Consider the following 72089-nt stretch of genomic DNA (forward strand, 5'->3'; position numbering starts at 1 on the left):
TTAATGTCTAATTGCAAGGGAAGATAATACTGTATTATGCAAACACGGAATACGAAAGCACGATTTATATCAGGAATATATTTGTTTTTGATACCAATTACGATAATTTTAAAGAAAAACAAACGGAAAGCGTTGTGTGCGCAATTGGTTTGTAATGGAAGTAATTCACGTACGACTTGAAACCCAAAAACTTTTGTGCGGGACTAGGATCTCCAAGGGAGATGGAACGTAACTATTTGTAATTTTCCCAGGATATCATATTTTGAATTCGTTCCATCACCAATAGAAACAATAGTCACGCACAAACGTTCTCGGGTATCACGTGGTACGTGAAATTGAGCAGAATAACAAGCAATACCTGGTACGTTTTAATTACTTAAGAGGTTAACATGTCATATACTTTTCCGTAGGATGTTTAGGAAATATGGCTATTTGCTAAATCAAACCAACAGACAAAACATCTGTACTCATATATTTCGCTATGTTATTTATTTCTCCATTCTGAATGTAAAATTTGTATTGTTTTTATCAACCTGATATTTCTTAAAGTGACAATTCACTCAGGCTAATTCTTTTACATAACCAAGAAGTGAAATATGGTATAAATGTATTGTTCTATATTTCTTATGAAACAAATAACGTTAAACATTGACAAATTCCACGTCATTGTTAAGTATTTTAATTAATATCGTTGAAATATCAAATCGTTGATCAATACGATTAAGCAGGTAGAATATGGGCGCTGTACCTATACCCGAGCCAAAGTCACGCACGTTAAACAAATGAACTACATAACCACTGCGAAGGCGATAAAATGATTTTGAGGCAAGATAATTCACCTAATAAGGTAAACAAACTATATTCTGAGCGATTTGAGCAGTTACAGACAAAAGTTGTATTACTCTACGAGCAAGGGACAGGGTTCGGCATACAAGAAGTTCGACCACAATGTGTAATGGCGGACAGCGAGCGAGTTTGAACATTTCACACACATGTCACCACCATGGGCTTTTCAGGCACATCACAGTAAAACCGACTGATCTAAATTCCATCAGAACTGGGTTTTTCCGATATATGTACAAATTTTAATGTTTTCTTAGAATGAATTGTCCCTTTAAACTAAAATATCATTAGCAAAAAAAAAAAAAAAATAAAAAATAAAAATAAAGCTAAAAACATCTGTTTTATAAGAAATAGAACTTCTCCTAGTTTACGAGATGCTTTTTCTTTACAGCGACTTCTCTTTTTATAGCGTTTTAAAGCCATTGAGAACATACAGACTAAGCACTAACGCTCCTCTCCCAAACCCCTCCTCCCCCCTAGTAATCAAAAACGAAACTAAAATATCATAAACATAGGTCAGTAAGTATTTTCGTTTTTTTTTCAGTCGCTTCGTGCCATGATGCGGTTTATGTAGTACAGAATGTACCCAGCGTCAGACTGATGACGTAATCAGCTGATCGGTAATCCCGGTACACTTTCTGGATAAGTACTTATTGTGATGTAATCTGGAATAACCAAGGCACACATATGGTTATGCCTGGTAACTGTCGCCATTGCTTTGGATTCGTATGTTAAAATTGATTTCATATCATTTCGAGTTCAGTTTAAACAGATCAAATGCTATTATATGATGTAGCTGTATTGCTAAAGAAAGTTATCATTTAGGACAAAATAAAAAAAATGTTAATAATAATAATAGTTATGTCCTATATTCATATTTAAAATGTTATAATCACATATTGATTGAAATGCGTAAAATTATTATAATTTATTCAAAAATTGCTGATTTCCCTTCAGTCATATAAATATCATATTTGACTTCCTAATTAAATTTTCTAGTATTATTCTTATGTATTGTTAAATCTAATGATATCATATCAAGTTCTGCAAAATGATAATCATAGCACGTAAATAAAAGGGTTACATATATGACAAATACTCATAATACATATACAAATGAAATTAATAAAAACCGTCAATGTCAGACAATGATAGTTCAGAAAGCGGACGTATTATAATCACATATTGTAAAAAGGAAAAAAATATCAAAACAATTTAAACCGATGTACAGTTGTCTTTTCTGTTGCATTATCTAACTACCATTAAAACCTTGTGATTGCTTCGATCATGGCCCGTTAATTCTCTCATTAGGCGGATGGCTTTAAATGATGACACAGCGTGTGCTAATTCTTCTTGAGCCTCGATTTCAGTGAGACATAGTTGAGATACTTTGCCGAGTCTTTGGTTTTTTGTGTGTTGCGATAGAAATATCGAGATAACGTCTTTGTGTTATGTTTATGACAGCAAAAGTGAACAACAAACCATAAAATAATACTATTGATAACGTTAATCAATAAAGCTTTTCCTGGGAGAAAACCTGCATATTATATATCTATTAGTGGAAATATATCTTCCTGTCAAAGCTTTCAGACGGAGAGATAAACAAGACAAAAGATATATAACCACATTTAAAAAAGAAATGCGCCTTGACCTTTTACACTCTTTTAGACCTCTTACAATTTAAAAGTAATCTGAGCATGGGCGGCTTTTCCAACCCACCTTTGTATCAATATCCGGTAACTGCCAGTGGGTAAATATTGCTTCTAGCATACGAAGTGAAACCAAGTAGTGCGATTCTGTCAAGGATGTTTATAACCAATTCATAACCAAGCAATCAATACTATTTTATTTAAGTGTCCCATGTTAATATAATAAATTATATATAAAACTATCAAGCATACAATATTCAAAGGCATAAAACTAATATGAACATCCAGCCTTACGAGACAAATGAAATGGTAAATACATTTAGGTGAAATTAAAAAAAATTATAAAAGGACATTTTTTATTAAATTACTTAACTATATACTATTACTTTTTTGGAACAATAAAAAATGTTCGTTGCTATGTTTGCATTAATTTGGATGCACCCCAAATGAATAGCAATGTATTTGGTAAATCGGGACAGGGGAGATAACTCTGTAATTTTTTGGTTTTCTCTTTTTCCATCATTATTTTTAAAGTTTCAACTCTAACCTATTTTTTTTCAAATATTTGTTCGTTTAGGTCTCTTTTATCATATAACAAAAATTGGAGAAGATGTATTTACAACAATTTGGATAAATTTTAGTTTAAAAGCTAAAATAATGTATTTAAATCATGCGACACATAATCAATCATACCCGAATGAAAATAAGAAACAAATGGCAACACATGCATTTCATTTACGAGTTTTTGCTCAAACTTTTATAATGACATAGTCATGAATAAATTTGAAGAAGAAGAAAATTAACCTGATACTTATATTTTGTTTATTTTAATAATTATTGTTCATAATTGAATTTTTCATTAAAAAATGATGAAAAAAGTTTAAATAAGTAAGCTTTTTCAAGAAGCTTTAGAGAAAAAACAAGCACACCAACATAATTTTTTATTGCATATTTTTGTTTGTCAATAACCCCTCTTTCAAAAAAAGTCATAAGATAAAAAATTTATTTACAAAATTTTTTTGACCCCTCAGCAAAATACATTCTTAAGCATAAAACTGATTCTATCAAAAATACAAATATTTCTTATTTATCACGATAAAATTCTCTTTACTTCAAATAATCGTAATAGGTTGGCGGAAAAAAAGCATGAATGTGGTTGGGGCGATCCCTAGCGAGTATTCAGAGAATCCCTAATCTTGGAATAAAAATACGAAAGTAGGTTACATTAAAATAATTGAAGTACTATAACAATATTGGTAATATTACGCGTCCTACAAAAGCTTTACATATGGAGTTGCAGTTATAATTATAAACTTTCGTGAAAATTATTTCATAAAATACAAATGCATTACATAGTGTTAAGATAATGTCAGTAAAATTAGTTAATAAACAATATTCTTCTGCGTAACATTAAGAACACTGTCTTGGCTAATAAATACTGAATGTTGTCAGATTTATTTTATCTTCTCAGAGAAAACGTAGCAAAATGTACCCCTTCGATGTGTATTTAATGAGGACAGCATCATAGGACCAGGCGCTTCTAAAGAGGAAACGTCCGATGGTTTATCAACATCATTTGTCATATGTATCTAGGTCATAATTCGAGGAAAAACTTTAAAGCAATAGCATATTGCATAAAGAGAAAACAAGATCCTCAACTGCATATTATACCTTATGCTCCAATAACAGTCAGATTTGCAAAAAGCCATTCACATGATTATGTGTTTATCCACAGTGACAGATAATCGTTTTCTTGATAGCACATCTAACATTTTAATGAATTTCATAGTGTTCTGAATTACTTTGAAATAAAAATAAAAATATTTGAATTGAATATAAACATCTCAAATATTACAAAATTGAAATGTTGATCTTTTTTGATCACGGTTTATGATTGTGTATTATGTTTCTATCATTTATAAAGTACTTTGGCTTGCCTGGAAAAACAAGATGCTTTGTTCATGTGAACGAATTTAAAATTATAGAACCACAGCAGACTTCTTTGAACTTTGTTTCGGTATAAAATATCAAAAATATATACATTTGCAATAAATGCATTAACTGTACTAAAGTGTCTCGAGGTCGACTCATCGATCACACATTTCCGTGCCATTCCTTTTCCCTCCGCTGCAATTCCCTTCACTAAGTTTTCTATACGATTCTGTTTGCCTTCCTTCACATTTGGAATGCCATTTCTCCCCCTCACTGCATCAAGACATTGCTGTACCACTTCGTTTCCTCCCCTATTTTTTTCATATACGATTCGTTTGCCTCCCTCTTCATTGGTAAATGTCCGTGCCATTCCTTTTCCCTCCCACTTCATTAAGACATCGCTGTAGCATTGCGTCCCCCATCCCAATATTGTTTCTGTACGTTTCATTTTACCTCCCACTACATATGGAAATTCCCTCACCATTCTGTTTCCCTCTCACGGTAATGGGATATTTTATAATTATTCTTGTTAAGGTACTTGAACGCCTTTATTTGTCATTTATTAGGAGTTGATCATCATTATGCAATTATTTATTTCTGTTATGTTTTAAATCAGTAATTCGTGTAAATGACAATATATCTTCCTTTCTCAGAAGGGCTCCATTTTCCATCATTGTTTATCTTACTTTTAAATTTACTTTGGTCTTACTTTACTGCAGATGTATTCATAATTTGCGCTTGCATATATGTCAATGATTTCCCTTACCTCTATTACAATATGACCCTGATCGGCCAAGGTTACTAGGCGTGGGTGGTGAGTATGGTTTACACGTGTTTAGGGTCGGTGAGCAATGTAGGAAACGTGAAATTGTGATATGTCTGATTCAGTATGATAGGACTGATATCCTTCGATATATTTGATTTATAAGATTAATACGAAAAACGGAAAAAACTGAAGTACTGTATCTACTCATCCTATTCAATGTGCCAGGGGAAATGGACTCTCGTCCAGTGATGAAGTGGCTGGTACATGAATGCCCCGTAAGGTCCGAAAAGGTCGCAATTCAGTAATTGAGTCGTTACTAAAATTTTCATATATATATTGCTATTGCATTAACAAGTGAATGTTTACGTTGCTTGAAATACATAATAAATAAATATATATATAAGACAATACAAACTGCACAGAATACATGATAAGATATCTCCATTGCACGTTGTAATATTTAAAAAATATCTTTATCAGATATTGTCTTACGAAAACCGTCTGACTCGCTTTGGAAGAAGAATAATACTTTCACGTGATCTCCATTCCGTAAATATATATGTATTTATACATATATGCATATCCAATTTAACAAATTGCACTGTCTTGTATTGTTTATGATAAAAATTGAATAAAAAATGAAACTTTCACAATATTATTGTACACAACAGTAACTCGACATATTGGGTTTCCTTTTGTCAAAATGAGCCTAATAGGCTTTCTTAATTGTCAATCTTTCTTGTTTCTTACGATTCTGTTTTCTTGTATTTGAGATTCTGATAAGTTACGATGATGGGAAAAATGCTTGTCATTTGCAGGTCAAATTATTTTAATATATTTTGTATAAAACAGCAATTAATATTCTGGACTACACTTGTATTCTTGTTACCAGTAGATTACAGCTATTATTGCTCTTGGATATCTTACAGTTTTTTCAATCCTTATTATACAGGAGCAAACATTGATTTTCCAATGTGTTGGTATAGTACTGACCATGTGAACTGTTTTTCTCGAGGCCTTAGGTTCAATATATTACAGATATAAAACAGCTTTTTTACTAACTGGTCAGCGCTGTGGAAAAATCCCATATAGTTGGCCGTATGCCAAACATTTGCCATAAGTAAACATTTCGATTCTTGTGTAATGATAAGAAATCTTATTTATTTATTATTTCATTTTTATATAAATCGATTATTTTTCGCATCATAATCGGCAATCTGACGTCATCTGAACGCTTGTAAGTCGTAGCGTTCGATTCCGAACTAAATTAAATTAATAAATGTGTTTATATAAAGAGCAAGATTATAGTTGAGTAAGAATGGGTCTGTTTAATTAATAGTGACGATGATTGGCTTCGGCATTAATTGGTTTTAATCATATTCTTACATTTTCAGAGTGATATGTAGGGTTTTATCATAATGGTGAAAATATATGTGGCATTTTTCTCCCGAGTTTTTCATCTTTGATATTTTCACTCAATATTGACCAATGAGAACACAGCATTTATAGTCAAAATATCGTTTTGGTGAGAAGACCGTTTTTTAACTATCAAACCAAAAGTATAATATAAAGCGCGTTTAATCCTTCTAATTTTTCCTTTTGAATGGTTGGAACATCAATCTGCTGCATTAGATTATTTTGATATCTATACTTTAGTACATCTAACTCTTAATGCAATACCATCAATGAAAAATCGCACTAAAACGTTATCTATTGTACATCGAATGCGAAACACGGTATATAACTTAATTCTACAGATCACGTTTGATGACTCGGGTGTAAACGCTAGAGGGGACTTAGATTGGGAGGAAAGCCGGAGAGCTTCAAGAAACCCCAAGTGATCGGGCAGGTGACCCCTGATCTTTTCATGTCCCTACAAGGGATCGATCCCCGGTTGGCTAGGGGAAAGGCCAGGGGTTAACAACTATGCTACCCAATCACCACGCATTCCCGCTATGTATGTATCAATCAATTGGCGTTGTCCAGGGCATGATAAACCACCCACTTGTTTTCATATCATTATCATTGTGACAATTGTCGTTTCAGCTGTCACGGAAAGTGGTTTTTGTTCTATTCTTGACGTTTATGTCATAATTTCCATCTAAATGCAGTTCAATTAATCGATCTTCTCACCAAAACGATACTATTTTGTTAACGATTATGTACCGATGCAGCATTGACTCTTTTAATATCTTCACGCGCCAGCTTCCCTTTTACTGGAAAATAAAGGACTAACATGGGGTTCATAGTTTTGACTTTTTGTGTATAAAACCATCACATTGTCGGTCTCTTGGTAAATGCTGATTCCATGAATTTCGCTTCTTACATAGAATGAATGCCTTGACCCATATCTTGTGGTGTATTAATAAACAGTTTATTTCTATTTAAATAGGAAGTACTTGTATAAGAGACAAGATAACAATATAACGGAGGGATGTCGGGTCAAAGGTCACTTCATCACTTCAGAATTTCTCCCTCGCGTCTAGTCGTAAATGCGATATAGACAAGAGGTCAGTGGTGGTTATTGTTGTATATAAACAAAGCTCAAAATTACATATGTATCTCAGTTTCCACAAATCTGTATCACTTATAATGTTTGTTTTTTATCTGCAGATTAACCATTGTCTGAAGCAGTGACATATATTATAAATATCCATTCATCCCTTTATCGTGAAACAATTGCACGAGAAAAAAACCCAGGGAAAATCTCACAATTTTCAAATTAAGAGCTGTTTACTTAAATGAATCTTTCACCCATCATCATATCTAGCATACAAATGATATCCCTAAACATCGACCGTTGTGTAAATTTGATCTCGTGCTCACGTACCCGAGCCATACTAGGAGGCGTCAGGCGTTTTACTGTTTTACATGGAAATCACTATGTTTTTGTCAAGTTATTCATGTTAACTACAGAGTCGGCATGCCTACCTCATTGTTTTCTACTTTTGTTTCATGTATTTTTCAAATGCTAGTATAAAAATTGAAGATATTATTTAGAACAATGTATTTTTTTTTCTCTTTTTATGTACTGTACCTTATTTATAATTGTCACTTTGTATTTTCAGAAAGTTCTTACGCCGCAAAGGAACAGTATGTATAGTAGACAGCACTTTACTAGTGTATGGAATTTCAAGATTTTCTAACGAAAACGTCGTTAAAATGATGTCAAAATACACCGGACATATGACAAAATTGTCATGTGTGAGAATACGTTTGTCTTAATTCTCGTAGTCAAAGTTTTATTGTTTGTGTTTAGATTTTCTCACACGTAAATTCAACAATACAATGTAGTGTTGTAAACAGTTGTTTGTTTCTTACATTGATTGAGATCGCGTCTGAAGTATCGGGTTTTAGTATACATTGTAGCTACTTTTATCTTGTCCTCTATAGCAAGTCGTTGCCTGGTCAGATAAGTTGATTGACTTCTTTCAATATATGATTGTAATTTATATATCTTATATCTCAAACATCTACTGATATTTATTATCACAATAGAGTTTCTTTTCAGAGAATGATCATTAGAATAAAGACTTAATGATTAGACATTCAGACACAAATACACCTAAAACTATTTTTTGCAAAATACATAAACAAAACCTCGTTGAAAACCTTCGCGCTTCATGCTGGGTGTTCCGAGTATTTCAGTTTCCAAACAATAAATGGATAGTTTAGTCTGACTAGTTTAACGACACATTAACAGCCAGGGAAGTGTCAGGGTTAGAGGATGGTGGGAATTTCCGAAGAATCCCGAGTAAAAAACCCGACAACGGTCAGTACCTGGCAATTACCTTATACTCGAGTTCTAGATCTAGAGGTGCATGGTAATATGTCAGAGCACCTGAACCACAACTATAAAACAAATATGACTTAACAAGTTGTGAATAATCCTTTAACACGTGGAAGTTTTGTTCTTAACTTTTATTCTAAAATATTTAATTAGCTGATATACAAGCATTAATGAACAGTGGTATACTTATGATTATACTCATTGACATGGGAATCTCGTGTTATGTTAAATATAGTAGTTAAACACACAGTTATGTAGTTAATTGTAGTGGAAATATCCAATCAAATTATGACATTTTTGTTTAGTCTTAATTCTTTATCCTCATTAATACTAAGTCTATAGTGACGATCCATTAGACAAATATTAAACAGATATTCTTAATACAAAATACGTACATTTAAGTCAAAGATAGAGCTTTATTTTAGATACTGTAAAATGCCATAGTTCAGGTCAAAGGTAAAGCAATGCATTTTTCTTACAACGTTTTGACCGAGCTGGACGAATGAAGGCCACGTCATCAAGCGCTGGGGTTAGCTGCATTTCTCCTACCTATTTAGTATCTGTTAGTGTTATTGCGAAAAATAATACTGTTTTGTTAGTAACTTCTGTATATATCGCGTGCTTTCTTTTGAACACAAAGCACCGAGCGAGTACTCTTTTATAGATGGAGAGATAATAAGGATAAATGAGTTTGAATGGACTGCTTAAAACAAATCTTTACTGTCACCATTAGATCTCAACTAATTACTAGTTATCAGCCTTGAACTTGTACATATTATGTAAATGTCTATTTGCTGTTTTTTAATGTTTGAAAGTTAATGTATATTTCTTTATGTATAAATCTTCAATTATCGAGGAAATAAAGAGAATTATCATTTATGCAATCTATTTAACAATGACGGGAGTGCATATTTTCCTATAAAAAACTTTTAATAAATTTATGAAAGTATCCTTTTGTGGTATTGTTCTATAGTTTGTTTCAAACAGACGTAGCAGATATAAACCTAACATAATGGTATATTTCTCTATGCAACACTGTGTTTAAACGGATATTCTGTATACGTCACCATATATGAATTGGTGAAGTCACTCGCCTCACAAAGTTTCCTACCATGTCATATTCACAGGAGATTATAGAATGAGCACTTGTACTTATCCTGTAAGTAAGGAACGATCTGTAGATGTACATCACCTTTTTGCACAATGTTCTTTGTTAAACAATGTCCATGCTTATCTGGTTACCCTAGTATAAGATCGTTTTGCGAAGTCAGATGTTTTGGTCCTGAATTTCATAAAATATGCAACTTTGACTTTTTGGACTTATTGAATAACCCCAGTTTGTCAATTTTTATTCTGTTAACATTATGTTGGGTGCTGATAGGTTAAGCGACATGATTTAAGAATGTGCGGTGAAAGTTTAGGAAATTTAAGACCCATTTTAAATTTACACTAAAGAGCAAAGTGCAGTGTTCTTATCATCTGTCCAATCTGAATACTCAATAATTCACTAAATATTTTGAAAAACATAACTTTTGTTAGCGTATTGGTGTCTGAAATTGAATGTACTTCTGTGATAAATATTGTATTATATTGTATTTAGTCTCAGCCTCATTTTTCAGTAATAGACGTGTGAATTGTGTGTTCATATACTTCCATTTTGCTAATTTCTTTTAAGTTATATAATACCTACTCGTTTCTGCTTCTGCATTTTTTTTTATTTCAATTTCAATTTTTATGTATGATGGTGTGATAGTGTGTGAATGTTATTATACCTACACAGCTATATGCAGTAAGTGTGTATTTCGTTATGATATCTTTTAAATTTATATTACATATAAGTAGGTATAAATCAACTCTTAAAGATTTGAATAAAATATTTTTTGAAATAAAACACACTCGCCTTTCACCTAGTCATCCGGGGTTCGATCCCCGGCACAGGTGAATAGGTCAAAGGTCACCTGCCCGATCACGCAGATTTTCTCCGGGTACCTTGGTTTCCCCCCACTTTAAGATCCCTTTCGTGCTTACATCCAGACAACCAAAAGTGTTTCGTATCAGTTATATTACTTGTTTAGCAATCGATGTAAAAGAAAAAATATGTCTAGACTAATCCACGGGGTATTATTTATTGTACATTTTCACTCTTTTCGTGAGATTATATTCATGTTTAACCATATGACTCAATACGGTACTTGTATACCCGACTACACATGCATATTTGCGTATTCCTATAGTGATACACTTACGTCATATATCAAAAGGCCTAACAACACACGTGCCACACAGTGATATGGAAAATATATGTTTTCTACACCACCACTCAAACGTGACAGAAGACCGAGTATATTTAAACGCATTGTACATGGAATTCCACAAAATATTGCCTAATCTTTATGAAATAAATTCCATATATGGTTAAAAATATGGTAAGGAGTTCGTTGTAGAATTTGAATGACATTTTTTGTATGTTAATAGTATACCATTTTTATACTTGAAGGTATACTTATTCACCTTGCATCATCAACTATTTATAGAACAATTTCGGAGAACTATGTCCACTTCACATTACCTGAACCATACGTTTCCTATGTATATTGATGAAATGTGATATGCTTTCATATGTTTAACCTCAGAGGATGATGCTCATTATGATGAAATACCGTCTATTCTAATTTATATGAGGATGATCAAAAGGCTGGCGTGTTTGACATAGGTGCAGAATCTATTCAATAAATGAATCGTGAAAAAGTGTTGGTTTATTATTATTATCTATTTCTTATTAACAAATAGTATAATTTAACCTGACCTGTAATATTGAGCAGGTGGATGAAATCTAAAGGGTGAGGAGAAAAATCACCGACTTGCGGTAGCAATTTGCAATTTTCCCATGTTGCAATCGAATATTAAATCCAGAAGAACTAGAGATTACTAGAGGTTAAATATAACGAAAAATATTCTATTGTAATGTTGATATGATTGTATAGCTGTATGTTATTTAAGAATTTCTAATATGTGTATGTATTTAAAATTTTAGCGTGTGTATAAACAATGTATGGATTAATGAGCCGCCTACAGTAAACGGAAAGCAGGTTTTCCCTGCTTAGACTGTAGAAGACCCATGTGACGCGCTTTGTTACTAATTATACCGCTAGGAACCGCCATTACATCATGGGTTTCCTCTGCTATATATAGTATCACATGGAAACACCGTTGTCTCTTTACCATAAATTATTAAATGTTACCGAGTGGGTAAATGTGGTTAGGAACTGTAGATTTGTTAGCTTTTAGCATGTTAGTCTCTACCACGGTAAGTTGCAGAATAAAAAGTACCCATGTGAAATTCAATTAGGCTAGGCATTATATCATCATCGATATTGCAGGGGTTGGTATCACTGTCATTATATCCACGCAAGGACTATGCCATTGTAAAACTCAATTACAGGATTACAAAGACTTTGTTTAAAGAGTGCAGAAGAGCAATGCCCAACTACAAAGCCTTACCATTATTCGATTCTTTGTATCAAAGGAGATCATTAAAGGATCAAACTGTCTGTCTCATATGTTACAAATGTAACTTGCAAAGAGTTCAGGGGTGGATATAAGAACAATAATCCATGTAGAAACCACAAGATAATATCGAGGATGACATTATTTTTGATTATTTTAGTTATGCACATGTTATATAATTACCTATATCGACACTGAATATATGATAAATCCATCTTACTTTATTTATCTATTTTTGTTTGCTATTTCGTTGTCTTGGTACATTGTTTTAAACTGTCACTTCAATAATCTTATAGATATATATATAATGACGACTAAATAGCGATAGATTCACCAAAATGTTTTTACGAATCTATCGAATCTGACCAGACTGTAACTGATTAACTGGATTAGGGTTAGGGTTAACTACAGTGTTTTCCCCAATACTGTCTCTCTACTTTTACTACAGGGGTTCCCCCAATACTGTCTCTCTACTTTTACTACAGGGGTTCCCCCAATATTGTCTCTCTACTTTTACTACAGGGGTTCCCCCAATATTGTCTCTCTACTTTTACTACAGGGGTTCCCCCAATATTGTCTCTCTACTTTTACTACAGGGGTTCCCCCAATATTGTCCCTTTACTGTACCCCCTTGTTCACAATAACCTGTTAGTGTTTATAAACCGGAAAAACCCTTATCGTGTTTCAATGAACATCCGGGAGCATTGGAATGGTAAGGTTTAGTATTTGTTACGCTGTATAAGGGGTACATCGTAAATCATCGTGCGTGAATATTGTAAATTTAGAATGAAATCAATCACAAACGACAATTTACCATAGGGGCAGATAACATAAGTTATTAAATACAAGATTAGAAAATCATTAAAATATTAAACTGTTGCATATTTTAAACAAATACAAAACCGGTATGTATCTTTAATTTTTATTGTCAATTTACAAAAATAATCTTTTAATGTACAAATAGTAACAATAAAATATGTACATCATTGTGATGAGTACATATACACGATATGTTTTAATGAATTGTCCGTTGTCGCACACATTCTAAATCGCATTTTTATAACAAATACTGATTTTGAATATAACATAACTTTAAACGTTAAAACACGACACACTATGACGCACGCAACATTCATCCGCACAAACACATTTGTTCTAAAAATAAGGACTCATTCAATGACATCACTTTAAACAACAAGTATAAAAATGGCAGTGGTGCATTTGATATCTCTATAAAACCTCGTTATTCTTTACACATTTCTACATGTATTTGATTGTTTTAGTGTTTTTTTTAGACTAAACAATTTAACCTTTGATAAACGCATTTTTAAGATGAATCATACTTCCTTTTTGAAAAAAACAAAAACAAAAATCATACATTTTTTCAGGTATATTAATCTAGAAATGCTCACTTATTTTATTTTGTGTCATGAAGAATGAGGTTCTACTTGAAGATTAATTGAGACATTACTCCCTCCCATTCACTAGCAAATACACTACTCGACTCTTTTTTCTTCAGTAGACCAATGTGAACGAGAGACTCTGTTGATACCGGAAATCCTCTTAAGTTAGTCGTTTACATTAGCAACTCATGTTCCTGCACAGCGACTTGCACCAAGTTATTGCATCGTCCCAGCGATATTATCATTTTATTTGTGATAGCATGAGCGGTTTAATTTACAAAGCAACAGCTCAAATATTGCACAGATCAACTTGGAACTTCTACAGTCTGTTTAAGAAGTAAACACGATTCAGCTCACTGACCAGGTTTCATGAGCAGTTGTCACACTTGAATTCTACAGATGGCAAATTGGCATACCAGTATTTATAATATTCAAGGACAGTTTTTCCCTGGCCTCTCGTTTCTCCTGCGTATAGTGTTTTTTGGGGTGAGATTATAGCGCAAATCGTCGCCTGTATTCCTTGGGGACCTTTTTCCAGTTGAACTTGTACACAAGCCTTGTTCCGTCTTCGCGTCTCATGAATCCAGATTTGTAGTAGTGCCTTAAACAAAACAAAACAAATTTGAAAAAAAATCTGTAAAAATCGTTCCAAGAAGAATTAAGAGCACTTTAATAACAACAATTTTTAAGACATTTTATTTTTAGTTTTCCGATTAAGCTACCACCAGGATAGATCGATATCAAATATCATAACCATGTGAATACTGTTATTCGCTTACAAATATTTTCATACTTAATATATATTCACCTTATTCCACGGCTGAGTTTTTCAAAATTCATGTCGTTTTTTCGCTTTTTCGCTCCCCACATCTTGCTGATTTCTGCTGTATCGACAAATCTGAAGGTCCCTTCCTTACAGCTTATCCATCGGATGTGTTTCTGGTGTGCATCTGCTAACTCATCTAGTAGAAACTTCCACAATAAAATATTCTTGGCACCTAAAATGAATAAAAGAATACAATGATTTAAATTCGGAATGTGCTTTCTGGTTTTTTACTGCTACAATACGTGTGTGTAAGAATAATTATAAGTGCCGGAAGTATGTTCTTTAGTGAATATATTGTTTTCAGAAATGTGACCCTTCCTGTTTTTTTACCGAAACTATTAAGTCGCTGTCGATGCCAGAATACTCGTTATAGTGGATGTAGTAACAAAGACTTTAGTAACATGGAATCCTCTTTGAAATCCATTACCTCGTTTTCCCTTTTTAACGATCGCCTCCGACTCCTCGTCATCCTCCTCGTCGTCTATTGTGCACGGTCGTTGTGTGGAGGAAGTCTGTCTCGTCGTTTGGAGGAGATAATCAATGGGAGGCAGGCTAGGGTTATTGTAGATATGACAGTCAGGGGAGGGAATCTGGGGTGGCTGGTAGATATCAAAATGTCCACTCCCAACACTGGACTCATTAAGGCTCTCTGCATAGTAGTCCTGTCGGCTGCATGGGAGTCCTCGGAGGTCATCAGGACCTATAATTACTGTAAGTAATAAAAATGAACACTGTTATATAAACAACTAATATAATAGTATTCTAATCTTCGTAATTAAACGTGAAGCCTTAACACTACTTGTTCTGTTCGTTTTATTTCCTATGAATATTACGTAACCGGTTTAGAAAACGAAGTATATATACATGAACCAGGATAAATTAGCACTAACCTACGGTCAGTACTTTGAAGCTGTCCCATGTTTGATTCAAACTCAAAATCCATCACAGAAGGCTATTGCTAATATTGACTATTCGGCAACTACGACTCACAATGTTAACGACCACATAATTTAATGTGCAACGACAATTATTTGAGTTAAATTTGATTTAATTTTGTACTCACCACTGTCGTTGTCAGACCAGGAATCTTCATTAACGATATCTGGCTGCTGTGGATTTATTGCTTGAAATTCACTGTTATCTGAAATAATAATATTTTATAAGATGTGATAAAAAATACCATAGTAATTTTGAATCATTAATATCATTAAGGAACAAATGATATTGCAAAAGTAATCAAAATTCAAACATGTAAATTATCGAAATATTTAAATACCAATATCTGAAATTTTTACCTGATGTGTTAACTAAAATGTGAATTTAGAACAAACACTTTAGCGATTATTCTTTATGCCTAGTTGATAATTGTTTAACCTTATGACCTTTACGGTACAACGTGATTGTAATTACTTACTCATTTGGCCAGTAATTTGCGGTAAGAGAAGATTGATGAAATCATGAATTGCTGGATCTGATTCTGAGAAATTGGCTGGGAAATCTACTGTAAAACATAACAAAAGGAAGTCTGTTAGAGCGAACAAATGATTAGAACATTGTGAAGTAATCGTCTAACTATCAGACAAATTAAGGCAAATATGAGTTTATTTATTTATTAATGATGTTATTATTTTTCAAATTCAAATTCATATAACTCGAGAACTCGAACTATTTATGAACTCACTATTATGTTCAAGAAAATTGAATACTGAGATAACGTTGACATAGGGTTCAATTTACTTCTAATATATGTGATTTTAATGTATTTAAACACTAATAAAGCTCGACATTTAAATAGACTAATACTTTGCACTTCTGTACCTTGTTCGCAGGTTTCCAGTTCGTTTATCCAGCACTGTTCTGTGCAGACGTAACCTTGATTGTTTGTGTCATACGAGAAATCACAGCTTGTCTGATTAAAAAAAACAAACCCAGACACAATTCAATAAAACGCAAGAAAAGGCTTTGTATCTTTTTCTCCACTGAAATATTCTGATAATATGGTATACAAATGTACCTTAGTTATAACATAATTTCGTTAATAAGTCAAAAACTGTATTTCCACTATCGAATATGCTCCATGTGTTTGTGTATAGTTTAACTGCTGATTATGCATATATCCGAAGAGGTTTGTATTTTGGATCAATGACTATGATATTTTGCTAATTAGTAACTAAATCAAGTATTGATTATATATTATATTTCGATTTGCTTACACTACATCGTATTGTCAAGATGATAAATGAAGACTGTATAATAACGTACCTGGTAGTTATTCATTGTGCACGAGTCCATCGCTCACCTTGGTCACAGCACCTGTAATGCACAACATGTACAGTGATATTAAAGATATAACAAAATTACAAATAAGAGAACGGACTATGTAAACAGCGATAACTAGGCTTTAAATCAAATATTATTATATACATTGTTTGCATAAAACTCGATCAAACGGATAACAAACCCCCATAATACGTTTGTTTATATTTCGAACCAAAAATATCTCTTCACAATCCATATCAAATTATAATTATGTAGTCAATATTGAAAGACACACTGTTAAACACAAAATTAATTTACGTCTAAGCAACAAATATTAACACGATAAGACATAGAATACGATTACGTACGAGCTTGATGAATCATAATAAGATTAGGTTCAAAAGAAATATAAATAAACAACATAAATAACAAACAGTATGCGGTATTATTCAACAAAAATGTCTAAAATATACCATAACATGTTTAAAAACACAATTAAGCGGTTGAAATGTATGTCATATAGAGAAATTCATGACAATCAAATGAAGCGTGGGGTAGGTGACTGATAAACTACCAATTGTTTATTTGTTAAAAGAAATCGTTTAACTATTTACAATTCGAGTTAAACATTGAGCGGCACCGATAATAAGCACACGTTAGTTTAACTTGTTGAACTAAGCCTGAATGTATGGGTCTGCAGTTTACCATTACGTACGTTGCGTTAGACCTTCCGTTGTTTCACCAGGTATCACTACCACAGTAAACACCATTGTATAACAATACAAAATATCGTATGTCTACCTCTGTAAGTTCTACGCTTCACCTACTTTTCATACTGATATGCAGTTTGTGTCTAACTGACCTTGACACTATTTATAAATCCTTCTTTAGACACAGGTGAGCATACCAAGAAAACCGTAAAGATCATGATCTATTTTTAGGCATATTGGAAGTTACCTTACGTCAGGTATCAAAGTCTTTATCTTTGTTCATTTACCTCTGCATATGAATGCATAAGTCTTGATAGAAAACCGTTACATGCCATGCTAATAATAAGTAGTACTAGTCATCATTTTAGCAAACTGATTGATAATTAATTTTTAGTTGAATTATCCTTATTAGATGCAACCCTGCTTTTAGTTTATACCATAAAAGAGTGTTCAAACATTCAGCATGTGTAGTTATGTAGAAAGGCATGTTAGAAATAATTATATAAAAGTTTTTTTAAAACAACTGCATACCGATACAGAACTGAATATGGAATAACGCAGCATTATACATTATTTGTTTTATATGTTATTAGACCTAATTAATAAAGCCCTGATTTGATTATTTCTAAACACCAAAACTAATTTCTGTATTTGCATTTTGCCCAGATTATCTTCTTGATATTTAGTACTTAATATTATTTTCCTAAATGTAAGAGAAGTATTGATAAAGAATTTGAAATTTGTTACATTATAAGTTATGGACGGATAGATTTGTCACTTTAATTATGAAGTACACGCATTGCATAACTTTAACTTGTAAAACATTGAACGGCTTATCTATAAATTATAAATGTGCATCCTTATCTTATAAAATACAAGCATTATAGAGAAAGTATAAAAAATACAAGCGACTTTGTACACAGATGTAGAACTAAATACATAGGCTTACCTGTGTAGGTCTCAATGTGCAGAGAAGCGATAGTCGCCGTCACTGAGAGATATCTGTGCGTGGTGTTATTTTTATTCATATATAACCGGAAAACACTCCAATTCGGGGAATCCCCGTATTATTTTACACGCATACACACAATCTGACATCACTGACTCCGCCCCGAAGAGCAACCATTGGCTGGGTACTAATTCTGCTAGATTAATATTCTTAAATGGTTATAGTAACCGCCTCCTATCGGTTCCAAAAATAAAATCTGAACTTGGATTATATTTTCTAGATTATGGGAGGATTATATTTTCGTAGCTTAATGGTTGAATATATATGCACTTAAAATTACCATGGAACCAAAAAATATATTTCCAAAATTTGGTCACCATCGACAATTCAAACTGTCAAAGCCATACACTTATTAAACATATCGGATTGTGATAGTATATGTAATATATTAATACCATTGTGTAGAATATCTGGTTCTTTGTTTTATGATAATAGTCAACGTAAAGTACGCATTACAATTTCACAAAAAGGTACAATAGCAAATTTTGTTGACGGTCTAAGTCGCAATAGGGGGTGGTACCATGATGTCAGAAACTGCCATGTATGCGTAGACGTACAGTCGCCAAATATAAGTTAAATGTTAATCAAAGTTTCGGTAATTGTGCCATTGATGGCGTGGTATACATTTTCACTTATATCCCTGCAACACTCAAACAGTTATTGTCTTTTCTTCATCAAATTTTGGTTTCGGTGGTTGTTATATATTTATACTTAAGGCATGATATTAGATGGTGAATATTTTAATTCGCTACCAAGTATTGCACTACTTTGTCTATTGGAAAACTCAATACAAATAAAAAATAAAATTAATATGGATTTGAGTACCTTTGTCGAGTTCACTTAACAAGACATCGGTCTAGTTCTTTTAGGACGTGTTAGTACTAATGATATCTCAAATCATCAGTAAAAATGGAACTAGATGTTAGATAAAAATGATTAAGGAATAACGTTTGATTTTGATAAGGTTTATAATGCATACTTATATTCATTTACATGTAAAGTGCGTAATCACGACGATTCCAGCTTTCATCAACTTTACTCGGGCTCAATATCTTATTCCTTCAAAAAGTCAAAAGTTCTCCCTTATACACAGTATCTACAGTACGTTGTGTAAAGAACTAAGAGAAATAATGGTCTCTTTAACAGAAGTTTCTTTATTTTCCTTCACTGAATAACGTCATTGTCAACATCATACATTGGACAGCCGGTTTCGAGGCTGAGGTGCCCCATTAGAATGGCGTGATATAATTTACCACCGATCTTTACGTTACGTCATCCAATCACCCAGAAATAGTGATCGTACCACAGACGAACCGCCCTCGTGTTATAAAATATGTACAGATTTATCATATGATATTTCTCTTAGTATGATTATTGAGACAATGACAGTACAAACTGTAAATATTTGGATATGCCATTAAATATGCAACTCACTTGTAGCGAGCAGCAAATTATTGAGATTGCCAGACTAGTTTGTATAGATTTGTCCTACTGAAAGGGATGTAACCACACATAATGTTTGGTAAATAATTTGATCAGTTATTTGTGACTTTAAACCTGACAGATGCACCAAATAACACTAATGGAATTAGTCAATAGAACGACAGAAGCAGGCACGTAAACTCCGAGGCAGTAAGAAACTGGTATCAAACTTCACATGTAATCCAAAGATGCACATTTTAGTTATTGCAACTAAACGGTTAATGTAAAAACAGATGCTTTATTTGTAAATAAAACTCAATAAAAACGCGGCAAATAAGATATTTTGCTGGTAACTATATCTAAACGGTTTACTACACATTGCGTTGATCCTAATTCTAAAATCCAAAGGCTACAGAACATGGGGTCAGATTGATACGTTTTGATATTTATACAACCTGTCAATGTTGTCAAATCTATCGAATTCATCTGTGATCTTATTTTTTTTCATTTTTTTATCTCATTATCTTATAAATGAAAAATGTATATATATTTTGCAGACAAAAGTAAAATGAAATACAGTATTTTTTCACATTCACTGAAATGTTAAGTATTATATCATATGCAATATAGAATATTAGCGGTTATTCTGCTGAATATTTTGAACCTATAATATCGTCAATTTGGAACTTTAACGTCTTAATTATATTACAGTCCTCAAGAATTAGAGTTGAGACTAAGAGGAAATATTCCAGACATTGTCGTCATGACAACTTATAGAAATACCTTATAGAAATGTCAGCAGTTTTGATAAAAAGAACGGAACAAATCTTCCGTAATAAAAATAGATTTAGTATTTTCATATTTCCTTCTTTGCTAAAATTTCCACATAAATACTTATACCTGGCATCAACAAACTAATCTTAAATCATTCTAAATGAGAAATCAAACTTTGAGGAGCCCAAATAGTCAACTTGTAAACGTTGTAATTTTACAACCAATGAACATGTAGTTTGAATGTTGAGGGACACTTAAACACTAGCCGAGTGGTTAAAATGTCTCGACATATTACCACAGCCCTTCCTCTACCTCTGGGTTATTGCGAGTTGGAATACCATGCGGGACAGTTGTCATGTTGGTGGATTTTCTCCGTGTACTTCGGCTTTCCTCCTGCCAAACCTGGCACGTCCTTGCAAGACCATGGCTGTCTATAGGACGCTACACTTATCAAACCCAAACGTTATCCGTCCGCCCGTTCACTATGTCCCCACTATTACAACCATACAGCTGTAGTTATACTGTTTAGAGAAAATTTAACCGCCCGTTAACTATGTCCCCGCCATTACAACCATACATCTGTAGTTATAATCTTTAGGGACACTTTAACCGCCCGTTAACTATGTCCCCGCCATACAGCTATAGTTATAATGTTTAGGGATACTTTAACCGCCCGTTTACTATGTCCCCACTCTTACAACCATACAGCTGTAGTTATATTGTTTAGGGACACTTTAACCACCCGTTAACTATGTCCCCGACATTACAACCATACAGCTGTAGTTATATTGTTTAGGGACACTTTAACCACCCGTTTCACTATGTGCAGGCATTACAACCATACAGCTGTAGTTATATTGTTTAGGGACACTTTAACCGCCCGTTAACTATGTCCCCACCATTATAACCATACAGCTGTAGTTATAATGTTTAGGGACACTTTAACCGCCCGTTAACTATGTCCCCGACATTACAACCATACAGCTGTAGTTATAATGTTTAGGGACACTTTAACCGCCCGTTAACTATGTCCCCACCATTATAACCATACAGCTGTAGTTATAATGTTTAGGGACACTTTAACCGCCCGTTAACTATGTCCCCACCATTATAACCATACAGCTGTAGTTATAATGTGTAGGGACACTTTAACCGCCCGTTCACTATGCCCCCGTCATTACAACCATACAGTTGTAGTTATGATTTTAAAGGACACTTTAAACGCCCATTCACTATGTGCAGGCATTTCAACCATACAGCTGTATTTATAATGTTTAGGGATACTATAACCGCTCGTTTACTATGTCCCCACTATTACAACCATACAGCTGTAGTTATAATGTTTAGGGACACTTTAACCGCCCGTTAAGTATGTCCCCGACATTACAACCATACAGCTGTAGTTATAATGTTTAGGGACACTTTAACCGCCCGTTAAGTATGTCCCCGACATTACAACCATACAGCTGTAGTTATAATGTTTAGGGACACTTTAACCGCCCGTTTAGTATGTCCCCGACATTACAACCATACAGCTGTAGTTATAATGTTTAGGGACACTTTAACCGCCCGTTTACTATGTCCCCGACATTACAACCATACAGCTGTAGTTATAATGTTTAGGGACACTTTAACCGCCCGTTAACTATGTCCCCCACCATTACAACCATACAGCTGTAGTTATAATGTTTAGGGACACTTTAACCGCCCGTTAACTATGTCCCCGACATTACAACCATACAGCTGTAGTTATAATGTTTAGGGACACTTTAACTGCCCGTTAACTATGTCCCCGACATTACAACCATACAGCTGTAGTTATAATGTTTGGACACTTTAACGCCCAACTATGTCCCCGCCATACAGCTATAGTTATAATGTTTGAGGATACTTTAACTGCCCGTTTACTATGTCCCCGACATTACAACCATACAGCTGTAGTTATAATGTTTAGGGACACTTTAACTGCCCGTTAACTATGTCCCCGACATTACAACCATACAGCTGTAGTTATAATGTTTAGGGACACTTTAACCGCCCGTTAACTATGTCCCCGACATTACAACCATACAGCTGTAGTTATAATGTTTAGGGACACTTTAACCGCCCGTTAACTATGTCCCCGACATTACAACCATACAGCTGTAGTTATAATGTTTAGGGACACTTTAACCGCCCGTTAACTATGTCCCCGACATTACAACCATACAGCTGTAGTTATAATGTTTAGGGACACTTTAACTGCCCGTTAACTATGTCCCCGACATTACAACCATACAGCTGTAGTTATAATGTTTAGGGACACTTTAACCACCCGTTAACTATGTCCCCACCATTATAACCATACAGCTGTAGTTATAATGTTTAGGGACACTTTAACCGCCCGTTTACTATGTCCCCACTCTTACAACCATACAGCTATAGTTATAATGTTTAGGGACACTTTAACCACCCGTTAACTATGTCCCCACCATTATAACCATACAGCTGTAGTTATACTGTTTAGGGACACTTTAACCGCCCGTTAACTATGTCCCCGACATTACAACCATACAGCTGTAGTTATAATGTTTAGGGACACTTTAACCGCCCGTTAACTATGTCCCCACCATTAAACCATACAGCTGTAGTTATAATGTTTAGGGACACTTTAACCACCCGTTAACTATGTCCCCACCATTATAACCATACAGCTGTAGTTATAATGTTTAGGGACACTTTAACTGCCCGTTTACTATGTCCCCGACATTACAACCATACAGCTGTAGTTATAATGTTTAGGGACACTTTAACAGCCCGTTAAGTATGTCCCCGACATTACAACCATACAGCTGCAGTTAGAATGTTTATGGACACTTTAGCTGCCCGTTAACTATGTCCCTTACATTACAACCATACAGCTGTAGTTATAATGTTTAGGGACACTTTAACTGCCCGTTAACTATGTCCCCGACATTACAACCATACAGCTGTAGTTATACTGTTTAGGGACACTTTAACCGCCCGTTAACTATGTCCCCGACATTACAACCATACAGCTGTAGTTATAATGTTTAGGGACACTTTAACCGCCCGTTAACTATGTCCCCACCATTATAACCATACAGCTGTAGTTATAATGTTTAGGGACACTTTAACCACCCGTTAACTATGTCCCCACCATTATAACCATACAGCTGTAGTTATAATGTTTAGGAACACTTTAACTGCCCGTTAACTATGTCCCCGACATTACAACCATACAGCTGTAGTTATATTGTTTAGGGACACTTTAACCGCCCGTTAACTATGTCCCCGCCATACAGCTATAGTTATAATGTTTAGGGATACTTTAACCGCCCGTTTACTATGTCCCCACTATTACAACCATACAGCTGTAGTTATATTGTTTAGGGACACTTTAACCGCCCGTTAACTATGTCCCCGCCATACAGCTATAGTTATAATGTTTAGGGATACTTTAACCGCCCGTTTACTATGTCCCCACTATTACAACCATACAGCTGTAGTTATAATGTTTAGGGACACTTTAACCGCCCGTTAACTATGTCCCCGACATTACAACCATACAGCTGTAGTTATAATGTTTAGGGACACTTTAACCGCCCGTTAAGTATGTCCCCGACATTACAACCATACAGCTGTAGTTATAATGTTTAGGGACACTTTAACCGCCCGTTAACTATGTCCCCGACATTACAACCATACAGCTGTAGTTATAATGTTTAGGGACACTTTAACTGCCCGTTAACTATGTCCCCGACATTATAACCATACAGCTGTAGTTATAATGTTTAGGAACACTTTAGCTGCCCGTTAACTATGTCCCTTACATTACAACCATACAGCTGTAGTTATAATGTTTAGGGACACTTTAACTGCCCGTTAACTATGTCCCCGACATTACAACCATACAGCTGTAGTTATAATGTTTAGGGACACTTTAACTGCCCGTTAACTATGTCCCCGACATTACAACCATACAGCTGTAGTTATAATGTTTATGGACACTACGACTATATGTGCCCGCCATTACAACCATACAGCTGTATTTTAATGTTTAGGGACACTTTAACCGCCCGTTTACTATGTCCCCACCATTATAACCATACAGCTGTAGTTATATTGTTTGAGGATACTTTAACCGCCCGTTAACTATGTCCCCACCATTATAACCATACAGCTGTAGTTATAATGTTTAGGGACACTTTAACCGCCCGTTAACTATGTCCCTTACATTACAACCATACAGCTGTAGTTATAATGTTTAGGGACACTTTAACTGCCCGTTAACTATGTCCCCGACATTACAACCATACAGCTGTAGTTATAATGTTTAGGGACACTTTAACTGCCCGTTAACTATGTCCCCGACATTACAACCATACAGCTGTAGTTATAATGTTTAGGGACACTTTAACAGCCCGTTAACTATGTCCCCGACATTACAACCATACAGCTGTAGTTATAATGTTTAGGGACACTTTAACCGCCCGTTAACTATGTCCCCGCCATACAGCTGTAGTTATAATGTTTAGGGACACTTTAGCTGCCCGTTAACTATGTCCCTTACATTACAACCATACAGCTGTAGTTATATTGTTTAGGAACACTTTAGCTGCCCGTTAACTATGTCCCTTACATTACAACCATACAGCTGTAGTTATATTGTTTAGGAACACTTTAACTGCCCGTTAACTATGTCCCCGACATTACAACCATACAGCTGTAGTTATAATGTTTAGGGACACTTTAACCGCCCGTTAACTATGTCCCCGACATTATAACCATACAGCTGCAGTTAGAATGTTTAGGGACACTTTAACCGCCCGTTTACTATGTCCCCACTATTACAACCATACAGCTGTAGTTATAATGTTTAGGGACACTTTAACCGCCCGTTAACTATGTCCCCGCCATACAGCTATAGTTATAATGTTTAGGGACACTTTAACCGCCCGTTTACTATGTCCCCGACATTACAACCATACAGCTGTAGTTATAATGTTTAGGGACACTTTAACCGCCCGTTAACTATGTCCCCCCATTACAACCATACAGCTGTAGTTATAATGTTTAGGGACACTTTAACCGCCCGTTAACTATGTCCCCGACATTACAACCATACAGCTGTAGTTATAATGTTTAGGGACACTTTAACTGCCCGTTAACTATGTCCCCGACATTACAACCATACAGCTGTAGTTATAATGTTTAGGGACACTTTAACCGCCCGTTAACTATGTCCCCGCCATACAGCTGTAGTTATAATGTTTAGGAACATTTTAACTGCCCGTTAACTATGTCCCTTACATTACAACCATACAACTGCAGTTAGAATGTTTATGGACACTACGACTATATGTGCCCGCCATTACAACCATACAGCTGTATTTAAAATGTTTAGGGACACTTTAACCGCCCGTTCACTATGCCCCCGCCATTGTTGTTAGATCTGAGAGTCATACCAGAAATGGCCATATTTGACGACATTAGTACCATTCCACCAATGTCTATAGTTGATGATGTTAATTGAATAAAATAAAACCAAATTAAAAGTTCTCCGTTATCCCTACCATATCAACACACAACTATAATTGTATTTCTGTTAGATTTTATAAAGAATATATAAACAATTTACAATTTTCAAAATTTGTTTCTATACTCCCGTGAGTTACATTTACGATGTGATATCATGTTGAAAGATTTTTCAGTTCTCAAATGTACAAACGTAAAAATTTAAAAGTAAGATAAAGAAAAAAATATATATATCGATGAGTCTGAACATAAAATAAATAAGCGTTTCTCAGCGACGTAGGCGAATTTGCAGTGTATCAAGTATTTAAGTATGTATTTTAAGGTCGTAGGTAAGTATTTGTCATAATTCGTTGCCCTCATCTATAAGGTTAAAAAGTGAGTACTGAGAAAGTGAACACGTTCCATCAATAGCAGTTTGAGCATGTTATCGTTACACAAAAAGTAAACTAAACACATTAAATGACTTTAACAAGTTGTCGGGGATATGGGGTTTGCTGTGATAAAATTAATCGTTATCGACATCTTCATACATACCAATCTACAAAGTGTAATCTAGAGATTTTTATGTAGAAATATGGCTTTGAGAGATATGTAAAAAATTATGATATTAAAGACGTCAAGTCGTACTTAATCTCCAGATAAACGTGTTAAGTCTATTCCGAGTGTCGCAGTTTTTTGTGATATATTTTTTTATTGCTATTCAGATTCAATTAATCATACGAAAAGGTACATTAGCAACGAAGAGAACCTGGCTAGCAAAGAAAAGACTCTGAAAGAGTGTTGTTGCTTTATGTTCCAAGTACTCGAAAGCTCGATAAAAGTATGATTCAAAAGATTAACATTGTGTCTTAAAATGTTTCAATATGTAACTATTCGATGAACGGATTGAAATTTCATGAAAATAAAGGGAAATTTTACAATGAGAAAATGCTCGCTTACAGAGTTTGAGAGCTACCAGCCTACAATTCTTATTTATTTATTTATTTATTTATTTATTTATTTATTTATGTATTTATTTATTGTCATTGAATAAAAAAAAATACTATATTGTTTGAGTAAAACTTGCCATGGTGGTAAAATCCAATATTTAAACTTATTACCAGAACGATAGCATAAATGAATGGAAAACATCACCAGCCTACCACTTAATGGTCTCGAGGTTGGCATAGACGTAGCAAATGCAAGATATTGACTGTATGGCGATGACTTTTCTCGAGGAATTCTATGTTTTAATGTGTTTCAGAACAGCGCTACAACTTTATATTTTGTTTATCCCATAACAACCATGTTATTTTTAAAACAGTGCCATACATAAATATAGCAATTGTAACAAGAACCAAAAGTTTGATGTAATAAATATTATGGTAAGAAGACAGTGCCACGTTTATGTTTGAAAAGTATCCATCGGCTTTGTAAACAACATTACTTTTAAAAAATTGTAGAAACCTTCACATGTAAACAATACTAGATCTTACGCGTATTTTTGTTTTTGTTACGTGTTACTTCCTAAATTCTAGCTCACAAAATCAGAAATCCCCGTTCTTTTTGCGATTTGTTACTCTGGAAGCTAAAGAGTAAATATCTCTAAGTAGGGCCGTTATGAGAAGCGTAAATCCTCTAAGAGCAGCCCTTCATCATTGTGTGCTGTACATGACCTTGTGTTTATCAACATTACTGACGCTTTAAGTGTCAGTAACGTTATCAAAACAGTGACAAAAGTATCAGAGGTGTACAATGGTATCCCAGCGATGATTGCACGGCGCTACAACTAACGCTTTGCTATCTTAGGTATTAAAATGAACACCTTTTAGGAGTCTCATCATTATTGATTTATGGTGTGTATGTCGAACATCCTTCCACTGAACATGTCTAGATTCTTGCGCTATCTGTCCTTCCGAACAAGTGATCTGTCATGTGTTGTGTTGTGTGTGGTTATTTACATTGTAAATATTCTCCATTACAACCTATTTGTGAAATAGATTATAGACTCTAATTACTAAAATGTCAAAATCAAATGGATGAGAATGACAAATTGAACTCGTAAACGCAAACAGAGTTTTATTCTAATTAGGCCAAGATATCTGTGAAATTATTTACTACTCCCATATATTATAAGAATTAAGTATACTGAATAAAAATGTATATTGTTAAATTTACAGTTTACAAAATATCCAAATATTTCTAAGTTTTTTCCCATATTTATAAGTTTTCCAAATAGATTGTGTCTTGGTATGGTAATCCAAATTTTCCATTTTGACATACTATGTAAAAAATGGTTATTCCTTATTTACATCGATTGCGAAACAAGTTGAAACATATACAAATTACTTTTGATGACCCCCATGAAAGCCCACGTTGTGAAAGGCGAATGGCTTTTACACTACATCACCTGATCATCCTAGAAGAACAGTAAACATTTCACTTATTTTTATAATATTTCTCGCTCCTTGGGTCGATGAAAGTAATTGAATTATGTTTTATAATGTATGATCCCGTTATTAGATTGTAGACACAAAATTAGCATTATCTTACCTACAGTAAAGTATTAAATTCCAAACTTAGGCATAGGAAAATGTTTTTCAACGGTTAAGGCGAAAATATTGTTTTAGAAAATCATATACTATCAAAGGACTTCAGCGAGTTGAAAAGTAATTAAATATTAGTTTTAATTAGAGCAGTCACAATATTAACACGTAACTATATTCTATTATCGCTATGGCTGTACTATTATTCTAGTATCACTATGGCTGTACTATTATTCTAGCATCACTATGGCTGTAATATTATTCTAGTATCACTATGGATACACTATTATTCTAGTATCAATATAGCTGTACTATTATTCTAGTATCACATTGGCTGTACTATTATTCTAGTAGCACTATGGCTATACTATTATTCTAGTATCACTATGACTGTACTATTATTCTAGCATCACTATGGATGTATTATAATTCTAGTATCACTATCGCTGTACTATTATTCTAATATCACTATGGGTTTACTATTTTTCTAGTATCACTATAGCTGTACTATTATTCTAGTATCACTATGGCTATACTATTATTCTAGTATCACTATGGCTATACTATTATTCTAGTATCACAATGGTTGTACTATTATTCTAGTATCATAATGGCTGTACTATTATTCTAGTATCACTATTGCTGTACTATTATTCTAGTATCACTATTGCTGTACTATTATTCTAGTATCATAATGGCTGTACTATTATTCTAGTATCATAATGGCTGTACTATTATTCTAGTATCACTATTGCTGTACTATTATTCTAGTATCACTATTGCTGTACTATTATTCTAGTATCACTATGGCTGTAGTATTATTCTAGTATCATAATGGCTGTACTATTATTCTAGTATCAAAATGGCTGTATTATTATTCTAGTATCACTATGGTTATACTTTTATTATAGTACCACTATGACTGTAATATTATTCTATTATCACGATGGATGTACTAGTATTCAAGTATTACTATGGCGGCACTATTATTCTAGTATCACTATGGCTGTACTATTATTCTAGTATCACTATGGCGGCACTATTATTCTAGTATCACTATGGCTGTACTATTATTCTAGCATCACTATGAAATTATACTTTTGTTACATTTTATTCACACTATTTCCATATTGTCCTTTTTCTCATATGTATATGAAATACTTCATCTCCAATGTTATGTACAAAATAAATTGATTAGTATAGGCCTAGCTGTTGTTGATAACTAATTTTAAATGTATTCATAATGTATACTGATAAAAACATACAATGCATTTTGAAATGAAATCTGGAACATTAACTTACCGGGTATAGTCCGTACAAATCCTGCATAAAACATTTCATCACGTCTATGCATTGGAGTTGTTTTTATGTTTCATGTTAATACTCATTTATATATCAGTGTGTATATCATAATGAAGATGGTCGAGGAAAATTGATGATTTTATTGTAAAGGGAAGTTATAAATGGTCATCTGTAAGTCACCACTGAAACACATTTCCTTATGTCGAAGGCTTTAAGTGGTATTCATTTATTACAGTTTCTTGCAATTGCATCTGTGCTAAAGATGTAATTATAAATAAAAAACAAACTTCGCTTATTTGCTCGTTATCAATACACCCTACCATTCACATTTAAACACGAATCTAAAATCCTATGAATATTTATCGGACATACAAATGATATTGTCCTTAATTCATGTTTAAAATAATTCTAGACAGTTTTGGATGTTAATACAGATCAATCTGTAAATCAGTGAAGCAATCTGAAAACAGTTGAATCTAAGTGATGTGAGAACACTTAAGACGATAGAGAAAGCCCGCTAAGATCAAAAGTGATATCGCAATATCTTAGACTATAGCAAAGCCCGTTAAGGAGGTAAGGAAACAAGTTATACTTGAAGGCAATGACTTGGCTCCTTAACAATAAGTGTTATCGCTTCACTGAGTGCCGCATACATTGTCTATGGATAAGTTCTATTTAATCCGATGCTATATGGCAATATCTTCATACTACCTATTGTGTTATCACACTGTCACATTAACAATAAACACATTCATGTCAGCAAGAACACGTCTTTATCGTAAAGGATCACTATGCTATCAAATTCGGAAATCCACAAGGTCTAAAATAACGGATCTTTCCCCATCATACTTGTTCTTAAATACAACTGCCAAGAAGGGACGGCGTGTACAATGATACTAGTGTCATCTTTGTGTATTGATACCACTGCCAGTTGTACCTTAATTACAATTAAAGAAGTGGTGTCAGTGCCTAGTATCGGATGGGTACTAAAAGGACTACTTCATCACGTTCAGTTAGATAGCTTATCTCTAGCCGTTATAAATAGTGCTATATTGATATCTAATGTGGTCATTCCTACCAGTAACACTTCATGGCAATTGTTTTCTATCAAGTAATTCCCAAATGTTCACATTATATTGCCATCTATTCTATCACTAGTTCTTTGCTTCTTGGTCCGAAGGTCAGGATCACGAAAAGCTAGTCACAGTTAATGAATATATACTTTAGTTAAACGAATATTTCTCCAAGTGAATAAGCTTTCCTCAACTTTAAAACAGTGAATTTTCAAAACTGAAACTGGATGTTAATACAATGAAAATTGAATAACACCAACAATTTAACAGATATTGTAATTAACGTATATTAAAAGTCACTTCCTTTCACTCGTTTAATTATTTCACTTATCAACAGTTAATGGCAATGTGCAAAGGTTGGTAGATTAAGTTTACCATCCTATTAACAAATCATGCTATTTACATGTACGAATACATCCCTGGAGCAATGTGCTGCGTATGTGAAAGTCGTTAAGGTTTCGGAGGCTACAGTATTGTTTGTAATAGTGCTAGTTGTTAAGGTTGTGGAGGCTACAGTATTGTTTGTAATAGTTGGAGTTGTTAAGGTTTCGGAGGCTACAGTATTGTTTGTAATAGTTGGAGTTGTTAAGATTTCGGAGGCTACAGTATTGTTTGTAATAGTTGGAGTTGTTAAGGTTTCGGACGCTACAGTTTTGTTTGTAATAGTTGGAGTTGTTAAGATTTCGGAGGCTACAGTATTTTTTGTAATAGTTGGAGTTGTTAAGGTTTTGGAGGCTACAGTATTGTTTGTAATAGTTGGAGTTGTTAAGGTTTCGGAGGCTACAGTATTGTTTGTAATAGTTGGAGTTGTTAAGGTTTTGGAGGCTACAGTATTGTTTGTAATAGTTGGAGTTGTTAAGATTTCGGAGGCTACAGTATTGTTTGTAATAGTTGGAGTTGTTAAGGTTTTGGAGGCTACAGTATTGTTTGTAATAGTTGGAGTTGTTAAGGTTTCGGAGGCTACAGTATTGTTTGTAATAGTTGGAGTTGTTAAGGTTTCGGAGGCTACAGTATTGTTTGTAATAGTTGGAGTTATTAAGATTTCGGTGGCTACAGTATTTTTTGTAATAGTTGGAGTTGTTAAGGTTTTGGACGCTACAGTATTGTTTGTAATAGTTGGAGTTGTTAAGATTTCGGAGGCTACAGTATTGTTTGTAATAGTTGGAGTTGTTAAGGTTTCGGAGGCTACAGTATTGTTTGTAATAGTTGGAGTTGTTAAGGTTTTGGAGGCTACAGTATTGTTTGTAATAGTTGGAGTTGTTAAGGTTTGGAGGCTACAGTATGTTTGTATAGTGGAGTTGTTAAGATTTCGGAGGCTACAGTATTGTTTGTAATAGTTGGAGTTGTTAAGTTTGGAGGCTACAGTATTGTTTGATGTGGAGTTGTTAAGGTTTGGAGGCTACAGTATTGTTTGTAATAGTGGGAGTTGTTAAGGTTTTGGACGCTACAGTATTGTTTGTAATAGTGGGAGTTGTTAAGGTTTTGGACGCTACAGTATTGTTTGTAATAGTTGGAGTTGTTAAGGTTTTTGGACGCTACAGTATTGTTTGTAATAGTTGAGGAGTTGTTAAGGTTTTAGGGAGGCTACAGTATTGTTTGTAATAGTTGGAGTTGTTGTTTACAAGTTTGTATTCGGAGTGTAGGTTGGCTACAGTATTGTTTGTAATAGTTGGAGTTGTTAAGGTTTCGGAGGCTACAGTATTGTTTGTAATAGTTGGAGTTGTTAAGGTTTCGGAGGCTACAGTATTGTTTGTAATAGTTGGAGTTGTTAAGGTTTCGGAGCTACAGTTTGTTTGTAATAGTTGGAGTTGTTAAGTTTCGGAGGCTACAGTATTGTTTGTAATAGTTGGAGTTGTTAAGGTTTCGGAGGCTACAGTATTGTTTGTAATAGTTGGAGTTGTTAAGGTTTTGGAGGCTACAGTATTGTTTGTAATAGTTGGAATTGTTAAGATTTCGGACGCTACAGTTTTGTTTGTAATAGTTGGAGTTGTTAAGGTTTCGGAGGCTACAGTATTGTTTGTAACAGTGGGAGTCCTGTCCCCTTTTAAGTGCTATCCCATTGTAGCGGGCCTTCAAGGACATTTAACAGGTTTACAAACTATGTTGTGTCACCAACTTGTAAAACAGTTTAAAGCCTACTCAATGGTAGAGTACTTATATCGCTTATTGCCATAGTCATTTGAGCTAATGAAATATTATCATTTGATTAAGAATTTTGAAATTTACAAATGGTCCAAAAAGTTATTTTTTCTATTTTTAGTTTGAGTTGTTGCGTGGAGATCTTTTTTCATTGGTACAATACAACTTCCCATGTTGAATAGCGCATAATTCATGGTAAGAAGCAATGGTATTAAAGTATTAAGTTCTTCATTGCAAGAAAATGCAACAGACATATATAAAATAATAGTTCTATGAATACAATATAAAAACATTCAATATTCCAGAAAGTTTGAAAATTATTTTTGAGTCATTTTAGGTCTTTGTTTAAAAACTGTCGATGGTTCTTACGCAATATTCATTTGTTCAGTTATTGAGTTATTTATGATAAAGAAATCTTTGAAAAAGTAATTTCGTTTTGGATACAAAATGCTCCATCTTCCCTCTTCCTCGTTAAAATTTCCTTAAACCTAGACTTGTACACGTGATTTGTAATATCTTGATCTCTAGGTGTAACAATGTCTCAGGTCTTACTATAAATAGGTAGACAGGAGGACAGTAAACATTTAGCAGTATGTAAATACATCAACGATAAGGTCATTCTTTTGTTACAATAAAAAGAAAAAAAAAAGAATTACCAATTTTCGAAAGCTCCATTGTTATTATAATACCAATACTCTATTTGTTATGATATGCCATTTGTTTATAAACCCATTCCTCCATATGTGTTAAACACAGTGGATGTATAACCTAATTGATCTCATGTTTAAATGACACATATAGAAATTTTGAGTAACATTTACGTTTGATATTTGCTTATATAAAACTTGAAAAATAAATTTACATAAAATTTTGCGGATATATGGTTATAGTAACTAAAGTGTAAGAAAACGATTAGGGCAGTGGTTGTCGAAATCATTCAAACGTTCTATCGTCTTTTTATATAGGCTTCAGGTCAGTGGCCGGCTCAAGGCCAATATAAATAAAAGCATTAGAATGGTAAAATAGTTCGGACCTAATATCCGAAACCGTGATTTTAACAACATTTAGTTATTTTAGTCATAGTCTATCCTGAAATGCATTTAACTTAAAAGGTACATTTTGTTTTCTATGAAATAGAAAAAAAACCCACATATCATTATATATTTATTAAAAAAAATTGCCGTTGTTTAAATCATATATTGTACTCAGTTAAACAATTAAAAACAGTAATACAAACGGAAGGAAAAGCATTTGCATCACCCGCTCAGCAATTGTCGGTCGGAAACTCAACAATGGACGGAAAGAAATTATCTGTCAGCACGCAATTGCTACTCTATATGGTAAAAATGATTATAGTCTGAATTGTTTGTAGCATTGATTCTACGAATGATATCTATTCGAGTCCCCAGGGCCAAATTTATAATTATTTTAAACAAATTATGTTAGTTTTAATAGTGCTTAATGCAATCGCAGCTTTTATTTTATTTTTAACCATATGTTAACAAAAAAAAAAAAAAAAAAAAAAAAAGTTTCGTAAATATTTTCCCATGTTTCATCATTTTGTAAGTTGTTTACGACCCCAGCTAGAATTACCCTTACAGTAGAACGACAGAGTCATATCATATGCTCTTATCTATTGCCTGTAAAGGAGATTCAATTTGCTCTTCTTCTTACAAGATGCTTTACTAGAAAGGCAGTACAGGGATGATATCGACTGTTCACTGCATAATACGATATGTAAAAAATAAACCAAAATAAAAGCTTTATCAATATTCATTAAATACATAGGGAACAAGAGACGCAGGTGAGTGAGATAATTGAAAATAACTTATATTGTTTTTAGTTTTACAGCAGTAGTCTTGAATACTTGCATTGTTTGATGTATGATTATCCTAAACAAAAGAATTGTTGTGAGTGGACTTGGTGATATACAACTCACCACACATATTTTAATACATAACAGCTGCTTAGTACAGACTTTGGTGTTATCCGAGTACAAATCCACCTGTCCTTAACATATACCAGGAAAACCCATAAACCTATGGAAAAATACTCCAATCGAAATAAAGCTGTACCTATAAGGAATAAACTACTCGACCATATCTGTGACAACAAAGTGATACACCCAAGGCAGGGAAGAATGATGTAAAGCATATAATATCTGTAATTTGAAATAAAGAAATTACTACAGATTGCATTAGTTTAGTTAAGATTGTTAACATTATCTGTAAGATTAGTAAGAAATTTATTGACTCTTTTTTTAAACAAAAATATTTAAAAGTTGTTTACGTAAGGACACGTCATTTAGACACTTGGAAAACCCTGAAAGCCTGATGCCGTTATAAGCAATCCTAACGAATAAACCATCATTAGAAAAAAAATCTTTGAATATAGGATTCATTTTTATATTCTTAATATATTATACTCTCTAATATTGCATATAATTTATTGTAATTATTATGCGTAATGATTACTTTAGTAATTTTGCTTTATTACCAGAAGTTGTTTGGAGTCATTGTCACCATGTAGTTTTATCTCTGGTGTTTGATTCTGGGCATAAATACAATAATACAAACAATGTATAATTAATTTGATATTGTTAAAAGCATATGAAACATATTTTATCAGTTCATTCATCACACAGCAATATGAGATACAACGCAGCCTCTACTCGTATGTTGTTTTCTATCGTAGCTTTGTAAATATAGACAATATCTCCCTTCGTGTAGTAGTGTTATTGATATCTAGATCACGTACGGGTCACGTGATCATCTACCTGTATGAGGTGTATTAAGTTCCGCTTATAAGGTAACTGCAGTCAGCTGATTGGCTGTGTATTTAAATAGCGAAACACTTCCTACATTCGGAAAACGAAACTGCATGTCGGCACCTACTGTAGAACGCGTGATGAATAGCATTTATAATTATTGCACATGATAAAAGAAACCTTTAGCAATATCATTGAGAAAAACGTATTACACATAGAAATAAAATACTAATATGCAATATACGTGATTATCGAGTAATATGGAAAATATACAATAAAAACGGCGGTGGGCCATGTTTGTAACAGCATGTTTCATATAAGCAACAATGTCATGTTCGGTACATTTATTAATATATTTACATAATAAATATATACAATGTACATTATATAAAATGCAAATTCAGTTATTCATGTGTCAATTGTTTCCTTTAATATGCATTGCTAAATGCAATAACACTCATAATTCAAACGCATAGCTATACATACATATCAAAATGATACCTTCTGCATTAAGCACCAATTAATTTTATTCTAGCTGAAAAATGCTAATTACTCGGATGAAATCATTTCTCGAATATTAGAAAAAAAGCTAAATGTGTATAAATACATGTTTTTAGTAAACAAAACGTAAGCAACATCTATCTGGATGACAAGTAATGTTGATCTCACTCCTGGAAACAATACTACGTTTGCAATTTAGTGGTTTTATTTTGTTCCCTTAAGACTTAAAAAATAGACGAATCCATTATTTATTTATAAAATTTAGTGCATATGGCAATACATATCATTACTTAAATACTGTCGTCTCAACTTATTGACGGAACAAACACTCTTTAAATATTTTGTCTTAATCTCATGTTTAACAATTTAGAGTAATGGCCCAATTATTCAATTTATACGGTTATTATTCCACTTAAGGTAAGCCAATTATAACATTGATAGACGTGACAATACCCAAATATGGATATAATAAAAATTATTCTAATTCAAACATCCTCAAACGAAATAGGAGACAATGAACGGTAAGAATTCCATTCAGCTCAGTTTGTAGAGCAGTGTACCAGTAAGTGCGCGGTCACAGGTTCGAACTCGTCTTAGACACAGGTTAATTGCGTGCGTTTGTTGCACCTTAGCAAGGCGATATCGTTTATGTTGTCACTTGGTGTAGTGTTATTGACAGGAGGTATACACAGTGGCTGTGTAGTCACTCAAATCACTATGACACCCTGACGCCTGAATTGGGAATAATTGGAGTCATTAAACAGGAATGTACTATTGGCTTTAACTAAAATATCTTTTTCACATTTGATTTAAGATTATATTCAGATTAAATTCTTCATATCATTAATAAAGAAGAAAGAATCCTTGTAAATACGCTGAGCGATGTATTCTGTCATTCGGCAAACACATAATCACGAAAGTAAACGGTGATAATCAAAGGAATGAGGCTACAGTATTAGTAACTGTCTGGGTGTTTAATATATAGATATCCGGTATTCAGATGAGAGGAAAAGCAACAATACAAAAAACACTTGATAACAATACAAATTTCATTGTGTAGAGTTAAATAACACTTAAATACTGGGGCCCATCAAATGCTTACTTCCTAACTCCATATACTGTTGTCAACGAGCATGTAGTACACAACGACATGGCAACGTGAAGATATAAAAATTATTATTTAACCTATCTTTGAGAAATCAGTACATGTGTATATACAGTGACAAGACAACCGGATGCTGACCAATTCAACACCAAAGGGTGTGGGTTATATATATATATAAACAAGAAACCATCGATGTATAGGCCTGACACATCAATGATTAAAATCATGAAATGAAATCATTTTAAATCGGAAATCTCTTAGATAGGAGGTTGAACTGAAATGGCTATCTAAATGCGATTTAAATACAATTTTTTTACGTGGATTATATTGCAGATGCTACTGTTTATTTAATCTTAATGCACACTAGTAACAACTGTATGCAGGAGTTTGAAGGAAATCAAATTAAAAGTATTTTGTGGACTTTCCTTTTTTTTTTTTTTTTTTTTTTTTGATATACTACCTTTTCTTAGTTTTGTATTTTAAACTTGCAATGTTGTCTTATTATTGATGTGTTAAATTGTGTTTGCGTTATTTCTTTAACGAGAGCTTGTGATACAGTCTTTGCTGTAATTTTTGTTGATTTGTTTATAACAAGTTTGTTTAATTTAATTTAACGAGAGTTCGTGATGCAATGTTTTTTCTATACCAAGGTTGTTAAATTCCTTTAGAGAGTTTGAAATATACCTATATTGTCTACAGCGAGGTTCTGTTTTAATTTCTTTAGCAATAATGTGATTAGTGTTGGATTTTTTTCTTTGAGGTTGACGGAATGCAAGAAATTGTTGAATTTTAAAAATAACTGTCTAAAATTACTGGAAACCATTTATAAATGAGGTCTAGTCTAGTTATTTTGTTTTGTCGATAAACGCCTTCCTGTGATATCTGTATAAAATATTACATTTTTAGGCTCCTTCTGATTTTCATTATCTGTATTTCATTACAATATGCAAGGTTTTCACGCCTTCTGACCAAATAAAGAATTACAATATGGCTCTAATAGATAATGTAAGACATTGAGAGAGGATTGATTGATACATGCTTTATATATTCTGTTCGGACTTGTATGGCCACTTCACATGTACACAGAACATTAGCTAACACAAGTATACATACAAAATATCGGTTTTCTTTTGTTATATATTTAAAACAATCAATTCGACAGGTGTGATTGTTACCCCCAGCTAACTGCTTACGTACCCGAGACAGGAGTAACACAAATATGGAAATGATATTTATATAGGACTGGTTATCGAACCATGCACCTGCAAGCAGTTTACCGCATCTACTCTCAATTAATATATTGTGTTACTGTCACTTATCAAATTTAATGATACATGTGCGCCCCTTTTGTGCTTTAGTTAAAGTTAAATCGGCAAGTATTCGGCTGTTAAGTGTATACATGTACATTGAGCGTTTGTTTTCATCTATTTATTTATTCCATTTGGTTTGTACTGTATATCAAGCATGTAACTCTTATGTAGCAACATGTATCCTTTAATTTATGTTAATGCCTTGTAATATATAATATAGGATCTTATATTCATATGTATTTATCAAATCTAAATTTGTATATCTCATATCATTCTATAATGGCCCTTTCAGGAGGGAACTGTTCTCCTATAGTGTTGTTAGGTGAGGTATAGTCCCCAAGTCGAAGACTAATCTAGTACGTCACATGACATTCATCATGACGTCATATATTTTGTCGCATGCTCCTTCCCGTAGTCAGGTATAGTCTCTCGTAGGCAAGAAGGACTGGGAACAAAATTGACCATGGATGTTATCCAATCGCATTTCTAACAATTATCATGTGATGTACTAAATATTTTATTTAACGAGTCTAAGATGTTATTTTATGGGGATTTTTTTAGTAAATATGAAAACCAGTTTTTGGTAATCGAGTGATGCCCTCTAAGCTAGACGTAATACAACAAATCTACGTTATTTATTTTAAGTTTGTCAGTCTCAGATCCTAATTCATCGATTAGGCTTCAATCGCTCAAATAAACACGTGGGTATGAAGTGCCTTTACCTGTATTTTTTTTTAAACGTGACATCGAGGATCACTGACCTTATATTATCATTATAGTTCAAATCACGGGTCTATGGCATGTCGGATAAAGTCAATACGTGTCTGTCTGTTCGTGAGATCTCTACAATGTGTTGTTCATGTCAAGAGAAACGAAAACTGTTGATAAAACTAGCACATATTGACATGTAAGTTGGTACAGTACTCCAATACCCTTCCTAATCATCCTTATTGACAGTAGGACGACATGTGATCAAAACGTTTCGTACAAACAAATACATCTTTCATCTTAATTACTGTGTTTTGGTATGATGTTTTGCTTGTTTGTTTTATTATGTTTAACATCCTATCAATGTTCATGGTCATTTTAGAACGGTGTTACCTGTGTGCAATCGGTGTGTGAATATGGTATGTATTGGGAGGCTGCGGTATATTCGTGTGGTGTCTTCTTGCAATAGTGAAACTTTCGTCCTTTTTATAATACTATAATGACCGTATCCGCAGTAGCATATATATGTATATTAAAGAAAAGAATAATTCCATTTAAAGTTAAGAAATATTTCGGCCAACCTCTATACCGTGAACATACTCGTAGTGTAACGTACACGTTTAATCTGATATCTTGACACTAGAAATGGCGGGAAAATAAAAAAAAATAGTGGTTGGCCTTTCGCTTCAATTTTACTTTCTTGTCTGTGGCCGTGAAGTGTGATTAATAGATTAAAAATACTGATGTAAATGTGAATTTATCTATTCTTAAGTACCAACAGGTCGAAAAATGATGTGGAGTTTGTTTATTTGACGAAATAATTTCTTTATAATCACGTAACGTTACCGTACACTTGTTTAGAAATGCGAGAAGCTTTGGCTGCCACGAGTGTCACTTATGTATTAGGCATAACAATACTGACTAGTCAGATTACATTAAATAAGTCAAATCTGTTTTATTGAATCTGAATTATTATTTAAACAATTAACATTCAATATTAAATGGAGTTGTTTTTTCAAGATTGTTATATGTATATAAAGTGGTGTCTCTGTTTCGGTTTCATCTTCAATGTTAAGATGATCATCTACAAATTGATACAATGCTAATTCGCCATAATTGTTCTTAGGTTATGTTTGGGCGAGAATTCATGAGAACATGTTCTCGCTCTACCCTCGGAAAGGAAATAAAGTTGTCGCCAAAAGACATCATATGTGTCTACGGATTTGAGCCACGGTATAGGAGTTGGCTCTAAACCCACAAGGGATCATTATAATTGCTACAAAACCATTGAAACGTATCGTAGCTATTTTCCCATGAACTTTAGGTGTAGAATGAACTTCCCGGTCGAAACTCACCATCATTTTCCTCAAATAGAACGCTTTCTGCTTACTTATACTTCATTCATTTATTAGACGATCAATTGCTCATGTTCATTGTTGAAATTAAATTTAGGAAAATACTAAGAATCAAATGTCTGTATTACGTGTTCGTTAGAGGAATTCAAAAATTAAAAAAAGATTTTAGTGTTTTATTGTTCTGGTTTGTGTTGGAAATACCTTTAAATAAACTGTCTAAACTATTTTAAGAAATAATGGGTTAAGTTATACGTTCCATAATTATCATACTAACACAACAAGAAGAGCTCTTATGTTGCTCACAACTAAAAGTTATCAGCCTTTTGGGAACAGAAAAGAATGAATTATGTCAGTATTGCCATCATAATAGCATTACATTTACATCTACAATGCCGTGAAATTAGTACATACTGCCAGGTGTGCAGTTTCATTTCACATTTTTACAGTGTTATTTGTAATTGCAGAATTATTTCTGCAGATTTGTTTTAATCTTAACATACATAAAAACAAAAGAACAATTCTGTGTGGTAACTTATGTTTATATTATAATGTTTGTATATTTGTATGATTTTTACAGTTTAACTCTAGTTTATCAAATGTGTTCCAATGCAGTATTCAATTGAATTCAAACTTGTATTTTGATTTTATTGTTACTTTACGAATGAGTTGATTTCGCATTGAATTTACTCATAGCTAAACTATGGCGAATTAACTTTTCATGGATTGTGCATATCCACGACAATACTGCAAATGTCAGTTACATAATACTGAGTACACAAAGATATATTACAGATTGTTTTTAAAAGGAACATATTAATATATTGGACTTCCTTTTCAGAAAATAACCACAAATATACAAAGATAAAAAGAAATAGTAAGATGTGTTTTCAAGCCATAAGAAAATTTCCCAATTAAGTTCCAAACATTATTACAATCAGCTTTTGGATGTGATGGTAAAAATTATCTTTTCATTTATCAAAATGATAACCGACATTCTGATATGAAGATGGTTGTTACGGTAAATATCGATAAAATCAATTATTAAAAAAATACCATTACAACAATCAACTGTTTTATTATCATATCTTACACGAAGTTTACATATCGATGGACAAATATTTCAAATCAACGGGTTTCTTGTTATCTTACACGAAGGTTACATATCGATGGACAAATCAACGGTTTTCTTGTTATTTTATACGAAGATCACATATCGATGAACAAATATTTCAAATCAAATGTTTTCTTGTTACGTTTATCTTATACGAAGGTTACATATCGATGGACAAATATTTCAAATCAACTGTTTTCTTGTTATCTTATACGAAGGTTACATATCGATGGACAAATATTTCAAATCACCTGTTTTCTTATTATCTTATACTCACATTATACATGTATATCAATGCCGCCGTCATATCAATGAATGATTATTCCCTTTACGATTTATGGACCCTTGTAAATCTATTGTTTAGGAATGATTTTTTGTGAGATTTAATGTGATATTAACAGGTAGGGCGATGTAAGGAGGCTGCAGTATATTCATGTTCTGTCTCTTTGTAATATTGGGCTCTCATCCCATTGATAATGAAATATTATTGAGTTGTGGATGACTTATTTTATTTTCAATGACCAAATAACTCATCATAAATAAAAAAAGTCGATTATACGTGACTATTATGAGTACTTCACGAATTTGCACGGAAAACCTCTGAAAATATATAAGGGATATTGTAGCAGAAGATTAACCCTGTATGAGTTAATAAACATTATCACAATGAAATCCAAGTCCTAAATCAGAATCAAATAATTTTTGGTTTGTTTTCATACTAAATTTGGCCAATACCTTTTTTGCATACAACTATGAAAACAAAATCCGAGAATGGCGCGAAAGTGTTATCGTGACGTCACAATAGAGTTGTTTTACAATGCGTATTGATTTGGAAAAATAATCCCTTGGAAAATCACTATAATGCTAAATTTACACATACTTTTTTATCAAATAGACTATAAAATTAATCATATTATGTAATATTGAAAATCTATTTGAAACATTGTGTTTTCATCTTTTGAGATAATTTTAGATTCATTTTGTATTGATATATCACTCTTGAGTTGGTCATCATTTAAGCATTGATATCACTATTTTTTTTTTAATTTCATCGAGTTATAAAAACATGTTTGCAATCTTTTGTGTGAATCCGCGTTTGCAAACATTTTTTGTGCATACCCCGATGGAATTAAAAACTAGTGATACATGTACCAATGCTTAAATGTTAACCAACTAAATAAATATTTGAAACCGCTTGCATCGAAATTATTTCCAATTTAAATCAGTTTATTAAGAATGAATCTTTTGAACGACTAACAATGCTTGCCGCAAACATTCCAGTAAAAATACCATGTGACGTAAGTTTTCTGGAAAACATAGTCTGATGATTAAATAAATGTCATGTCCTTTGGAATTAGTTTGCTCTTAGTCAAGTCATAGGAATCAGGATTTACTTTGAATTGATGCTACATATTTTCATGGTTATTTTTTACTTACAATAATGCATTTGATACTTTTATTGAAATATGTCAGCAAATAGAGAAGATATCGTGCAAGCGATGTCAGACAGAAAACAGATATAGCAACTTATTAGATGCATTGAAGTGTTATCCAAGTGTCATAACAAAGGGTTATAACGTTTTAATTAGCAATATCTGATTCCCGTTAAACTGTATAGCAGGGACCAAAAAACAAACTTTACTGAACATTAGGTTTTTTATACACCCAAAATTACACGGAAAGTTTATCCAATTAATGCATATATTACGCTGCGAAAAAAATCAATGTCTACACTTTTCATTTCTATGTATCCAGGTTTGAATACGAAACTATGGACGATAAAGTTTTTAGTTTCGTATACTTTGGAAACGAAAGACTTCCCTCTCAGGTGCTATCTTCCAAGTAAACACTTCCTCTTACGATAGAGATGGATCCGGCTACCTGTCTGCCTATGTCAAAGGTCACTGACACTCTATCTCAAGGACTGCAACATTGGTATCATTATTGCACAGTGTAATTCTATAAATGCATTAATGCTATATCAGACTATTACATGATTAAGTAAAATAAATAAAAAGTGTTTTTCGATCATACCTATACACACATTTGAAGAGTTGAACTATGGATGGGAAGATAAAATGATATCCAATAAGCATATGTAAACGTCACTTATGTTACTCTTAATGTATGCAACTGATCATAAATAAGATAGAAAAAATTGCAAAAAGGTTGTGCAATTATTTTAAAGCATCTTTAGCACTTACTCTCCAATTTCTAAACATTTTCCGCATCAGCACTATTGGGTTACCTTTATATTTCATTAATATTAATGCGATATATTTAACTGGCAGCAGGTGCATATCAAAATAAGAATCGAACGCAAGTCCTTATGCATATTCATAAGCCTGACATATCGCGTGCACACGAGGTGATAACAATGGTGTTTGCTTTACAGTATTTACTTCCGTATAATAATCATGTCTTTAGATATACCATTGTGAAATCTTTACTATTCATTACTTAACTTAGTCAATGCATCATGAATATTCGAGCTGAAGAAGTCTGATTGGTTATCCTTTCATAAAGGGGTTTAAACCGCATGAATTATAAATGCTGATACCCGAAATTTACATATCAGCGTCACGGAGACAAAAGAAAATGTTTTTGACATTATCGTCTATTTAGACATTAAGTAAATAATAATAATGGTAAAGATTGTTAATCTGTTTGCTATAACCCACCTATCATGGCTAGTGGAAACTGTTCCAATGCCTAGTGGTAAACGACTCTCGTATTAAGAGGACATTTATAAGTTTCCATTTATGTACTAGAAAATGATACATTATTTGTTCAGTAACAGTTCATCATCTTTCAATTCTTCCCAAACAATTATTTAATTGTGGTCAATGTTTTGAGTGCAAATGTGCATTAAAATATGCATTCAATATTCAATAACTGGTCATGTGAACAGATGAATTTTAACGATAAACAATTCTGATATATACCAGGACTTTTAGAACAAACCAAAACAAACCGTGTAAAGCAATTAATTCTTCCTTATAAGAATAATTGGTTTTACTTAATGTGGTTGCCATTTTAATTATTATTTAGTTCGGGTAATACTCATTACTTAATAATTCAGCCATTCATATTTTATAAGTATTGAATGCTCGGCAGCAAACTTAGCAAAAGACTTAATAAAACGTTCAGAAGAAAAGTGTAAACAAACACTGATTAAAAATATTCTTGCTAAAATAATAAAAAAGAATACCGTCAGTTTTCATACATGAGTGTAGAGTGAACAACTATCCGAACCGAGAATGAGAATGGGTTATCAATCACAGATGTTAAAAATGTACAATATGCCAAACCTCCACACTAAAATATCATCACTTAAGATATGACTAAAGGGAATAGGGTTATAAGTCACATATACAGAATATGCCAAATACAAACCCCAACATCACCAATTTTGAGTATAGAGTGAGTAACTATACGTACCATTAAGAATGAAATTAAGGTGATCATCACAATGTTGAATAGAACAAATAACTAAAATCCTTCAGAAACTACCATCAGTTTTGATATGTGTGTAGAACGAGACAATTCAGTTATTGGTATTTTTGTATGAGCTGTTTTTAACTTCGCCGGGATTAGAGATATTTAAAAGGAAGGAATATGCAGGAAAATGAGTTGGTTCTAAATCTCATGCTATATATTATGTTAGCGTGAATTATTATTACATACAATGCAGTAAGTTTTTAAAGGCAAATTTATTCTCATTTCAGATAATTGTTTAAGATTATTTAAGAAAAGCAATATAATGAATATGACATTTGAATGTCTTAAGGTATAAATAACGTTCTATATTTTAAAAAGTTCTGAAACAAAATGGTCATTGCGATACAGTTCATTTATTGGTTTTATTCCTAATAAAACTGCAGTGTACTGATAGAGAACCATCTTATATCGCAATATTAAAATTTCTATTTTGTCTGATTATTCTTGTAATGAAGGTTATTTCAAAAGCGACCGATACTCTATTCCAAAGTAAATATTTATGTGCACAATAAACCAGGTATTTGCTCATTGAAATAAAATAGTTTTTTAATTTAATTAATTGTAGCATTGATGCATGGTAACAGTGGGTCTCAACTTCAAATTTGTAAAACGTAATACTTTCTAAATCATCACTAGTAAGCAAAAATAAATAAATTACAAATCATAACAAGATACATTATCAGATATAAAGAAAATCTGCGATCTGTAAATTTTGTACAGTGGGTCTCAACTTCAAATTTGTAAAACGTAATACTTTCTAAATCATCACTAGTAAGCAAAAATAAATAAATTACAAATCATAACAAGATACATTATCAGATATAAAGAAAATCTGCGATCTGTAAATTTTGTACAATGTATGTATTTCAAATAAGTTCGGGAAATGATGACAAGAAACGAAATCAAGTCCTAGGTACAGCTTTACTGCATTATACACTATATCTCACAGGATGTTTCATATTTCCCGTGAACAAGAAAGGTCAGAACAATACAGGTCTAACCACAAGTACTCGTGCACTATATAATTCCGTGACATGATGTGGTATTAAATCTTAGGATGAACTGAATCAATACGAATATATACAATGATAAAATTAGAATGACCCTTAAAGACAAAAAGTTTTGTACTTCTATAGAATAAAAAACAACTTTTATAAATAAAGTATCAGAAATGATGTAGCTATAAGTCAATATTGTTGTATGAGGTTTGGTCGATGTTAATTAAACGGAGACAATTACATTGCATGGTACCCAGAAGGATATCGTAAAAGCGGATATTGAACGTTTTTCGATTTTTTCCGATAAGTTTGAGCTCTGATGATTAAACTGTTCATCATTCTAGTGATGAAATAGTCTGATTACTTTCAAAATATTCCAAAGTTTACCGCACTCTAAAACAACTTAGATTTCAGTATCTCTAATGGCTTTGTTTTATCATATAACACTGTTGAAAAATGTTTCCTTGGAATGTATCAATGTCACTAGAACATACGGATGGCAATTCATATTTGATGGATCACTTGAAAACTAGACGCATGACAATTACAGTATTTCTGAATAACACACATATATGTATTCGGGTTATTAAAAGTGTGTTCTTCCTAAACAAGCCCTACGCAGTAAACATAGTACCTTTGAATGTATTCGTTATTTCGTATAGGCTATGATTGATGATATTACAACCGCATTATCTTATCTACATGTATACTAAACAGATGTTCCGGGAGACCAAAACGACGTAGGCATACCTTCCAGTGATAGTGACGTTACACAAATTACGTCAAATCATGGCGTAATAATTACCGGAAGATTAGACTAATCTAAACATTAATCGTATTTATCACGCAGTTTAATTTGGTGTCTAAAGTCGCCGTATCGTATGTTGGTATAAATCAATTGTCATTACATTGCTACCTCTAAAAAGGCATTGTAGTATATACATAGAAGGAAAAAATTAAAGGTATCGGTCGAAACCCTAGATTTTAACGATAACTCATCTGAACATATATTTCAACGACCGATTTGTCGGCAAAATGAAACACAGTTTTTTCTGAATATTTCTTATTGGTTCAATCACTGCTTGTTTATAATTGTCTATACACTTTAGATATCTTACATTATGAAACAACGTAACAAGGATGTAAGCAATATGGTGTAATGTATATAAATGCATCTTTAATTGTTAGTGCTGAGTCTTGAAAAAACTATTTTTATCCGCTTAATAAGTGTACTTTCTGATTGAAGTAAATTGTTCCTGGTGAACTACTGTGTTTGTTAGGTGTCATATTTCGTATCGTATTTGTATTGTTTGTAAAGATAATTTTGCTGACATTATACATTCAAAGGACTACACAAAGTTTCGTCAAGGAAACAGGTATACCTATAATGAGGAAATAATTGATATTAATTATCACGTACTGGGGCACTCGGTGAATTATTGTCAGAAGTATTGTTTTACAGTAAATCGCTAAATTTAGATTTAAACACATGTCGGACTATAACTACGTTCGATTTGATGAATATTAATTTCATATAATTTGTTTCAACTTTAAGTGATACCTAAACCATCGTAAAGATGGTCTGTTGATCTTTTAAGAGAAACTGGGTAGTATTACAACTTGTGCTGCTATATACATTGTATACAATTCTATAAAACATTAATTATACCTACAGTATCTCTAGATTGTCCTAGTTGCATCCGTCGCCTTCAAAGTCAACCCGTGATGCATATGTAAGATGAATAAGACCGATGATAACTTATTGAAGCATTTGTATTAGTAATTATTTATAAGTGAAGCTTATCGATGAAGTTTGATTATTTATTGTTCTTTCTAGTGCTGCATCGTTTAAATAGCAGTAAAGGTCCTGATTACGGTTTCCAACTACATTGTATAGGACTGGCCAGCTTGGCAGAAATAACATATATAGCATCATGAAGAATGATATATTGTTAGGACCCCTAATTCATATTTTTTTCATCCACTGTAACGCATCAGAACAGTATGTGTCATTGACTATGTGGACAAATCATGATATTGGCAGTTACTGCATTAAAGGCACACAATCTCTTAACTATTGATGTATAGTATGGATTGAGCTAACGTAATTTCGACGCTTAAGGGGATCTGTTTTTTGTACAGCAAGGTGATTTGAAAGCGTTTCCGCTTTCCACATTGATACGTTTGATAATTCCATTTTTATTATCAATATTATCAAAAAGTAAGAAACGGCTATATTGTTTATAAGTATCCAAATAAAGTGCCAGTAAGCCATTATTTCTCCGCGACTCATTTCCGTGATACAGTATTTAGGTGACATGGCGAAATGTATGATACAGTGTAATATATATTTTAAAATTGTGTCTTTTTTTTTGCTTTGAGTAGAGCCACAGTTTTACCATTTTTTACTGAAATTGTTTTTACTTAAATCATCACTGCGCCAGTATTTTTTTAGCTGTATCATGCTAAGTTTAACTGTAAATCTTTACTGGGTTCGTGATGATTAAACTATTGAGCATTAATGTGTGAAATGATACCCTTTGGTCACTTTATTTTTTTAACATTTAATGGTAATTTTAGCACTTTTATTGTTTACTCTAAAATACTGAAAAATAAAAAATATTCAAATGGGACTAAAAAGTAAGCACACGGGCCCCCCATTTCTCTGCTTGATTTAGAAAGAACAACACTTTCCCTGTTGATATGCAAAATATTAACAAAAGTTAAATACCAGATATTTTTCTATAAATGGTTAAATTTGGCAAAAACGGCAGAAAATGGTGCATTTTGTAGCCCAAAATGAAGGGGTAGGTGTAGCATATGTTGTTTTTCTGAGAAAAATTATTAGTCTTACTAATCGAAATTGGTATATTTTTAAAGGAGACTAGTGGAAAATAAGTTCTACAAACATCCATACATATCAAACACCTTATTAGGAAATTATGGCTTAAATCCCTTGTGTATATGGTAAAAACGGCAAAATTCCCATAAAATCCAAGATTTTGTCAACTAGGCATCTTTGAGTGACAATAACTAAAAAACGAACACACGGACATATGTTTTTTCTTCCGTTTTCTTTTATGGCACGAATTCCTATTTCCAAAATTCTACATGAGAAAAAAAGTTTAATACAAGAAAATTTTGACTTTTCAGAGAAGTACAACCTTAATGCGAAATTATGACAGCTAAATGACAAACTGATCATAGTAATACTGAACAATTTTGGTCTGTATGCAGATAAAGTTTAACGTAATAAACAAGTAGCGTTACCCTGAAATACATAATTCAGATGCATAAGTAGACTAGTCTTGTTATGATAATATATATACCATGTGGTACAAAAATAAAGATACATAGACAGATAACTTACCTTTAATTACCTGTATTATGCTGGGTAACGAAATATTTCCAATACGTCGATTTCGAGATTAAAAAAAGACGTGTGTGAATATAGGTTTAACGACAATTTGTCCTATCTTTTTGTGATGTCACAACCACAGAAAATTAGACTACTTGACGATTAACTATGAACCATGTCTTAGATTTGATCAAATTACGATATATGTAAACATATTTTGAGGTATAGTTCTAGATTCACTTGAGGTCAAGTACGATGTACATCAGGCGTATTCAATGTTTAGAGCATGGATACACAGTTCTTCAGTAAACGGATTTTCTGAGAATAAATAGACTCTGGTATATGAAAATTGAGTGACAATTTAGAAAATATGTAACAGTTAAAAAAATCATGTAATGATTACTTGCTAGAAAATACTTTATACATGTATGTGTGTGTATGATTTTATGATTGTGAGTAAAATGAATTCTAAATTTTCTCGGAATTTGTTGATTTTTCCGGTTTAACTTGGATGACAAGATATGTATATGAAACTTTGTTTTATCAGTTGCAGACACGTTTCGGATGTTATTTCTGAAAAAAATTGTATACAGTGATACAGATTCTTTATTGATAGCTTTGTTTTAAAACAACATACGGATAAGTATTAATTCAAATGATTAATATATTTTTTCGTCATGCTATTAAAATGCATATATATTATGGTAAGTAAAATGATATAAAAAATGTTATTCACAATATTTATAGTAAAATCAATGATTTCTTAAGATATCAGGGTGCATACACCCTCAAGAGAGAACATTGATATGTTGTTTAAAATATGAGACTTTCAATATTTGATTGATGTTGTATATAACTATTCCTTATTTCTATACTATTTTACACTTTATTACACATATAGCTTTAAGGTAATACGTTCAAGTGATGTTAAGTTCTCATTAGCGGTTGTTTTATTTTAGCGCGTTTTGATCTGTCTTTGAAGCAATAAAGTCATGAACAGCGTTATTTTTTAAAGAGACTATTTCATTTATGTATTGAACAATCGAATTGCACGCACTAATAAATCTTAATCTATGAGCTATAATTTGACTGCACTAAATAAATATGTTTAGTAAGAGTCTTTAGTGAGTCAGAAAGACATTGTCGTTATTGGTAACACAAAAGAAAAAAAATATTTTCAATAAACCTGATATAGATAGATATCATTCAATAAATATAGTGGCAATTTATCACAAGTACGGTATATGCAAGGAATAAAGAAAACAAACATTCATATTTCATAAACATTTAAATAAATATAAAAAGGTATATATGAACAGATAAATGAATAAGAATACACTGTATATAAACAGACGGAAAAAAATGATATGCATAATAATGTGAATAGCATTCTCGTCCGATAGCAATACTTTATATGAACGATCACCAAATGTTCGTAGACCTATCCATAAAAAAATTGTATACAAAGATGATCAGCGTATAAAGTATAATAATGTCAGAATCGTATTTACGCAATTATTTGAAATAATGTGGTTGTTCATGGAAAAGATAACTAACTAGGAGTAAACAAATATAGTTTTTGTCAAAATTGAAAATTTCCTGTCGGCCCACTGACCTTTTTAATCTTAGATATAATATTTGCATAACAAAATAGTTTACTGAAATTACACAATGACGGGTTTCTCAAGGATTCTTCAAGGAAACACGTTTACCAATGGTACGGAAAAATGAACTTTATCACGCTCTCGGAACATTACTATCAGAAGGCATTATCGATGACTTAGTATATACTTTATCGTAGTATTTGGTTTTGGAAAGTTTTTTGTGGTATAGGGAAACATTATAATGATACCAGGTCGACTGAGGGTACTAAGACAAGGTTTATCGACTACCTTTATCTTAATGATTAAATGACTCTTAAATAGAAATTTGTAAAGAAGAAGTCATATTTTAATTCAGATTCTTTGTTGACATGTCCAAAAAGTTATCATTATATGCATTAGTAAAACGTGATCTAAATGTTTTATCAGGTTCCAAAACCGTTCCTGGAAATAGGTATTTGTCATTTCTGTTGATTTTATCTTAAGTTTATGTACTATAACTGGACGAAAATATTATTTTCTTTAGTAATCTATTGAGAAACGAACATGTATGCTGCCTTATAATCATCAAGCACAACACAGAATATTTGCACTGTTCTTTTGTTATGATTCATATGTTAAGTTACATAATATCTACACAAGAAAATTTACTATTATTTCTAACCTTGTAAAAATTGTTAAATTAAATGAAATCAAAGACCTACCTGGACTTCGAGGTCTGGCCGTACGTACAGTTATGTGTAATGGTATTTGATAGTATTGCTAAAACTAAGTTTGCGCTCGTATTAGAACCTAAACATTGTAAGGTTTGTAATTTTCAAAAATGTTCCTTTGGTGGTGATGGCATATAAAAAGTTCTTCTTGATTCGTCATTAGTGAAATTACGGAACATATGGCTTTAACATTAAGAACCATGCGGAACAAAAGAAAAAAAATACTTAATAAGACAAAATTGATTTGATTCCAAAACAAACTGTAAACACATTGTTATGTTACCGATCTTAATATGATACACTAATAAGTCAAGGTTGAAAGGAATATTTGTCATCAGAACGGTCTATGGACGAAAAGAAAAGTTGTGTGTGCCCATAAATCATTCAGCAAATTAATGACGAATTTATCTGTAAGTTATTTTAAATATTAATAAACAAATAATATCAATTACATATCGGCATTTTTTTTACTTTATAAATATAACCTTTTATATGTTATTCCTAATACTACCATTGAGATACCAAACACAGAAAATCAATATCAACAAACATTTGTGCACGTGCTTATGCATATGTAGATGAGTCATTCTAAATCTAATCTTAACTTCAAAGTAAGTACGTGACAGATTCACCGTAACATTGCTCGTGGCGATACATATGCAGTAAGATTTAAACAGGCGACTTTGTGATGGTTCGCTATTATAAGTAAATGTTTTGGATAGTTGTTACAATCCTTCACTTGCTAACTGTCATTATAACCCTAACGTTGTTATTGATTGAAGATGAGTGGATTGTGCTAGGTTTTCCCTTCCAATTAATTAGAAGTAAATAAAATGTCTTTCCATAATGAAGAGACTCTTTTTATGTTGAAAATAATAATAATGATGATAACACTTGCATATCCAAGAGAATTAAAGTCGATACAAAGAGTTATCAAATTATACTGCTCTGTTTAGGGATAACAAGACTACCATATGTGCCGACGGGAATAGTATCTAATATCATTATTTTTAATGCATCCAACCTGTAATTCGGGTGCTAATTGCAGACAATGAATAATAGTTTCAAAATTGGATTGACCCTATCAATATACATAGACAGTTCGTGAGTAAAAAACATAGCAAAAATGTCAAAATATATTCAAAACATTTATAGAGAAAAATCCAAGTGTCATCATTTAGAAAAAAATATATAGGTAATGCTACATCATTTTACTTCCATCGGGTTTTAATATGTCTCTGACCTCATTGGATATATACAATCTCTAAGGCGTGATTCAAGTTAAAGTTAATGACACGTACTGATTTGACAATGTATAGAGCAGTAATTCTTTATTTTCAGTATTACCCAAATAGCATTAACAACACCATTGTCCTTAAATAATAGCCTGAAGATCTTAATTCCCGGAAATCATTTGGCTTTCGGGATTCAATTTCCAAATGTTTTACATTGTATTGACATGGGGATCTTAGACAATGTAAGGGAGATAAGTCTAGCAGACTGTTACGTAAACACGGCTCAGTGAAACAATAACATTTCGAGCGCTTCGATTCACATAACGCATATCATATCGATAGTTCGAGTTGATATGTCGAACACTCAACATCATATACAGAGAGCTCGAGATTATAGCTTGAGCATTCAAGATAGTAGGTCGTTTGAGATAATTCAAATGCAAAATAACATTGTAATTATCATAAATGCACCGTGGAAGTATAGTGATGTTTATATAGTATATGCATGCGTATAAATCAAAGATAGGTATTTCCTTCGTTTTGATATTTGGAACGTAAGATCTTCAAATGATCTTTTGAAAATATGCACAAATAAAAAAAAAGTTTGATTGTCACGATTTATAACGCTTCTGTATGAAATGTATGAGGAGATTGGTGTGCGTTACTATTTTGAGTATATCATTCTTGTAAATCTTAACAGTTCACCTTAATATGTTTTATCCATATTTTGAATATGGCAATACACAATGAAAAATGTAATCGATTTGAAAAAAAGTGAGTGGATATATGTAGATTTTTTTTATTACGATCCCGTTTAATTTATTTGCTTATACTAATTGAATAAGGGAATGTTAACTTTCAGGCATTAGAAATGATTTGTAAGATAAATATTATTCGATATAGATTTTTAGTTAAAGCTGGATTTCAATTAAGATAATGTATCTTTCCTTATTCAATTCAGTTCTGATAGAAAATGGGTATCAAACATACAAATCATTTCAACATTATATCATATTCACTTAATACACGTAACTGTCTACTTTTATAATATCAAATAAAGTTCATGAATTATTTTACAAGCTTTATCTAGGAAGACTTCTCTAGTATGTAATAGTCAACAGTAAACAATTGTTCTCTATCTATGATCTTTCGAAATTTATGTAATGCTCTCTGATGGAGTTAAGAAATGTCCTTCTGTTTAGGAATATTAGCCCGGCATTTCTACCGTAACATTTGACCACTTTTAAAGAAGTTTAATTTAAACTTAAAATCCATATGAAGCTGCTTCAAATCAATTAGCCTTTGTTATGTTCATTACGTTACTAATATTATAGACCTCTAGTATCAAACTCTCTGTTAATATTCACTTATAAATTTATCGTCTCGAAATATTTGTGCAACATGAAAAATGTAATCAGCATCGCATCGGTGTCATTGTGTTGTCGCGCTGCCTCATTGAAACCCCATTTTCATAAACTGTAACCATCCCCAAAAGCTTTTACTCTCTGTTCACCGCATGGGATATATAATGATTTACTTAATAATCGTCAGTAATGATCTTTTGATTTGCGTAATTCACTTTGTCTCCAGTGAGAAGAAAAATAATGGAAAAAAAGAGAAAAGAAAGCGAAACAAAGGTGTTTTATCAGACAATTCTGTTGAAAAGAGGTTAAAAAGTTTTGCAGCATTACTTTAAATACTTACTCGAAAAATATTGTAAACAAATCATACATAACCCATCATAAAGACATATTTCAAAACGATCAAAAACTATTTCTTGTACTTTGTGCTTATGAAGACATATTATATAGTACTGATGTTATGTGACAGTAAACAACACAATGTACAGTATTTAGCACAAAAATACTCCATAGCTGACAAATGGTATTTTTCTCTATCAATAGTAAGAGCAGGCGATTTCTTATTTTTCTTCAGATACAAAAGTTACTTTTTTACAACATTACCACCATTGAAAAACTGGAGGTCCTAATTTTACTTCAAGATAAAATATAATTAAAATAATTAATTGCATCCCGAAAAAAGTCCGTGGCACTCTGTCCTATACATGTATGGAATGAAGTACTGATTGCGCACACACAAAAAATGATTTTGTGTGTGTTATTAGACACATATATACACGATTTAGTGGCGTAGGAAGATGAAACGTAATGGGGGGGCAAAGGTCCTCAATATTTTGTACCCCCCCCCCCCCCCCGCCACACCTACAGGAGAAGATTAATTCAACTCCCAACCAGATATGTATGCTTTATGTACATTTTTCATATATCATTAAATTTAATCCCTGTACACATTTATAGACAGTAGGGTCACGAAATGAAAATTAACGAATACGCAAATTGGCCAAATTAGCGTGTGAGCGCCGAAGTCGCGAGATTTTGGTGTTTTAGAGAGTGACCCCCGGGAAAAATATTGTAATTTAAAATGGCTGAGATGAGTTTTACAATGTATTTTGATGATTTTGCGATGTTACGATTTAGAATAGCTTAAATGAGTTTTGATGAATCTGCGAGCGCCCGAAAGCGCGAGATTTTGGTGTCTGGGGGGTCCTGGGGTCTCCCCCGAAAAAAAAAATACGATTTAGAATGGCTTAGATGAGTTTTACGACGCATTTTGATGAATTTGCACGCGCCCAAAGGCGCGAGAATTTGGTGTTAGGCGGGTTCGGGGGTCTCCCCCCCCCCCCCGGGAAAAAAATACGATTTAGAATGGCTGAGATGAGTTTTACGAAGTATTTTAATGATTATAAAGCGTTCTTAACATGGTAATTTTTCGATTTAAAGCTACCTGCATTTAGAAATGATAATTGTGTCGTCATAACATTATGCAACCCTACTGGATCTGAATATACCGTACCGGCTTCACACCATCGGCACATTGTTGTATAACATAAAAAAATGAATTAATTGTCTCGCTAAGACATATAAACAAATTGATCTTTTAAGAGACATTTTTTGAAATAGTACATAAAATCCCTTGATGGACATTTTTAGTCTAGTTCGTGTGTATTGAATTTTTACTATTTAAGATTTGACATTGTGTGCTTGTGCGCCGCGCAGCGGAAAATTTTCTAGAATGAAGTGCGAAAAATGTGCAGGAGAACACTTTTTTCTTTCATCTAAGCTTCCTACGCCCCTGCGATTAAACACCAAATATTGTTCAAATGATGAGTATCATTTATGCTCTGTCGGTGACGACGCATCTTTAAATACACAATAAGGTTCTCTTTACTAAATGGTACATTAAAACGTTTTAGATAATGCAATTTATAGTGCAGTTGCCGGTCTTTACATTCAAATATCACATCACAAGGTAAATTTGTTGGTGGTACTGAAAAGACAATATACTTCCAAAGTTATCACATGGGATTGATATAGAGTAATAGCATCTTACATGGGCCTGTCATGTGGCGAGATGTATAGCAACCCCAGTGAATGATTTTGGCTTGTCAAACAGCGGCTTGCCGGGGGTTGACGACCAAAATCTTTTCACGAGAGATTTGCATGTGAAGTATGGGATATTTGATGATCACCAAGTTATATTGTTTAAATTGAAATTAGAAATATAATACGACTGCATCACTTTTTTCGAAACCTACTTAGTATGAACTCTAGAGTTCACATGTTGTCTGTCGCTTATCTATTAAGTAATAAGACATGTAATATACTTACCTACACATTGTTGCTGACATAGCTTACCAATATAACAGATCATTAATGATAATTGTAATGGAACCAATTTATTTAATGAACAAATTCTTCCTATTAAGACGGAATAAGTTCTTACATCAAGGAAAACAACAAACCACGGGGAAGATTCAAAAGGAAATGTTTAATTAGGAAGGTGTTATGTCGCCATTTGAGAAGGAAGTTACCATCATTTATAAAATGAATATCACAAACATGTTTGTTTAGATAGTACAACTAGACCCGGACTTATTTGTTTTATATTTAAGATATTATCAAGTTTGAAAGATATATACCTGATGTACTTTTCTAACTATCAAAGGGAGCTAACTCTGGTATGCTTAAGTTCATAAATTTTCACATGCAAAATATCTACATGTACCAGGCAATGAAGGGAGGTAACTCGAACAACGACATAATGTAAGTCATACAGAACCAGTGACAATTTAGGCCCTAACCGATATGACGTATTTTTGTATGTATTGATATACGGTTTATTGACGTCAGTTGGTCCAGGACTTGAAGTTGGGTAAGATACTAAGGAATAACATGGTCGAACAGAAGAGAGCGAGAAAAAGAAAAAGAAAAAAAAAAAAAAAACAAAAAAAAAAAAAAAAAAAAAAAAAAATAAATAAATAAAAAAGACAGAAAGAAAACCACACTATACTAGCACACACGACATAAAGTTTATTACATCTTTTCAACACAATGGTGTCAGAATGACAATTTTACATATTTTTTTCTTTTTCTTAATGGCATACAATTTACCGGAATGTGATACATTTTGTACGAGTTGGAAATTACCGTATATGCAAATGAGCTATACCACTGCCATGCAGCACTTTTGTTTTCTATAACAAAAAAACACCTTGTAGGTTGAAGGGTAGGTTTTCAGGTAAAAACAAACGTCAGCCGATTCAAGCATGCCACCGTAGAGACTACAGACTTATTGGTACCTAAAACCGTAAACCATTTTCTAATCACTCTTGATATATATGCCTTTATATAGCAGTGACAAAAACAATAGTGTTGTCTTAAAAAAATCCTTCACCTTTATGTATATTTTACAGCTCAGATTGTCAGTTTTGAGCGTTGATTTTTAAAGTAAAAACAACGTTCATGTACAATTAAAAGCTATTAAAAACCCACTTTGTATAAAATTCATTTTGTATTTGCATATTACAGAGTTCTCTGCCTTTGCGGGTAGGTATTGATTGTGACGTCATGTGTTTGCGAGCGTAACGTCATACTTTTCGGAGAAAACGACATGAATTGCACTCACAAAATAATGACGTAACAATCGATACCTACCCGCAAGGGAGCTCAATCTGTAATATGCAAAGACGGAATAGTAATAAATTAGTTCAACCATGACGGAAAATGAAAATATCACAAGCCATGCTTAATGACATATGCGGAAAGAGAAAACGACAGAAACGGCATATGAGAAAAAAAAACCCACTACAGGCTTGACACCCAGTTCGGAATAATTCAAACTTTATACCGTGTTTTGGCACGAGATCACAATTCATTTATCATATTCTAAAATTCAGAATTCTACCTGTTATTCTGTTTTCTATTCTTGAGATTCCCATTCGTTCACCTGTATATCAATGAGCGTATATGCTCGTTGTTTGTATCATGGACAATATGTTTATTTACATTGTTCCATGGACTAACAAAGAAAACAGTGAAAGAAAGTCTTATAATTATTTTCATAGATAAGAGGTATTTCCATTGTAACTGGAAATTATAAGATAGCGTATATGAAGATGACAGAGCATCATTAAAATCCACATTGACGGAGGTATCCCTTGACTGAAAAATCAAGTAGTCAGGAATTGTGAGATATAGTGCTTTAACAATGAATTAAAGGCAATTATCTACAGGATGAATCAAGCAATACCTCGCTTTTATTAGCTTTAAGGTCCTGTAACCTAACTCCGTACTTTCTTCACGGCTTCTTTGTGGAAAGTTTATAAAATTACCACATGAATAATGGTTGAATATCAAAACAAAAGCTACTTTTTTACAGATTGATTTTGTAAGGTGATAATTTTAAGTCTCGACCTGCAACTTCATATGGATAAAATGCACCACTGTAGTGAGCATTGATAGAGTTTTTTGAATGATTGACACAACAAATTCAGTTGATGTATCGTCAGCAACTGTCAGACATTAAATGTGTGTTTGGTTATAGCTTTTTAAAAAAAAGAAACGCGTGCTGAATGTTAGCTGATATGAACGAAACGGTTGGAATTATACTAGATGCATGTTAATAGTTATCCACTGTAAATGGTTTGTATCTTTTAAATCTCAGATAGCGGTCACCAGAGTTATTCTATGCAATAAATACTTGAGTATATCTATGTCACATTTGCTGGGTCAAGTCCAAGGTGAGCAATTTGGTGCAAAGCAGTGCATGCAATTAACATGCATGTTACTGTTGCCATTAACGTTAGTTATTATACATATCATTGATGAATTGCATATCAAGTCATTTGGAATTTCATGAGTAAATAATTATCAATAAATTAGATGTTACTTTATTTAAACACACGGAGGCAGATAACGAATGCATTTTTAGCTCTAACCCTTGTGTCCACAAAAAGTATGAAAACATTAAACTGAAAATAAAAAGCACCTTGAATTACTTGATATTTCTACATTACAACACATATCCAGTGTCTTTATCCCTGTAAGTAGGGGTATAATATTACGGCGATGTACACTCAAGTACTCCGCGACGTTATCTTAATTTGTAGCCAGATTGGGCGGGGCAGGCCCAGATAAGACCTAATGTGTTCTCAGAACTGTGCATCTTAAGGTACACAAGCATTACACCAAAATCGCATTGATTTGCCGCCATAGGACACATATCGTCTGCGCACCGTAACGTGGTAAAGACAACTGGTACCGGAAGTGCTGAATTGAGATTTTATGTGTGATAAGAGTATCTTATAAGAGGATGGCCGATCCTGAATTGATTACCTGTAAGGTAGGCACAAACCGAACCGTTTCATGCAAAGTCGGTATTTTTAAAAAGTTTCCGGTTTCAACTCAATAACGTTACAAGGCTAAAAAAATGCACTTTAGTTATATACATATTGTATAATTATATAGATACCAGTGATATATCCAATGCCGACATTTGTGATTTGTGATCGAGTATCATGATCATCAGCGAGAAGAAACATTAAGACGGAACGCATAGTGAAAATGGCGACCTAAAAGATAGACATCGACATCCAAGCGTTCATCCGATGGTGTCAGGATTATATCCCCTACAGCGTGGCGGACGGCCTTACTTGGTATAGTGTCTGCACCAAGTAAAATTTTATTTGTGGCTGATTATCACTCTTAACGGATCATAGTTCTTAAAAGCACTCAACAGCTGGTACCTGTCGCCAGGGCTCATCCACATAGATTGGCCACAACACAAGTTAATGATAAGATAATCTTGACAGAAATATGATACTTGGTTATCTCCCCTAGTATAAAACTTACCGTAGAGACAAACAAAATCAAGACAAATTTTAGTGATGATTTTTTATATTCTCGATACAGGTGGGTAGTCTACCTTAAATTAAAAATTATCCTCAATATATTTTGGGATAATGAAGTCATAGACACAAAAATATTGTCACCAACCTCCGTACAGCTTATAAAATCATGGAATTGTATTGATTGTCCATTTTTCATAGTTATACAGCTTCTTCTATAATGATTGTAGTATTCGCATACTAGTAGTCGTTCATGTTTATATCACGCTGTTGTCACGTGCGTATTCGCTCAAATGACATCATTGGACAACTAAGACTAGCCTGTGAAAATGTATTATAGTTTCTTTTTTTTATTTTATCGTGAAACAACTGTCATGTATGGATCCACAAGCTTACAAACACTGTTTGTTAAATAAGATGTTTCACAGAGAATGACTGACTTCAGAAAGCTTTGGAACAGTGACATCAAAGATGTATTGGCATGTATTGAGAATGACTGACCTCAGAAAGCTTTGGAACAGTGACATCAAAGATGTATTGGCATCTAATCACGTGTAGAACACCTCGAACATTCGTTAGATAAATTACAAGTTGTTTTTCAGTTGATATTTTACTTTTTATGCTGCATCGTTATCGCCTAATTATACCATCTTAAGTGTTAAAAAGGCAAATTTCATTATACCACCATATTGAATTTAGCGATATGAAAGAATATTAATTACAACAAAAATACACATTCAAGAACTTATATAAGATTTAAAAATATGAATGTTAAATGTTCACGCACTGTAGAAGTTTTCCTACATTGCAATGCATTTAAAAATAAGAAAATAATGCGCATTTATTAAACTCAATCATTCTGGAGAATATTTTTCATTAGAATTTTTTAACTCGAATCAATAAATAAATAAATTTTAATGGATCCAGACACTTCTTTTCACCAGTTATTGGTTAATTAGCACGGTAGTGCTACGTGCATGGAACATGGGACGTTAGATAACTTTTATTGTAAAGTTTTATTGTAAACTGTTATTGTAAACTTGTATCTACAACATCAAACTCACAGCAGACTTTAATAAAATCATCGCTTTTCTTCTGCGCAGGTACCTCATAAATTAATTTGACACTATCTAAAATAAAATACAAAACGTATATACACAGTAAAAAACGAAATTTCATCGTCAATTTTTCAAATAAATATAACATTTAGTGTATGGTACTTCTTTGTATCACAAATGTATCAATACTACTTTCCAGATTTCCAGAATAGAACAATATATATGTAAAATTGATGCCACGGATGTGTGACATTTGATGGAGGGCAAGAGTACGAAGGCCTAGTTTTAATTTATCTGGGGTGAAATGAACTTTATCTGGACACACATTGTCATGAACAACCGTAAAATTATTCTATTCCATGTCAAAAAAGTTATTTTTCGGTTTCATTTATAGAAACATTGTGTACATAGTACCGTATATGGCACTTTTAAGCTGGTTTCTGTGATTGTGAGGATCTGTTAGCAGAAAAATAAAAATAATACTTTTAAAAGTGTCCATACACACAATTTAGAATTTATTTGCTGACGCTCCAAAGATGACCCGATTAAATTACGGTTTTTATTTTTTCGTTTGCATGTATACATAGTAATTATCAGTATCAGATTGAAAACTATGGCAAGGATTTCACAAATGTGTAATGGAATGAAAATGGGTTTCCTCGATGGTCGCGTAACATGGCCGTTAGAAAGTCCATGTAGACACAAAGAGAAAATAGGGTTTAAGTCTAATACGAATACTAAAATAGTCAGACCTTGAAGTTTAATAATTTTTCTTAACGTCAAACCTTATGACGTCTTCACTGAAGGAATTGGTCTTATTGAATCTTGGCGGATATGTTGCCTGAAATACAAACAGTATTCACTTTAACATAACAGCTCAATAAGTAGGAGATTAATTGGATGACATTAAAACTAGCTAAACTTAAATCTAAATCAAGCAAAAATATAGTTTCATGCTAACATATATGTTTCTCAATATGAAAGTGTGTTCTAGTGCAAAGAATTAAAATACAACAGCACTTTATTGGTTGACGGTCATAGCTTGTTTTAATCAGCAGATCGCCATGTTGGTTATTGGTACGGATACTCGATCATTGAACTGTAAACTCCATGTTGTTAGAGAAGCGATTTAGTCAAACAAACAGAGCTATCGGACTAGACAAGTGACCGGGGGTACGGCCAGTAGTCGTTCTACAAGGCGCCATTTCGGCCCTACAGGTCCAGGTTTAACACCGTAAATCAAATATTGATGTCTGTCTTTACACTCCATAATTCAAAAGCTGACTTATGATTCTGGCTCTTTACGGAACAGACCTTGTCTATCAGAAAGCTTCCTGTCCAGACTGTGTTTTATAGAAATGCCGGTAGTTGTTGATTGGATTATTTCATTAAAAATCTTCACACACCCATAAAACGTCACACATGCGTAACACGCGCGCGCGTGCCAGAACACGGGCGAGGTGGACAGATGCCGGAGCTGGTAAAAACGGAAATACAATATCCTTGGCATGGATCCTGTGTATGTTATACATTATTATATAGGAATGCAGCAGAGTAAATAGGGTTTTAAAGTAACCATGAGTCTCATTTGATACCAAAATGCAAATAGAAAAACAAAATTTTGTGCAAATAATAGAATGAGTTGTTTTTAAAGAGTACATTTTATCTAAAGGGAATGAAAAACCTATATGCTATGTTCTGAGGATTCGCATGGGTTTGTTACATAATTTGAGTGCACTATAGTCCAATGGAAAACCCTCCCTGCATCCATCGTAAACATTGCTACTACTGTTTTTGAAAACAAAAGTAAATAATGAAAAACTTCGGAATTTCAAAAAAAACACATTGCTACTATAGACTTATTCCGAGATCAGTGGACACAGTGGTTTTCACTACTATTAACTGCCTTACTTATATTTTTAGATTTATATAAATTACTTTAAACACAGAGAAAATAGTTTAAAAACATAATGCTTTCCTCACTCAAGCTGCTAGGTAATCTACGTCAACAAGGTCTGGGGAAACAGGAAGAAAAAGTGTGGTTAATTTTAATATCGTTAATAAAAAGTAGGAAATAACCAAAAAATATTGTGTCTACCAAAATGTGAATCATGTTCCTTCACACCTGTTTGTGATGTAGGACAACGTCGGTTAATCTGGACCCGTGATGTCACTGACATTTATAATGTAACATTACGTCATTACTGACCTGTGGAGTTAACCTGTGGGAAGTTAGTCACCAAGACTTGGTACGGCAGCCCACGTGTATAGACTGGAAAGGACAATACAATCCAAATAATTCTAGTGTTCAAATGCAAAAAAAGTATAATGGATGATTGAACAGTAACAAATAACAAAAACAAATGATATAACATACTGATTGAACAACGTAATCTTCGTGTAAATGATACATTTATGAAGGCTGTGCTTGACAATGCGACTAACTTTCTACTCTATTGCCAACATATGCATTCATCATAATTATCTCAAAAGCTATATTTAACCCTTTAATTGTAACTGACAATGAAAATACACAGTGTCAAACTTTGCCTTTCTTTGGTTCTGTGAAAAACCGCCAGTGTCAACATGAACGAAAATGGTTGAAATCTTAAATTTCATAGAAGAAAAGTTTAAAATTGTAAAAGAGGTTTTCCTGAAAGCGATACTTCTTTTCCCTATTTTTTTTTTTTTTTTTTTTTTTGTGAGATTGGGGGTATATTCTTGTTGTCTTCGTATAACATTGGAAATCCTTGTCAATTTAATGCGATATTACACTGGAACAAGGCGTTAGAGACACCAAGGCACCGTTTTTATCAATAGTAATGTAGATAGCTTCAGTAATGAGTTTAGATTCGATCTTAGTCATGGTAAAATGTCACAATACCTGTATGTTTGATTAGATTTCCAACTGAAAATTAAAACAAAAACAATAAGGTCGATTTGAAAATTTGGATGCATGGTACGATATCAACGTTTAAGTGCAATGTTCTACCAGAACATAAGACCAAAAAGGAGCTTTAGTTGGAATAAACCCCTCATACAGATGAACGTTAGCAATACATAATACAATATAGTGATATATTAGCGTAATTCCCATCAAATGCACTAGTTATAAATTCCTGAATCATTACATTTCATTACAAACGAAGAGCTCTATACTACGAAGCCCCATTTACCTACTTTATGAAATATTTCTCTAATAACTCTATTTTGTGGAATACTTGAGCACGCCTTACCTAACAGAGAGTAGACGTAGGCATTTTCTGTATATTACACAAGTTTTATGTGGTCTATTTCATCAAAGGAACCCATTACTTCTGCACGGTACGAACATCAACTGCCGTGTTGGGCTTCAGTCTAATTGGATTTATTGCAGATGTAAGCGGTACCTTGATACTACTATAAACTTATGTGGAGGGTTAGCACACACCCATTCCATTATATGTCTATTGTGATACACGGATCATTTACCTACATTTCGGATGATCCAGAGGCAACAATACCTCGATACATGATAAAAAGCAACAAAAACGATCGTAGGTAACATTAGTTAGCAAAAGTCGCACGTACAAGGTACAATATTCTAGCTTACAGCGTCAGTTTTAGTGAAATTTTAGGCCATTTACTATTACCTATTGATAATATTATTATCTGTGACACTCACTTTGTAAAATAGGAGAGATGAAAAACATAAACGATTTGAAAATTGATTTTTGGAAAAAGATGCGAAAGAAAGACGTAATATATTATTTTTTACGAAGAAGAATAGAAGAACGTCTTTGTTCATCGTATCCACAATTTGAATAGAACATATGTTAGATACTGTGTCACTGAAGCGTTTCCTTCAAAAACAGGTATAGATAATTCCGTCTTTGTAATTTATATAATATTGGTAAAGAATAAGTTCAATGAATCCTGAAATGCAGCAAATGTCGTCATCATGTCATTCCTAGTAGGAGTATATTTAATATTTAGTGTTTCAACTGATATGTAACGCTCCTTACATGTCTTTTCAGTAAAAAGTCAAACAAACTGGAGAAAACAGACATGCAAAATGTTGTCCATTTCAAACATGTGCGATGCTGAACGTATATTGTTATACGTACATTGTACGGATACGTTCATCGTTATCTATTTTGATACGCACATAAACGTTGATTGATTGGTTTGTTGGTGCTCTCTGATAAACGTACCAATTAAAATTTCGTTGGCCTGTCAAGGCCTCCATGCCTTTTGTGTCCTTGTTCTCTCTACATAATGCTGATGATCATTAATCAAATGTTATCTTCGTTCTATTCAACAGACAAGTATTGTTTTCCTAAACACCATCATTACATGTCTATAAAACTGCGGTAACGATGTTTACCTGAGATATATATCACAGGCACGTGCAGGCCTGACAAAACACAGGTACACTTTGTAAGTGTCACCGTTTATTAAAGAATCGGTATAATCAGAAAAACTCAAGAGTTTATCTCCTACAGTCAGTGCCTGATAGTGTATCAGGACCTTAAGTTCCGCTGTGTAGGGTAATTAATGACTATTTCGGTTTTTATATATAACCGCCTGTTTGACAACAGAAGCATTATTACCAATGCTAGAAATTAATATCACGATTACCACAGGTACATGTCTGGAACAAAAGTTCAGGTAAGTTTGTAATTTTAACAGCAAAGTGTGAAGGGTGATAGTGTCAAAGTGTCGGAATAGATATAGTTGGTGCTTATATATGGCAGTCGTGTCATTTAGTGTGCAAATGGAAACCTGGGATCTGGGTGAGTGGGGATTGACAACGATTCGAATGGTTTATGGTAGAAAAATCCTCGATTTCCAGATAACTACATGTTAATTAAGCACCTGCCGGACCTCTGTACGTGGTGACTTAGTCCAATGTAATAAATGTTCTGATAATGGTGACCGTGCAAAAGTGTCAGGTGTCCCCTTTTGTTAGAGGTATTTCTCAAACAGCCTAGATATAACACGGGTATTATATCTGTCATAGCGTCGTGCAAAAAGCCAACGTTATTAGGAACAGATAATTATTAATAAATCACTCAAGTTTCATTGCAGTTATGTACTTCCGTGACTAGAGGATAGCCTCGGAACAGGTATTTCAAACTGTATTAGACTCTTTACAAAATGCATTGTATATAGAAACATATTTACAACAGTCAAGAAATGCAACATAGAAGGTATAAGATCTGCCGTGACTAGAGGATAGCCTTGGTACCGGTATAGGTTCTGCCGTTATCCATCGTTAACTATCGTACCAATAACGATCTTTTAAAAACATGTTGACAGGATCACGTTTACCACAGCGAAAACATGTAGTGCATTCTTGCTTTTTGGTAGGAAGCGAAGCAAAATGATTCCATGTTACGAATCGATGGCTTGCCTGTAGTAGTTGAAAGACTTACTAATTTTCTGAAACAAAACTCAAAGCCCTCCTCAAGCAATGACAGCATAAGAAAAGTTATATCGATGACCAAAGATGAGGTTACAGCACCTATGCAAGAATTCCTGCGTAACCTATGTATTGTAATTGGCTGACTGGTAAAACCCAGCCAATACAAAATATAAGAAAATTACCTATGAAAAGTGGGGGGTAATAATGCACATCTGTATTATCAAGAATAGGATTGGTTGGAAAGGGAATATCACATATTTAGTCGTCCTTTTTAGTTCTCGGGCCCTCCCTTCCTGCAGGTCTAAACCAAGGAAAGGGAGCTGAAAACAGATAGAAAACCAATTGAAAAAATAACCAGAAAATATTGGTTCGTCAATTATTCAAAACTGCTTATGCATTATGCCGTGAGTTCCACACATTATGTACAGATATAAACATAAATTTAAGCATACGTGTGATTGTAAGGATGTTTTAAAACCTGTACGATGTATTCACATGAGAAAGATTTCTTTCCAATTAACTGCATAGGTTACGTAAAGAGCATATACATTAGTAATGACTGTGAGAAACAAAAATTAAGACAAATTAATGGCATTTCAACAACCTGTAAATGTAACTTAAACCACCATTTGTAATGAGTTTCTTGATGTCTTTGACACTTTTTGCCTCTTTTACTTGTAACATGATACGACTTTAAACGTTAATTTAGCAGTAAGTAAAGTTGATAAGATAGCCAATCACATGTATGACTGTGGAGGGTCCGCGAGCGGTTACACCCCTCACTAACCAGTCACGCGCACCTTGTTCATTATAGGTATGATACACGGTACGTCCATATCCGCGTGCTGTAGCCCATGGCATAGACTACGTCAGTCATGTGATCACTAGTCAATGACATGGCGTTCTGCCCATGCCCCTGTATGGACTTCGCCATGACTCCATACTAATATATTAACAGTAGTAATTTCAATATTGCTAAACGCCCAAAATCAATATTCATAGATGAAGAAGTAGATATTTTTGCGAGTGCTTATTTTTGCGATTTGCAAGCTTTAGCTTTCACTGTATTTAACTTTCGCGATAGATTCACCTTCATCGACTCAGAAAATATTACGTGTGGGGGGATCTTCGCGACCAAGCAACCTACACGTAATTAGTAGAAATTAACCATTCGCGTAAAGATTCACATTTACAGTATCGTTCGTGATTGTCTCTCACGATGGAGAACAGTTTCAGTAACCTTGAACTTTAGTTACACTCACTCATGGAAATATCTCCATTTTATTTAGAAATGTGTGCGATACAAAAACGTTCGTTAGTTTTAGAAAAGAATACAAAACATGATGTTATAAGTTTTACCATTTTTTTTTACTTCACATGACTACCATTAGTGATCTATTTGAATCCAAAGATCATTATACATGTATTATTCATAAGATTTTATTTTGCAGCCCGTGGTCTTAAATGCCCTTATATACCGATCGGTCGTAAAACAGATTTCAGTTCCAAACACATTACCTCTATTCATGATTAGATAAATTCCATAACTATTCCGTAATCAATTGAACAAGTACTTGTTTTGCCACAAATTTTCTCACACTTCAACTTTATACGGTATCATTATGATCATGTCAAGTCACATGTTCCAGTGAAAGTAAATGTCCAGACTTAAAACTTTACCGTTACATATCTTCAGACACGATAAAGACTTATGAACATTAAAATTGTTTGAAAGCGTCATAAGTTAAACATCTTAAGATTTGATTTGTTGCTATCGCATGCATGCATCAAGGCTTACATTTGTCACGTTTAAAGTTCATATTTTCTCCTTCAAATTATCCCTACAAAATATACATTAAGTCAATATGGCGGAGTGGACCACACATTTCTGTGCCAATCAGTACTCTATCGTCATGATATTGTATCGGAAATTAAGCGATTGTTTATAGACAGAATGTCATGATCCAAGACAAACATTGTTTCCCCTCTTAATTGTTCTGACAGATATTTACAGAACAAAAACAATGTGTTCTATTCTTAACTGACGGTTTTACATTCCATCGTCCTTACGTAATAACCTATTTTTTCACTGAATACGTTTTTCTGTCTTTTATTAACGGAGCTGAATAAATTAATGTACATTTAGCAATTAACAACGCTTGTCATCAATGAACCCCATTGTTCTTGTTTACCATAATTGCATTGTGTCATAAATAAGACAACATCAGGGATGACGAATTATGAAATCGCTTATTAAATGTCACATCAAAGCCGTCAGGTTTTTGCTTGCATTCATTGCGAGCAGACGACATCAGCTACCTCACACACCGAATAATATTACATTACGCAAGGATCGTTTGGAATGCACATGTAAAACACATACACTCTTTACCATAACTCGAGCTACACAGGCGGAATATTCTTTTGTTAATAAATTGTGCATAAAGCCTAAATTTTATTTATTTTTATTTGTATTGCAGTTGTAAAACATAACGAATCTGTATGTAGCGTGTGGCCCACGATAGGGCTATGAAGGATGATTATGTAGATGTAAAGAGATTTGAAGATTCTCTAAAGGCAACAAGTCTTACGCTACACGCAAAACATTTAGTTTCTCGCGTAACGTTCAGATATAAATATTGCTGTGTTGCAAATCATGATTTTGTGTTACTTATATAAACTGCTATGGAACAATGCAAACAATAAAAACTACGATAATCGGAATTGCTTCGTATCAATGGAATTTGTAAAATAAATAAGTATATTGGTATTTCTACCTGACAGAGTTACTGCGTGGAATTAAACTCTCGTTTTAATAAGCTAATGAACATACATCTACACAAAATTAAACATCAAACTATTAAAACAATATATAGATAATTCATTTAATCTAAAGGCATCATAAATTCATTTTGACTTCCAATACTCAGTTCCAGCTCTTTCAATTATTACTTCCTACACATTGTAATTCTATGTCCAGTTTTTTTTACACATTAGAACTTACTATTTGACATACGGTCATAACGCATTCCTAAATATCAGAATCCTAATCATAAAACGGCATTCACAATACTGAAAAGCAGTAACTTTTGTATTTTATGAAAATGGCATATATCAGCTCTAGTATTACAAATTAAAATAATCATCTGAAAAGATTAGACAATAATTTGTCTAACCTATTTCAGCTAGGTTTGATTTACTACTGATCACAGAGGGACCTCCTCAACAGTCTACTCTTTCTGTTTCAACTTTTTTCTGCATCACCCAGTGACCTTTATAGTACACATTTACCCTGGTCTGAGAGCAGTTATAAGTACACAATCTCACCTGTACACCTGCATTTAATATTAATCAGAATAATCACACACCTGTATAAAGTGTTAACGCTATTTTAAACACCAGTCAATAATCGGTTAATCTCGCTGATCCTTAGTAAATCTAAAACGGTTTATTTTGGCGACATAAATTTGTGCACCTTTCACTTCTTATAACCGTTAGTGTAACGCAAATGCTGGTAGACTGGTATAAAGATAACCGGTAGCTTTCTATAGATTAGGAATGAAATGTTAGCGTGAGGTCAAGTCATTAACTCCCATGATTAACCAAATGACACGCCTAGCTATGAACGTCCTACTAATTAATATATAAATAAATTTCCCATTCATTTACTACATTGCATATGTATATCTGTAATATGATTGCTTAAGAAAAAAATAATGTAACTATGACAGAAACCTCCATTGATCATATCTATCAGATCACAGCAGTTGAATAATAACTGAATGTGTTTGGCCCGAAGGCAATACCTGTCACCAAGATTAACTATGTATGATTATCGCTGATATGTTTTGAAATATTTATCATCAACATTAATACTAATGAAAACAAGATAATATAAATGGATATCAAACAACTATACATAACATAAACTTTAAATTATAATAAATAAATAAATGGATAACAACAATAAAAAAATAAAACAAAAAACTATACCACTATTTAATTTAACCATTTGCCATTCACAGCTGAAAACGCTATTCCTATGAATCATCTGGTTTTATTCTTTAAATTTCAGGAGATGAAATAACTGCTTAAAGTTTGTTTGCATTTCGCCTTTATGCAATAAATCTTGAAAATTAACTATATTTTTGTATTTATCCATTAGTAATTGTTTTCGTCGGTCTCATCATTTAGAAGGCATGCTTACGGGATAATCCAACGATTTTAGAGTGAAAATTTGCCAAAACTATATAAACTGACGTAATTTATTTATGATTGACCAAATCTAAACATAGACGTAATAGCCTTAAAACCGTTTGGTGCTCTCGGGCCTCATTTTATTTTCTCAAGAGCAAATAATTTCGCATCATTTCAATCCAATCCAAAATGGTTGTCTGCAGTAAACTTGTGTCATGATTGACGAATTCCGTAAGTTCCTAAAGCGAAAGACTTAGCTGTGAGTCGTTTAATATTTATGATATCAACTTTCAGTTCGCCCTAATTTGAGATATTAATGGCGGAGCACTGGGTGCAATATACAAATACATATCAACGTCCTACATTTGACTGAAGATTTTTTTTCTGTTATAACCAAGATAATTTGAAGTTTTATATATTCATGTAAAACGGTTCGCATTAAATGTTGGTGATTGACAGACTACAGGACACATGAGAAGATAACACTGCT

The 72089-nt window shown here is 33.1% G+C and overlaps 1 protein-coding gene across 4 annotated transcripts; it reads right to left on the reverse strand.

Moving 5' to 3' along the window:
- Window positions 1-13395: 13395 nt before the first annotated feature.
- LOC138329055 (uncharacterized) lies at window positions 13396-57444 on the reverse strand. 4 transcript variants are annotated; one of them, XM_069275775.1, is made up of 8 exons: window positions 57420-57444; window positions 16979-17029; window positions 16535-16625; window positions 16131-16217; window positions 15780-15857; window positions 15144-15425; window positions 14699-14888; window positions 13396-14491 (listed from the first exon to the last, which is right to left on the reverse strand). In XM_069275775.1, the coding sequence occupies exons 2-8, from the start codon at window positions 17006-17008 to the stop codon at window positions 14383-14385; spliced, it is 867 nt and encodes a 288-aa protein (XP_069131876.1). In that variant the 5' UTR covers window positions 17009-17029; window positions 57420-57444; the 3' UTR covers window positions 13396-14382. The 4 variants fall into 4 exon arrangements, with proteins under 4 accessions (XP_069131876.1, XP_069131875.1, XP_069131877.1 ...); XM_069275774.1 differs by lacking the exon at window positions 57420-57444 and adding an exon at window positions 30256-30339; XM_069275776.1 differs by lacking the exon at window positions 57420-57444 and adding an exon at window positions 18635-18747 and having other exon boundaries at window positions 16131-16214.
- Window positions 57445-72089: the final 14645 nt, after the last annotated feature.

Source organism: Argopecten irradians, chromosome 8, assembly GCF_041381155.1.
Source record: "Argopecten irradians isolate NY chromosome 8, Ai_NY, whole genome shotgun sequence".
Classification (NCBI taxonomy): domain Eukaryota; kingdom Metazoa; phylum Mollusca; class Bivalvia; order Pectinida; family Pectinidae; genus Argopecten; species Argopecten irradians.

What these genes read in the sequence shown, in the direction of transcription:
- LOC138329055 (XM_069275775.1), bottom strand. Translation starts at nt 17,008, where the DNA reads ATGGACTCGTGCACAATGAATAACTACCAG. An exon ending in CTGGTCTGACAACGACAGTG is followed by an intron (nt 15,426 to 15,779) that starts GTGAGTACAAAA and finishes TATTACTTACAG; the next exon opens with TAATTATAGGTCCTGATGAC. An exon ending in AAACTCAGCCGTGGAATAAG is followed by an intron (nt 14,492 to 14,698) that starts GTGAATATATAT and finishes GTTTTGTTTAAG; the next exon opens with GCACTACTACAAATCTGGAT.